Source organism: Triticum aestivum, chromosome 5D, assembly GCF_018294505.1.
Source record: "Triticum aestivum cultivar Chinese Spring chromosome 5D, IWGSC CS RefSeq v2.1, whole genome shotgun sequence".
In the NCBI taxonomy this organism is placed as follows: Eukaryota; Viridiplantae; Streptophyta; class Magnoliopsida; order Poales; family Poaceae; genus Triticum; species Triticum aestivum.
The window spans coordinates 128,157,218-128,229,084 of record NC_057808.1 but is presented as its reverse complement, the minus strand read 5'-3'; the positions used below and the strand labels follow the sequence as shown (position 1 = coordinate 128,229,084).

General features: G+C 52.6%; 1 long non-coding RNA gene and 1 other non-coding gene across 2 annotated transcripts; one reads left to right on the top strand and one right to left on the bottom strand.

Annotated features, from left to right (window-relative positions):
• The first annotated feature begins 35,621 nt into the window (after positions 1-35,621).
• On the top strand, positions 35,622-45,461 carry LOC123124479 (uncharacterized). Its single transcript, XR_006461091.1, has 3 exons — positions 35,622-35,632; positions 36,407-36,410; positions 45,339-45,461. It is a non-coding gene; the product is annotated as an uncharacterized lncRNA (long non-coding RNA).
• On the bottom strand, positions 43,594-43,665 carry TRNAN-GUU (transfer RNA asparagine (anticodon GUU)). The gene has a single exon. It is a non-coding gene; the product is annotated as a tRNA-Asn (tRNA).
• Positions 45,462-71,867: the final 26,406 nt, after the last annotated feature.

Here is a 71,867-nt window from a genome sequence, read left to right as displayed (position 1 = left end):
CCGAGGGGAAGGGGAGTGCATCTACATACCATTGTAGATCGCGATGCGGAAGCGTTGCAAGAACGCGGATGAAGGACTCGTACTCGTAGCGATTCAGATCGTGGTTGATTCCGATCTAAGCGCCGAACCACGGCGCCTCCGTGTTCAGCACATGTGTAGCCCGGTGACATCTCCCACGCCTTGATCCAGCAAGGAGAGAGGGAGAGGTTGGGGAAGACTCCGTCCAGCAGCAACACGATGGCGTGGTGGTGATGGAGGAGTGTGGCAATCCCGCACGGCTTCGCCAAGCACTGCGAGAGAAGAGGAAGAGGGGTAGGGCTGCGCCAAGAGAGAGGAAGACTCATCTGTATGGCAGCCCCAAAACCCCCACTATATATAGGGGAGGGGGAGGGGCTGTGCCCCCATCTAGGGTTCCCCCCCAAGGGGTGCGGCCAGCCCAAGATGGGACTTGGAGGGGCGGCCAAGGGGGAGAGAGGGGGGCGCACCACTAGGTGGGCCTTAGGCCCATCTGAGCCTAGGGTTTCCCCCTTCCCCCTTCCCTGCGCCTTGGGCCCCTTGTGGGAGGTGCACCAGCTCACCTAGGGGCTGGTCCCTTCCCACACTTAGCCCACGCAGCCCTCTGGGGTCGGTGGCCCCACCTGGTGGACCCCCGGGACCCTCTCGGTGGTCCCGGTACGTTACCGATAGCACCCAAAACTTTTCCGGTGACCAAAACAGGACTTCCCATATATAAATCTTTACCTCCGGACCATTCCGGAACTCCTCGTGACGTCCGGGATCTCATCCGGGACTCCAAACAACATTCGGTAACCACGTATATCTATTCCCTATAACCCTAGCGTCATCGAACCTTAAGTGTGTAGACCCTACGGGTTCGGGAACCATGCAGACATGACCGAGACGTTCTCCGTCCAATAACCAACAGCGGGATCTGGATACCCATGTTGGCTCCCACATGTTCCACGATGATCTCATCGGATGAACCACGATGTCGGGGATTCAATCAATCCCGTATACAATTCCCTTTGTCTATCGGTATGTTACTTGCCCGAGATTCGATCGTCGGTATCCCGATACCTTGTTCAATCTCGTTACCGGCAAGTCTCTTTACTCGTTCCATAACACATCATCCCGTGATCAACTCCTTGGTCACATTGTGCACATTATGATGATGTCCTACCAAGTGGGCCCAGAGATACCTCTCCGTTTACACGGAGTGACAAATCCCAGTCTCGATTCGTGCCAACCCAACAGACACTTTCGGAGATACCTGTAGTGCACCTTTATAGTCACCCAGTTACGTTGTGACGTTTGGTACACCCAAAGCATTCCTACGGTATCCGGGAGTTGCACAATCTCATGGTCTAAGGAAATGATACTTGACATTAGAAACGCTCTTAGCAAACGAACTACACGATCTTGTGCTAGGCTTAGGATTGGGTCTTGTCCATCACATCATTCTCCTAATGATGTGATCCCGTTATCAACGACATCCAATGTCCATGGTCAGGAAACCGTAACCATCTATTGATCAACGAGCTAGTCAACTAGAGGCTTACTAGGGACATGGTGTGGTCTATGTATCCACACATGTATCTGAGTTTCCTATCAATACAATTCTAGCATGGATAATAAACGATTATCATGAACAAGGAAATATAATAATAACCAATTTATTATTGCCTCTAGGGCATATTTCCAACAGTCTCCAATTTGCACTAGAGTTAATAATCTAGTTCACATCACCATGTGATTAACACTCACAGGTCACATCACCATGTGACCAACATCAGAAGAGTTTACTAGAGTCAACAATCTAGTTCACATCACTATGTGATTAACCCTCAATGAGTTCTGGTTTGATCATGTTATGCTTGTGAGAGAGGTTATTAGTCAACGGGTCTGAACCTTTTAGATCCATGTGTGCTTTACGAATATCTATGTCATCTTGTGGATGCTACCACGCGCTACTTGGAGCCATTTCAAATAACTGCTCTGCTATACGAATCTGGTTTACTACTCAGAGTCATCCAGATTAGTGTCAAAGTTCGCATCGACGTAACCCTTTACGACGAACTCCTTTTCACCTCCATAATCGAGAAAATTCCTTAGTCCACTAGATACTAAGGATAAGTTCGACCGTTGTCATGTGATCCATTCCCGGATCATTATTGTACCCCTTGACCAACTCATGGCAAGGCACACTTGATGTGCGGTACACAGGATAGCATACTGTAGAGCCTACGTCTAAAGCATAGGGGTCGACCTTCGTCCTTTCTCTCTCTTCTGCTATGGTCAGGTCTTGAGTCTTACTCAATACTCACACCTTGTAACACAGCCAAGAACTCCTTCTTTGCTGCTCTATTTTGAACTCTTTCAAAATCATGTCAAGGTGTGCGTTCTTTGAAAGTATCATCAGGCGTCTTGATCTATCTCTATAGATCTTGATGCCCAATATATAAGCAGCTTTATCCAGGTCTTCCTTTGAAAAACTCCTTTCAAACAACCCTTTATGCTTTCCAGAAATTCTACATCATTTCGGATCAACAATATGTCATTCACATATACTTATCAGAAATGTTGTAGCGCTCCCACTCACTTTATTGTAAATACAAGTTTCTAACAAACTTTGTATAAACCCAAAAAACTTTGATCACTCCATCAAAGCGTATATTCTGACTCCGAGATGCTTGCTCTAATCCATGGAAGGATCGCTGGAGCTAGCATACATTTTAGCATCCTTAGGATCGACAAAACCTTTCTGATTGTATCACATACAACCTTTCCTTACGAAAACTGGTAAGGAAACTTGTTTTGACATCCATCTGCCAGATTTCATAAATGCAGCTAATGCTAACATGATTCCGACGGACTTCAGCATCGCTACGGATGAGAAAATCTCATCGTAGTCAACTCCTTGAACTTGTGAAAATACTCTTTGCCACAAGTCGAGCTTCATAGACGGTAACCTTACCGTCCACGTCCGTCTTCTTCTTAAAGATCCATTTATCTCAATGGCTTGCCGATCATCGGGCAAGTTCACCAAAGTCCATGCTTTGTTCTGATACATGGATCCTATCTCGGATTTCATGGCTTCTAACCATTTTTCGGAATATGGGCCCACCATCGCTTCTCCATAGCTCGTAGGTTCAGTATTGTCTAACAACATGATATCTAAGACAGGATTAGTGTACCACTTAGGAGTAGTACATATCCTTGTCGACCTACGAGGTTTGGTAGTGACTTGATCCGAAGTTTCACGATCACTATCATAAGCTTCCACTTCAATTGGTATGGGTGCCACAGGAACAACTTCCTGTGCCGTGCTACACACTAGTTTAAGTGACGGTTCAATAACCTCATCAGGTCTTCACCATCCTCCCACTCAATTCTTTCGAGAGAAACTTTTCCTCGAGAAAGGACTCATTTCTAGAAGCAATTACTTTTGCTTCCAGATCTGAAATAGGAGGTATACCCAACTGTTTTGGGTATTCTATGAAGATGCATTTATCCGCTTTGGGTTCGAGCTTATCAGCCTGAAACTTTTTCACATAAGCATCGCAGCCCCAAACTTTTAAGAAACGACAACTTAGGTTTCTCTAAACGGTGTCGTCTCAACGGAATTGCGTGGTGCCCCTTTTAAAGTGAATGCGGTTGTCTCTAATGCCTAACCCATAAACGATAGTGGTAATTCGATAAGAGACATCATGGTATGCACCATATCCAATAGGGTGCAGTTATGATGTTCGGACACACCATCACACTGTGGTGTTCCAGGCGGTATTAATTGTGCAACACTTTCCACAATGTCTTAATTGTGTGCCAAACTCGTAACCCAGATATCTCTATGATCATATCATAGACATTTTATCCTCTTGTCACGACGATCTTCAACTTCACTCTGAAATTACTTGAACCTTTCAATAATTCAGACTTGTGTTTCATCAAGTAAATATTCTCAGCATCTACTCAAATCATCTGTGAAGTAAGAACACATCGATATCCACTGTGTGCCTCAGCACTCATTGGACTGCACACATTAAATGTATTACTTCCAACAAGTTGCTCTCTTGTTTCATCTTACTGAAAACGAGGCCTTTCAGTCATCTTGCCCATGTGGTATGATTTGCATGTCTCAAGTGATTCAAAATCAAGTGAGTCCAAACGATCCATCTGCATGGAGTTTCTTCATGCATATATACCAATAGACATGGTTCGCATGTCTCAATCTTTTCAAAAACGAGTGAGTCCAAAGATCCATCTACATGGAGCTTCTTCATGCGTTCTATACCAATATGACTCAAATGGCAGTGCCACAAGTATGTGGTACTATCATTACTATTTTATATCTTTTGGCACGAACATGTGTATCACTGCGATCGAGATTCATTTTAGGTGCAAGACCATTGAAGGTATTATTCAAATAAACAGAGTAACCATTACTCTCCTTAAATGAATAACCGTATTGCGATAAACATAATCCAATCATGTTTATGCTCAACGCAAACACCAAATAACAATTATTTAGGTTTAACACCAATCTCGATGGTAGAGGGAGCATGCGATGCTTGATCACATCAACCTTGGAAACACTTCCAACACATATCGTCATCTCACCTTTAGCTAGTCTCCGTTTATTCCGCAGCTTTTATTTCGAGTTACTAACACTTAGCAACCGAACTGGTATCTAATACCCTGGTGCTGCTAGGAGTACTAGTAAAGTACACATTCATATAATGTATATCCAATATACTTCTGTTGACCTTGCCTGCCTTTTCATCTACCAAGTATCTAGGGTAGTTCTGCTTCAGTGACCGTTCCCCTCATTACAGAAGCACTTAGTCTCGGGTTTGGGTTCAACCTTGGGATTCTTCACTAGAGCAGCAAATGATTTGCTGTTTCATGAAGTATCCCTTTTGCCCTTGCCCTTCTAGAAACTAGTGGTTTTACTAACCATCAACAATTGATGCTCCTTCTTGATTTCTACTTTCGCGGTGTCAAACATCGCGAGTTGCTCAAGGATCATCATGTCTATCCCTGATATGTTATAGTTCATCACGAAGCTCTAATAGCTTGGTGGCAGTGACTATGGAGAACCATCACTATCTCATCTGGAAGATTAACTCCCACTCGATTCAAGCGATTGTGGCACTCAGACAATCTGAGCACATGCTCAACGATTGAGCTTTTCTCCCTTAGTCTGCAGGCTTAAGAAACTTGTCAGAGGTCTCATACCTCTTGACGTGGGCACTAGTCTGAAATCCCAATTTCAGTCTTCGGAACATCTCATATGTTCTACGACGTTTCAAAACGTCTTTGGTGCCACAATTCTAAACCGTTAGCATTACGCACTGAACTATCACGTAGTCATCAAAACGTGTATGTCAGATGTTTCGCAACATCTACAGACGACGCTGAGGTTCAGCACACCGAGCGGTGCATTAAGGACATAAGCCTTCTGTGCAGCAATGAGGACAATCCTCAGTTTACGGACCCAGTCCGCATAATTGCTACTACCAACTTTCAACTAAAGTTTCTCTAGGAACATATCTTAAACAGTAGAACTAAAGCGTAAGCTATGACATAATTTGCAAAGACCTTTTGACTATGTTCATGATAATTAAGTTCATTTGATTATTTAATGAACTCCCACTCAGATAGACATCCCTCTAGTCATCTAAGTGATACATGATCCGAGTCAAACTAGGCCGTGTCCGATCATCACGTGAGACGGACTAGTCATCATCGGTGAACATCTCCATGTTGATCGTATCTACTATACGACTCATGTTCGACCTTTCGATCTCTTGTGTTCCGAGGCCATGTCTGTACATGCTAGGCTCGTCAAGTCAACCTAAGTGTTTCGCATGTGTTCCAAGGCCATGTCTGTACATGCTAGGCTCGTCAACACCCGTTGTATTCGAACATTAGAATCTATCACACCCGATCATCACGTGGTGCTTCAAAACAACGAACCTTCGCAACGGTGCACAGTTAGGGGGAACACTTCTCTTGAAATTTTAGTGAGGGATCATATTATTTATGCTACCGTCGTTCTAAGCAAATAAGATGTAAACATGACAAACATCACATGCAAATCACAAAGTGACATGATATGGCCAATATCATCTTGCGCCTTTTGATCTCCATCTTCGAGGCGCGGCATGATCACCTTTGTCACTGGCATGACACCATGATCTCCATCATCGTGTCTTCATGAAGTTGTCTCGCCAACTATTAGTTCTACTACTATAGCTAACGGTTAGCAATAAAGTAAAGTAATTACATGGCGTTTTCATTGACACGCAGGTCATACAATAAATTAAGACAACTCCTATGGCTCCTGCCGGTTGTCATACTCATCGACATGCATGTCGTGATTCCTATTACAAGAACATGATCAATCTCATACATCACATACATCATTCATCACATCCTTTTGGTCATATCACATCACATAGCATACCCTGCAAAAACAAGTTAGGCGTCCTCTAATTGTTGTTGCATGTTTTACGTGGCTGCTATGGGTTTCTAGCAAGAACGTTTCTTACCTACGCAAAAGCCACAACGTGATATGCCAATTTCTATTTACCCTTCATAAGGACCCTTTTCATCGAATCCGATCCGACTAAAGTGGGAGAGACAGACACCCGCTAGCCACCTTATGCAACTAGTGCATGTCAGTCGGTGGAACCTGTCTCACGTAAGAGTACGTGTAAGGTCGGTCCGGGCCGCTTCATCCCACGATGCCGCCGAATCAAGATAAGACTAGTAACGGCAAGTAAATTGAAAAAATCGACGCCCATAACTACTTTGTGTTCTACTCGTGCATAGAAACTACGCATAGACCTAGCTCATGATGCCACCTGTTGGGGAAAGTAGCAGAAATTCAAAATTTTCTACGCACCACCAAGATCAATCTATGGAGTAATCTAGCACCGAGAGGAAGGGGAGTGCATCTACATACCATTGTAGATCGCGATGCAAAAGTGTTGCAAGAACGCGGATGAAGGAGTCGTACTCGTAGCGATTCAGATCGCGGTTGATTCCGATCTAAGCGCAGAACCACGGCGCCTCCGCGTTCAACACACGTGTAGCCCGGTGACGTCTCCCACGCCTTGATCCAGCAAGGAGAGAGGGAGAGGTTGGGGAAGACTCCGTCCAGCAGCAGCACGACAGCGTGGTGGTGATGGAGGAGCGTGGCAATCCCGCAGGGCTTCGCCAAGCACCGCGAGAGAAGAGGAAGAGGGGTAGGGCTGCGCCAAGAGAGAGGAAGACTCATCTGTATGGCAGCCCCAAAACCCCCACTATATATAGGGGAGGGGCAGGGGCTCCGCCCCCATCTAGGGTTCCCCCCAAGGGGTGCGGCCAGCCCTAGATGGGACTTGGAGGGGCGGCCAAGGGGGGAGAGAGGGGGGCGCACCACTAGGTGGGCCTTAGGCCCATCTGAGCCTAGGGTTTCCCACTTCCCCCTTCCCTGCGCCTTGGGACTCTTGTGGGAGGTGCACCAGACCACCTAGGGGCTGGTCCCTTCCCACACTTAGCCCACGCAGCCCTCTGGGGCCGGTGGCCCCACCTGGTGGACCCCCGGGACCCTCCCGGTGGTCCCGGTACGTCACCGATAGCACCCGAAACTTTTCCGGTGACCAAAACAGGACTTCCCATATATAAATCTTTACCTCCGGACCATTCCGGAACTCCTCGTGACGTCCGGGATCTCATCCGGGACTCCGAACAACATTCGGTAACCACGTATATCTATGCCCTATAACCCTAGCGTCATCGAACCTTAAGTGTGTAGACCCTACGGGTTCGGGAACCATGCAGACATGACCGAGACGTTCTCCGGCCAATAACCAACAGCGGGATCTAGATACCCATGTTGGCTCCCACAGGTTCCACGATGATCTCATTGGACGAACCACGAAGTCGGGGATTCAATCAATCCCGTATACAATTCCCTTTGTCTATCGGTATGTTACTTGCTCGAGATTCAATCGTCGGTATCCCGATACCTTGTTCAATCTCGTTACCGGCAAGTCTCTTTACTCGTTCCGTAACACATCATCCCGTGATCAACTCCTTGGTCACATTGTGCACATTATGATGATGTCCTACCGAGTGGGCCCAGAGATACCTCTCCGTTTACACGGAGTGACAAATCCCAGTCTCGATTCGTGCCAACCCAACACACTTTCGGAGATACCTGTAGTGCACCTTTATAGTCACCCAGTTACGTTGTGACGTTTGGTACACCCAAAGCATTCCTACGGTATCCGGGAGTTGCACAATCTCATGGTCTAAGGAAATGATACTTGACATTAGAAATGCTCTTAGCAAACGAACTGCACGATCTTGTGCTAGGCTTAGGATTGGGTCTTGTCCATCACATCATTCTCCTAATGATGTGATCCCGTTATCAACGACATCCAATGTCCATGGTGAGGAAACCGTAACGATCTATTGATCAACGAGCTAGTCAACTAGAGGCTTACTAGGGACATGGTGTTGTCTATGTATCCACACATGTATCTGAATTTCCTATCAATACAATTCTAGCATGGATAATAAACGATTATCATGAACAAGGAAATATAATAATAACCAATTTATTATTGCCCCTAGGACATATTTCCAACATAAACACCACCGAAGTCCCTCTGCTTCTCGAGGCGCACGACGTTGGTGATGCAGGGTGCAACAGCCCGCTCCCGGTTGACGGGAGCCAGCTCGTCAAAGATGGCTTTGAATGGCACGAATGGATTCTGGTGACGGAGCCCTGAGAGGATTCGCCCGGCAACAGCAACGGCGACGGTAGCCCGCAACCCCTCTTTGTCTAGCTCCGCCCCCACCATCGCACGGAGATGGCTCAGCTCCTCGGAGATATAGGTGAAGAAGGAGACCAGGTCAGGAAGCCGTAGCTCGTTGAAGTCGATGGGGTGGTCGCACGGGTTTAGCCCGACGGCCGGCATGGTCGCACTGGCACGACGGTAGGCATCGCGCAGCCGTAACACGTGTGTGGCAACTTGGTCCACCAAGTGGCTGAGGCAATCCTGGACCTCATCACGATCGGCCCGCTCGCGCTCCAGCCGCCTCCCCTATCGTATCTCCCGCTTTCTGCAGCAACGCCGCCGATGCCTCGAGCATCTTTATGGTGGACGCCTCTCGCTTTTGAAGCTCCATGAACTCCCGCACATAACGGAGGAGCATGGCACTCCTCTCCTCCTTGAGCTCACGGAGCTCCACGTCCTTGGCCCTGAGCTCCGCATCCATGGCCTGGAGCTCCTGTGTCAGGCGCCTCACCTCAGCCTCCGTGATCTGTTGCGCCGCCATCGCACCAGGTAGAAGCAATGGGGAGAGGAAGCAAAGGGGGTGAACGGCTGAAAGGCAATGCAATCTACGGGAAGGCGGAGGGAGCCAACCGAGGAGCGGGGAATCTTTTTGTTTTCACCATGGGAAAACACCAGTCCATGACTTCTCACATCAGGGAGCAGTGGGTTTTACAGGCGGAGTCATCGTGACTAATTACTGCCGCGCCTGCTCCCGTCAATCAAAAAAATTAAAAATCCTGTCGCGCCTGCTGCACCCAAAGACTAGAGCAACGCCGCGGTGGATATTTAAATTTACCTACCGGCAAGTTGATAAAAAAAGGGGTGAAAAAACCAATGTGGCGGCGGCCTAGCTAATCAGTCGCACTAGCCCAACTAGCTAGCCACCGTGCTTCATCTATGTACTCAACGGGAAAGGTGGTCTTTCATGATTTGATGACTCATTTACTTGCTTCGGCGCTAGGACCGAGGAGGACCCAGAAAATGGGCGGTAGGGTGTCCCACGTCTCGGCAAGGAAGAATATATGCGTGCACCACCCAGGAGGACCCCGGAACCACACGGTAGGGTGTGCCACGTCTCGGCATGGAGGAAAAATGTGCGTGTAAAAATATACTGTATCAGACGTAGTACCTATGGTTTGACCTCGGGACCCAGCTAGTCGGTCGAAAACATCCCACTAGCCACACAGCTTCATCATGCTAACGTGGCATGGAGGATAGGTCTGGTTCGCTCCGTCTCGACCAGCCACAACATCTCTTGTGCTAGGCGATTTTCTATTTTTCAAGATTTTTTTAGTTATAATAACACCACGGCAAGCTAGCACCGCTCTTCGTGTGTGCCCGTGCGTCTAAAGGTTAGACGATGGAGAGGAGAGAGAGATCGCAGACCTGGGAACCACCAGTAAGTGAGTCAACGGTCATGCATGTGTTGACGAGGCACTCCCTCTACTGTACTCAACGTAATACTGTATAAAATCAAGTTACGGGACAAAGCCAACAACCGCTATTGTTTCAGGCTATCGACTTACGCTTTGTAGTCCAGGTTGACAGTTTGAATCTCGTCTTTCAGATTTGTAAGTTTTAGGTCCAAATTTGATCAATGACAAGTGGGACCCCCGTGTGTTGTTCCGATATTTCAGTGTAAGATGGTTTTTTTGAACAAACACTTTGCGTAGTTAGACAAGTAACAGCACGAGTTACACGTATTTTGCAAGTTTACAAACAAAAATGACAGCGGCATAGAATATCACATCCACCCCGCATCATAGATGTTATGGTGATACGATGGAACTGTGATCCAATGGCTTGGGAGTAGTCTTTGTAATTATGCGTAATTTCCAAACTCTCCAAGTATTTTTTGCAAATAAAACATTCAGGCCTCGTGTGTGCCGCTGCATCTTGGATCCAACGGCTCCCCGTTGCTCATATTAGGTGCTCCCCGTAGCTTAATTAGCTGCTACGGTGATACGAGCATCTAGGTCGTATGATCTGTGATCAGATGCCACATGCGTAGTACTTGTACTTTCTGCGCAATTCCCAAACTCTCTCAAGCGTATATTGCAAAAACATTCAAACCTCCTACTGTGAGCTGACAGATCTCCGTGAACTCGTATCACCATAGAATCTATGGTGCGGGAGCACCTCATATTCTCCCATGCGAGAAAACATCAGGTTCAAACCACCGAGGAGTTTGGATGGTACGGTGATACGAGCTTCGAGGTCATTTGATCTGAGATCCAATGGCATCTGAGCAGTCTTTGTGCTTGTAAGTAGTGGTCGAACTCTTTGGGGGCTTTTCTGCAAAAAAAACATTCAAACCACCGAGGAGTTTTTGGGTCACAAATCCAACGGCTCCGAAGACCTTGTATCACCAAAGCATCTAAGGTGTGGTAGCACATGATATTCTTACATACAGGAGAATATGATGTTCTCCTTCATCTTAGATGCTACGGTGATACGAGCTTCGAGGTCGTTGGATATGGGATCCAAGGGCATCTAAGTAGTTTTGTACAAATTGTGTGCAATTCTCCAACTCATTAAGGTTTCCTGTAAAAATATTAAGACATCATGTGAGCTGGTATATCTCAGATCAACAAGCTCCAAGCAACTTGTATCAGCATATAGCATCTAAGGTGTGGGGCACATGATATTCTCCCGGGGAGGAGGGGGTGCACAACCAATCGGTGTTTGGGAGGGTGGGGACAAATATAATCTAAACAATCCTAAACAGAACTTCACAATTTTATCTAGGGTCGAGGGGTTAACCCCCAACAATCTACATAGCTCCGCCTAAACACAACATTTGCATGTACTATAGTACTAGACTTAATATTCATGTTTCAGTTTCCTATTCATTTCAAATATTGAATTGAGAACCATGCATGTCTTACATTTTACTCTTTTTAGAGATTTCAAATGGACTGCCACATAAGGATGTATATAGATATATTTTAGAGTGTAGATTCAGTCATTTTGCTCCGTATGTAGTCACTTGTTGAAATCTCTAAAAGACCAATATTAAGGAACATAAGGAGTATTTTTGAATTCGTGTCATAGATGCATGGTTTGGAAAATTAGATGCACTATACTTATTGGATTGTTGTTGTGTTCGTGTGTGTTCATGTGTGTGTGTGTGTGTGTGTGGTCGTATGCTTGATCCATACAAAGTTTTCTCACCACCATACCGTTCATCTTTTAAATTTGAATTTGCAATGAAAAACTTACTAGGGATACCATGAAATGTGAAATCCACGTTGAGATCACTATATCACAAACTCACTCTAATTCGAGAACTCGTCATAAATCAATTACCACGTTGAGATTACTATTTGCAAGGAAAATACGGGCATTGTAATACACATAGATTGGTTCAGCGATTTAAAAGATTACTTTCGTATTCTATTTTTTTGAGGGATCCTTTCGTATTCTCGAATGGTAGGACCCAATGGCGTACCAGCCAGACCTTGGCTCGTGTTGATCCTAAAAAAACGGGCTTTTGTCCTTCTGGTAGCGTGCGTGGTACGCACATTAGCCAACCCCAACCAGTCGAGCCTCCGCGTTTCGAGTCGAAATATCTGGCGGCCAGAATTCCAGCCCTAGGAAATTCCCCTCATGTCTGCGGTCCATAATGACTACCGATGAACAATGGAGGGATGCTTTAGTAACTAGACAACGTTACCTAACGTGCCGAGCACAGTTCAATTCCCTCGGCCGCCGCTACCAAGGTCACCCATCAACTGCATTGCCTAGTACTACTACTACACCAGGATGAGCACATAATTGAGCCTGTTTGCTCGTGCCTACTAGTAATTGAGTTAATATATCAGGCAATGCACTCGTACAGAGGGATTATCCTTTTACTCCGCATATATAACTTGTCTGAAGTCTAACTAAGCAAAATGTTTGACCAAATCCTTTCTTAAGAAATACAACAAGAAAGATGTATCGCTTGAAAATTTATTGCATGATGCAGGTTATGATATTGTTTCGAATCCTGGATTTTCAATTTCAGAAAATCCAAAAGTCACCAGAAATTCATGAAATTGAGCATGGACACGTGATATGGCACAAATATTCCTACATAATGTTTTTCTTCAAATTGAGACAAGCTGCTTATGAGAAGTTGCAAAAATGAAGAGCCAAGGTATTTTGGAACAAAGACCTGTCACGTTAAGGCGAACGCTTTGACTATTGAAACTGTGAGCGTTTACGTGCGGCCACGAGTGCCATTTCTCATCAGCAGGTGCCGTCCGAGTAAGCGTCTGAGTCGACGGGAGGCGTGCGAGCAGACCGCTGCGCCGGCTGACAGGGAGGCGTGCGAGCAGACCGCTGCGCAGGCTCATCGGGAGGTGAGCCCTTTGACCAGGCTCCGCCGCCCACCTTCGTCCCAACTACTCCCACTTTTAATGTCGCCGGCGCCGCAGTTTCAAATCAACCCCGCACTACCTGGTATCGCTACAATCTTCTCTCTTGCCCTCTGATTCTCCTATCGTCTACCTCCAACCAGCCTGACCTAACCGTACGCCATGCCGCATCACGATGGCCTGCCTTTAGTCTTCCAGTTTCCTGAGGAAGACACCCAGCCGGAGTCTCAAGAACATAAGGCGCTTTGGGACAAGCTTGAACCGGCCTTGCGGGAAGACGCAGTGCCTGTCGCCGCTCCCATTCCGGCTCCCGTCGCCCCGACTGCGCCAGCGCCCATCCCCGTGGAGTTGATGGGCTGGGAGCCACACATTGTCGCCGAGCTTGATGCCACGGGGTTCCACGAGGTCCCCGCCGACTTTCACGCGCCCGTGCACCTGCCAGCGCATGCGCCTGAGCGTGCACTGACACGCACGCCTGTGCCGGTGCCCGTGCACCTGCCAGCGCATGCGCCTGCGCGTGCACTGACGTGCGCGCCCGTGCGGGTGCCCGTGCACACGAATGTCAATGTCGCGCCATTGCCTGCGCCTGTCCCCACGCGGGTGCTAGTGCCCCCCTTAGCGGCATGGATGGCCGCCGTCGACCGCTTCCTTGCACCAATGCCAGTCGCCTCCTCACGCTAGTTGAGTCGCTCCTGGAGACCGAAGTCCAGAACATTGTGGCCTTCCTTGAAGCTAGGGTCTACGTCCAGGAGTACTCCAACAACTGCGCCAGACGCCGCCGTCGCCATCACCCTCGGTCAGTGGCCCGACGACACCCAGAGGACGGCAGAGGAGCTGCTTCCCACTGCAAGACGCCCCCGCCGCCGCGTAATCTAAATTTGCCATGAAATTGTTCGGATTGCCATGCTTAAAATCCGAAAGTTTATCATTTCCGTTTATTTTAGATCGACCGTCGTATGAATGTAAAGCCGGAGTCAAACTGAATGAAATCTATGGTTTGATCAATTGAATGTTCTGCTAGAGCCGTATCAAATTAAATATAAAACTTCATCAAGCCACATGTATTCCTTCTCATCCAACGACCTAGATTGCTTCAATGTCAAACGCTCAACACGTTTAGCGTGCAGTTAATTTCATGCCAAAATAGTGCTAATCACATAATAACATGCAAATAATATCCTACTTAATATCCGCATGCACTTAATATACTTCCAAATTAACGTGCATTGCACGTACACATTGACTAGTACTACTAGTACGTGAAATTGCCGTAACTTGTGAACACGTCCAGATATAGTCAATGGCAACATCGCCCGCGAGTTCTTCATGTTTGCCCGTGCGTCTAAACGCAGAAGGGGAGGAGAGAGAGAGCACACATGGAAACCACCAGTAAGTGAAGGCGAATAGTATGTGCTAACGAGCCGGTCCCACTAATGTACTAAAAATAATATTGCATGTTATCCATTAAATAGGTTGTGGTAATATAAAAACATTATATGAACAAAGGGGGGTACAACAAACATTGTTGTTCTATGTATGTTGCCTATTGACGTGCGACTTGAAGGCCCTGGTCGCATGTTCGATCCTTGTCGTGGAATTGTCACGGCAGATGTCCTAGTGTGAGGACTTAGTCATGAGGCCAATGCATCTATATGGTAGCTTGAGAGTGGTTGATCGGGACGAGAGACGTAACGTACAAGACAAGGATTTAGACAGCTTCGGGCCCCAGGATACATCATCCGGTAATAGCCCTACATGCTGTTTGTGGCTAGATCTCATTATGTTCCTGAGGGAGACGCCGCATGACCGGCTCTCCTCTAGTTGTGTCTAGCCTTAGCGATTATTTTCTTGCTTGTCCCCTCTTGGGGTGCCCTGGCCCTCGTTAGATATGTTGAAGGGGCGGGTTACATGACTAGTCCTAGTAGGATTAGGATTAGGATTACTCTATTACAAGTGGAGTCCTAGTCTTGCTTCCTTTGTAAGGGAATATTCCTTACGCTTTCCTTTAAAGCCAGCCCACCATCACATGAACCAGCCTACTGGGCCTTGGGCCTTGTCGTCGATCTGACCCGCCCGCTGGGTCTCCGATGAATCGTAAACCGCCAGGTCCAAGAGGGTCGCCAGTGAGTCGCCAAGCTCCAGCCGGGTCATACACCCGGCGGTTTATACCGCGGGGTATATCCCCGACAATCCTCGTCCTTTATTTTTTAATTTGTATATGGTTCCAAATTTGTTTCATGACAGGTGGGCCCCTCTGTGTGTAGTTCTTAGCACTTTAATTTGTGGGTCAAAATTTGTTGCATTCCAGGTGGACTATCGGTGTGTAGTTTTGTAGCTTATTTGTAATAATTAAAGAGAACAACCGAGTTTTTTGCAATAATACCATGGTGCGACGTTGAAGGCGAGAAAGGACGTGCGAGAGAGCGATGACTAAGCCAGAGGGAAATCAATTGGGGGAGGTGCGGGGGTTGCAACGGTGTTTGGAGTAGTTGTGGGCCGAATGCTACGAAAATATAATCTAAACCCACCGGAATAAATGCCTACACAAATTAATCCAAGGTTGGAGTCCCCATCGCAATGTAAATAGCTCCGGCTTTGTGAGGGATGGAGAGGTAGCTTCAATGTGTGGAAGATACGGCGTGAGAAAGCAAGGTCAATCGAGAGACATATAGATAGAGAGACAAAGTGAGTGTGGTCCGACATTCCTTGAAAATATATATATGCTCTGTAGAGATATTACCCGATTGAGCTTTTGGGAAGGGTGAGGGCTGTATGATAGAGCCTAAGAGATGATCCAGTCACAAACATGTAGATATATTTTGTGCGTGGGAGGAAGCAAGGTCAATCGATTACATATATAAAGGGAGAGAGATTGAGCGAGTGTGGGTCGTCATGCGATTGAAAGAGTGAGACGGTTTGGAGAGAGTGACCTAGATAGACAATGTGAGTGAGAGAGTATACAATATGAATATGTCGAATCGGGCTCAAACATGGAGATATATCGTTTGTGTCCGAGAAAAAGCGAGGTCAATCGAGACATACAAAGAAAGAGAGAGAGAGAGAGAGAGAGAGAGAGAGAGAGAGATAGTCGGGGTATTGGTGCGACATATGCCAATGGGTGGCTTATCATGGTGGGGGTAGTAAGACGTTGCCGGTGCCAGGAAGCGGGATGAGGCGTAGACACGTATGCCGGCGAACTTTACCCAGGTTCGGGGCTCTCCTAGGAGATAACACCCCTAGTCCTGCTTTGCGGGGTCTCCGCATGATCACTATCTCAACAAGTAGCTACAAGTTGCTCCTTGAGCTGTCTGCTAGAGGAGGAAGAAGGGCAAGGCTAGCTCTCTCTCCTCTCTCTATGTGTGTGGTTGTGTAATCTTAGGGTCTGAACCCTTTGCATGGGTGCCCTGGGGGGTTTATATAGGCCTACCCCCAGGGGTATAATGGTAAACTGGCCGGGTGTAGGCCTAGGCCGTCAGTGTCTCTCGTGGCCGGCTTCTCCGCTGGCTGCTGGGGCCCGCCGCCTGGTGGGCCCCGCCGGCTGTCTTGTAATTGGCCGACAGGCCACGCCCGCCGCTTGCAGGTCTTGCCGGCTGCTCATCACTGTAGCCGTGCTTCTAATGATGCTTGCTTTCTCGGGGGAGGCGTGGCTATAGTCCCGCCGCCTGGCGGGCGTTCATTGTAGCCATTCCCCATCTCTTATGGTTAATGGCACACAAACTCCTAGGAAGGGGGAGGGCCGCCCTCTGGGTGCCGACCTCCCCCCTGGCCGACTGGCTGAGGCTGGCCGCCTTCTGGTTTCTCATGGGCAGGTAGGTCCCGCTGCCTGCAGGCCATACTGATAGCCCGTCATGGGAGCATGGTCCCTTCTGACTTGGGTGATGTCACGGGCGGAGGGGCCACAGTGCCGCGCCGTGTAGGAGATCTCCGACTAGTACGGCGCCCTGTGGGCATGACCCGCCCTGGATTCGGGGGTGGCAGGCTTTGCTGTAGCCACGCCCCGTCTCGTCGTGCTTAAGAGGGTGCAGACTTTGAGGGCGCCTGGGGCCGCCTGCTAGTAGCCGGCCTCTCTAGAGGCCGCCTGCTAGGAGGCGGCCCTCCTCGTGGCCGTCTTCTGGGGTCCTCCGCCTTCCGGCAGCCGGCCGCGTGGGCCAGCCGGCTATGAGAAGGCGGCAACCGAGCTTTGAGGCTTGAGGGGCGCAGTCGGCCCCGATGTCTTGAAATGTCATGGGGGGCAGATGAGGCTACCCATGGCCAATAACTCCGACAGTAGTCCCCGAAGCAGGTGGGGTGCCGCGGTTGAGAAGGCGGGGTGCCCCTGCGGCTTCCTACTTTGAGTAGTCTTGTTTGTTCGTCTTGTCCATCTTCTAGTATGCCGACTACTAGGAATCGGATGCGGCAGATGGCCGCTTGATGAATTTTTAACCGCCAAGGCGGGAACCAGGTGGCGTGCTAGCTAGGCATCTAGGCTTGCCGCCTGCCAGTCGCACGCCACGTGGCGTCAGCCAGCCAAGCCGGCCTGCCAGCCCACGAGCATGACGGGACGTGCTGCAGGTCGGGCCCACCACTACCAGGCCTCGGCGCGCGCGCGAATCCGCTGCGGCCGAGGCGGGGCGGTTAGGATCCAACGCACCATTACCACGCGTCTTTACCGCGCGGTAAATGCGGGGTCGTGGGGACGTGGGCGCAGTTAATCCCACGACCCCACTCCCGCCCCCTCGGCTTCGCAGCCAGGGGCTATAAATCGGGGAAGGAGGGGAGCGGCAAAGGCACGCACGCTCTCCTCTCTCTCGTCTCCTCCTGCTTCTTCCTCTTCCTTGCCGCCGCCGCACTCGCGCTCTGTCAAAGTGCTGCCACAGCTCGCCGTCGCCTTTGAGCTTCTCCTTTCCAAGGCCTCTCTCCGCTTCGCCACAGGCTCGCGCGATCGTCACCGCCGTCGGCCTCTTCGTGGAGCTCGGGCCGTCATGGAGCGCTCCGGCGACTGGGCGGCTCCAACGTCCATGAAGACCATCTCACCTTCCTCCGCAACACACGGCGGCTGCCCGGCGCGGGCTACATCAAGACGCGCGTGCCGCCCGCCGACGAGATCTCGCCGACGCTGGAGGAAGGCGAGCGCGTCATCTTCCGCTCGCACTTCCTTCGTGGCTTCGGCCTGCCAGAGAGTGGCTTCCTCCGCTCGTTCCTGGCCTTCTACTCAGTCCAGCCGCACCACCTCACACCGAACACGGTGGTGCTGCTGTCGGCCTTCGTCACCCTCTGCAAGGGGTACCTCGGCATCCTCCCCACCATCAAGCTTTGGGGGGCTTTCTTCTACACCAAGCTTGGCACCTCCACGAGGGAGGAGGCGGCTCAGTGTGGGCCTTTCATTGCCGTGCGGCGCCCGGGTGCTCGAAACGCCTTCCCAACCATCAAGCTGATACAGTCGGTCAAGCTGTGGAAGAAGTCGTACTTCTACGTGAAGAACGTCAACCCGGCGATCGACTTCATCAACTTGCCGGAGTACGTGGCCAGTCCGCCTACCGAGCCCCGCACCAACTGGGGCTTCAAGCCGAAGCCGCGGTCGCCCGACGCCTCTGCCGCCATCGCCTGCCTCAAGGTGATGAAGGAGTCGGAGGGCCTCAAGGCGTCCGACTTGCTACTTGCCTTCGTGGTGCGCCGAGTCCTCCCGCTCCAAGGCCGGCCTCACATCATAAGCCAGATGAGTGGGCATCGCGACCCATGCCGGATGTGCACCAAGGATATGCCGACTGCCGAGGTGGCCTATCTGGTGAATGAGATTGCCAACCTCAAGCTCGAGCCGGAGGAGTGGCGGTTCGGCAAGCGGCCGTACTCACGCGCAGATCCGCCGCCTATGGTAAGCTCTTGATTCTTTTCTTTTCCTCTTGCCGGATTCTCTCTTGCCGGGTTCTCTTTTGCCGGGTTCTCTCTTGTCGGCTTCTCTCTTGCCGGCTTCTCACTTGCCGGGTTCTCTCTTGCCGACTTCTCTCTTGCCGGCTGACCAGCTCGACCATGATGCAGGTTCCCCCTCCAGCTGGAGGCCAACGCCGACTTCATGCCGGACAGGGAAGTGAGCGACGTGGCGGACCCTGACTTGGGGGCGGCCGCACTGGAGGACGATGCCACAGGCGATGGTGGTGGAGCAGGCGGCTCCGCAGGAGGAGGAGGCGTGGAGGACTAGTCGGATGATGACGAGGAGGAAGAAGAGGAGGAGGAGGTGCCGAGCCGTCCGTCGCCTGCCGATCGGGGCGGGCCCGAGCTCCTCGGCCGCGCCGATCGCACCAGGCGGCGGGTCGAAACGCCGTGGCGTGCTGCTATTTGGCAGCCATCCCAAGAAGCCCAAGCACTCGGCCGCGGCGGCCAAGAACACGGCCGCTGCGACCAAGCGACGCGAGGCCGCCGCGAAGGCGGCCAAGTTCCAGAAGGCCCCCATGCAGCCTCCAATGGTGTCGGCGTAACTCTTCAACCTTTCTCGTGTCTTCTTCTATTCTTTTTGTCTTGATGACTCCTTCTGAATCTTATTTCTACTTTTTCTTTTGAGCGGGGCCCCGCTCTCTCTTGAGCGGTCAACCTCTGCTTCCGTCGTCAGGGCGGCGGAGAGCTCCACCAACAACCGCCGCGTAGACGCAGCCGCCGATCTCCGGGAGGCGCAGGAGAGGAACGCACGGGAGGTGCGGGAGGAGAAAGAAGCCGCCGCCAAGAAGGCGGAGGCCGACAAGGCGGCCGCAGCCAAGGCGCGTAAGCGGACGCGGACGCTGCGGCCCAGGCCCAAGCCGAGACTGCGGCAAATAAAAGGGCAGAGGACGCCGCACGCCAGCAGATCCCGCGGCTCATCACCCCCATGCGCTCTGTGCCACCAGCGCCAGAGTTCTCAGCACCGACTGGAGGAGCCGACGACGAGCAGCCGGTCAGAGAGAGGGAAGGCGGCGACGCCATCTTGCCAGAGGTGGAGGTGCCTCCGCGACCGCCGACTGCGGATGTGCAGGGCAGCCAGCCGGCCGCCCCATTGGTGACGCCAGCCCGAGGCGAGCTGGTGGCGGGCAAAGGTCACACAGCCCACACTCCAGTGCGCCGTCGTGTGGAGAAAGCCGCATCGGCGCCGAGCCCGATGGAGGTCAGGAGCGCCGGTTCGTCGGCCCCTGAAGCCGACGCCACCAGCACCGCGCCGACGGAGTGGGTGCATGGGGGCGGGACGAGCGCCTTGATCAAGGCGGCGCAAGACGTCCAGGCCGATTTCAAGGCCGAAGCCGCCGCCCTCTCGCAGTGCATGAAGGCGTTCGTGAAGACGCGGGCCACCGTACGGGTACTTGACTGCTTCTTGCTTTTGATTCCTGTAATGTTTGGTGGGGGCGCGCCAGCGCACCCACTGGTTGTAGTCACCGAGTTCTGGGCCGGCTACTGTGCAGGCGGCCTGGAACTTCATAGTGGGTTCTGATCTCTGGCTCACTTCTTTTTCTGTTGCTTTGTTGCGGGATTACCACAACATCCGCGCGGCCACCTTCAACACCAATATCTGGGAGCTGGACCGTCGGACCGCCGATTTGACAGAAAGCCAGAGTAAGCACTCCATCTTCTTTTCTCCACGGGGGCGCGTCAGCACACCCGCGGGCTGTAGTCCCTGAGATGCGAGCCGACTGCTGAGCAGTCGGGTCGGATCTTCCGGTAATTACTTTTCTTCCTTTTTGATTGTTGATATCTTTTCTTTCTTGTCCTTGCAGGAACCAATGTCGTCTTGGAGCACCAACTGGGCGAAGCCAACACCGTACTACGTGCCAAGGAGGACGAGTGCAATAGGGTGGCCCAGGAGCACAACCGCCTAGCCAAGGAACTGAAGGACCAGGCGGAGCTTCACAAGGCGGCCCTGAAGCAGGCGGACGACAACGAAGCCAAGCTCCTGGCTGAGTTCGGGACCGAGCTCACGGGTTGGGCTGAGACGGAGGCGGCACTGACCACTGGTTATGGCCAGATCAAAGACATAGTCGATGGTGAGCTTTCTTCTCTTCTCTCAACTGCCGGCTTGTCTAACTTATTGTTCGCTCGTGCAGACTTCTTCCCCGACCATTCCGCCGTTGCCAACCAGGTCATTCAGGCTCGCCGCGAGGAGCGAAGGGCGGAGGGCACGAAGATTGCTGCCGACGCCCCTAACACCCTTCGTGAGCAGCTCCTTAGCATTCAGGCTCGTCTCCAGCCAGCCCATCGGATGCTCCGCTGGCTGCAGCGCGTTGGGGCTCAAGCAGTCTCCGCCCTCTGGCAAGACAAGCAAGCCCCACGCATGCCCAATCAGACCGTCGACTGGTTGGAAGTGGCCGTCGGCCGTCTTGAGGTGTGGAAGGGCTCCGCGGCCCGAGCAGGGGCGCGACGGGCCTTGGAGTTCGCCAAAGCGTGGTATCCTGGGCTAGATCTAGCCTAGTTAGCCACGTTTCAGCAGGAAGCCGGCGCTGAGCTGGCAGCGGTGGAGCGCGACCTCACTATTCACGCGACAGCGATCGCCGAGTAGACCAACACCAGTGACTTCGTCCCTGAGCTGAACGAGAATGGCGTCGAGGCTCCGCCAGAATGGTTCGGACTGAACCCCGATGATGGCGAAGACTCGGCAAAGCAGATCGCCTCCAGCGACGAAGGGGAAGACGAGGAAGACGAGGATGATGAAGACGGCGTGCCGGAGGTCGGAGCGGGCGGCCAGCCTCAACTCGACCGCGCCTCCAGCACCGAGCCGCGTGCAAGCACACCGACTGTTGCTGAAAGCGGCCAAGCCGAGACTCGCCGGCTGGCCACTCCACCAGCCGGCGCCCCCGACTCCACCAACCTGCCAGACTCGCCTGCAGCCCCTTTGGTCTAGGCCGCCGATTTATCGTAGCTTTTCCTGCTTAGTAGTTTTCTCGACAAACTTTTGTTAAATTTGCACTATTCCACCCGTGGGGTCCACTCAAACTATGTTGAATATTGGCCGCTGGCCTTTTGGTATGTAAATTATTTCCTTCACAAGTTGTGCTTTTGCCGAGTTCCGACTTTCCTTGCTTTTTATTCTTTGGCTTTTTCCTTTGCCGCCCTCCCATGGTTTCCTACTTGCCAGCCGGACAGCCGCTCTACGGACTGCGGCCTGGTCAAGTATTCACCACTGTGGGAGGACAAGTACTTTGGCCGATTGGAACGTTGCAAGCTAAGTAGGAAGCCGGCCGGCTGGCTGCTCTGCAGCCGGTCGGTGAGGCGAAGGGCCGGCTTGTCCTATGTTGATTTTTTGGTCCTTAGCCATTTTTCATGTGAGCACTGTTTCTTGCCTTTAACTCTTGCGAAGCGAACAGCCGCTCTGCAAGCTGTGGCTTGTGGCAAGAGAAGGCTTATGTGCTTGCACATTACTTGTCCGACTGCAGGAAAAACCGACATAGTACAAGGCGGCATGCCCCCGGGTCGACTAGTCGAACCCGGTTTTAGGCGGAGGAATGAAATAACACATTCATAGGCATAATACTTATCATATAGATAAAAAAGGGGTAGTCCCCGATGTTGGTGTCAAAACCGGCGGCTCTCGGGTAGGGGGTCCCGAACTGTGCGTCTAAGGTCGATGGTTGCAGGAGACGGGGGACACAATGTTTACCCAGGTTTGGGCCCTCTCTATGGAGGTAATACCCTACTTCCTGTTTGATTGATCTTGATGAATATGAGTATTACAAGAGTTGATCTACCACGAGATCGTAATGGCTAAACCCTAGAAGTCTAGCCTGTATGACTATGGTAATGAGTAACTGCTATCCGGACTACGCCCTCCGGTTTATATAGACACTGGAGGGATCTAGGGGTACATGGAGTCGGTTACATAGGAAGGAATCTTCATAGTAGATCGCCAAGCTTGCCTTCCACGCCAAGGAGAGTCCAATCCGGACACGGGTACAGTCTTCGGCCTTCATGTCTTCACAGCCCACCAGTCCGGCCCATGGATAACAGGTCGGACGCCCAAGGACCCCTTAGTCCAGGACTCCCTCAGTAGCCCCTGAACCTGGCTTCAGTGACGAGGAGTCCGACGTGTAGATTGTCTTCGGCATTTCAAGGCTTGTATCCGGACTTGTATACACAACTACAAAGGATATAATATTTTACGAGTTCAGTCCGCTGACAACTTTTTGGTAATATGACATCACGCCTGCCCGGCCATTATTTTCGGACCATTTTAGCTGGCACGTCGTCCCACGTCTCAAGACGTGGTTTTATTGGCATGTCTTATCCAGGCGGAGATTGTGTCTCCCCTTTTTTAAGGGATTCCTGTCAACCCGGACATGGGTAACCCAACCGTCGCTTGGGTATAACTCCTTGAAAACAGGCATGTTTTTTAGGCCTAGGAGGAGATGTTTGATATTCGCAGCCTTTATATAGGGGTACTGACCCGTCTTTTTCTTTCACGCTTGCTTCTTCCTCAACCCCTGCTACCCCGAGTTCCAGCACCCGGGTTTCGTTTGCCATAAGCCCCAATCATGTTTGGATCTAGCCGTCAATGCCGGTGGGAGCTTCTTCTGTCACGAAGGGAGTTATTGCAAAGCTTCGGGCAGCGAGGTACCTGACCGCAGAAATCCATCATCGGCTTACTGCCGAGGGGCAGGTTATTCCCACCCCTAGATCCGGTGAGAGGGTCGTGTTCGTGTCCCACTTCCTCCGCGGGTTAGGGTTTGCACTTAACCCCTTCGTCCGACGGCTCATGTTCTATTACGGGCTAGATTTTCATGATGTGGCCCCGGGCTCTATTCTTCTTATCTCGGCGTTTATTGTCACGTGCGAAGCCTTCCTCCGAACTCCTCCGCACTTCGGCTTGTGGCTCAAGACCTTCGATGTGAAACCGCAATTGATAGAGGGGGAGCAAGCTGAGTGAGGTGGTACTACAGTGAGCAAGCTTGCTAGCGCGGTTTGGCTGAAAAGATCCTTCGCCAAATCTTCCGATTTATGGCAGCAGGGGTGGTTCTATATCACAGAGCCTCGTGGCTCCAAGTGGGCAGCTGCGCCTGCATTTCGATCCAGCCCCCCAATTCAGCTTGCATCGTGGATTAATAAGGGGTTGGACTGGGGATCATCGAACGAGGTGCAAACTCTGCAAAGTCGCATCCGAAGCCTCATTAAGAGGGACATCAATATCGTCAATGTTGTTCAAGTAATGGTAGTTCGTCGGACCCTGCCGTGCCAGCGAGGGCCTCTCCGCTTGTGGGAGTTCAATCCAGAAGGGCCGCGGACTCTTCAGCACTCCTTCGGCACTACGCACGAAGGAATGTGGAGATTATTCTTCGGGAAACGAAGGCAATGGCCGGACACCACCGAAGATGTCGGCCTAGACTGTAACCATCCGGATACCCCGGTAAGTACCCGTTTGCCGGATACCTCATAATCAGATACCCAGTGGCAAGACACTGACAGAATCATCCTTTTTCAGGGCTGGATAAAGAAGGTGGAACGGATTAGGTGTCCGGCTCCCCTTCCCGAAGACTCAGCTACTCCTGTGTTAACAAGGATGTTGGCCTCGACACCATACCAGGCACCGGTAAGGGAGGGTAAAGAGGAGAGTGAGAAGACCCAATATGACCTTGGTTCCGGGGGTAAGTCAGACACTGAGTCCAGAGAAATTGACCTTTCCTCGCCTGAAGATAGAGGTGGAAGAGGACCCAGTATCCCTTCTCCAAGTAGGAGGAAAAGGGCCGCCTCCGAAGATTGGGAGGGGCGGTCTTCCAAGAAGGGCAAGATGCCACCGTCGAGCGGCTTGGGTTTGGAAAGCGACGCTGTCGAATAGCTCCACCAAGGGGACAAGCCCTCGGCCAAACCGTAAGTGAATCCGGAGTACTTTGATAGCATCCCGCTCCGTTGCTGTTTCCGAAGATATACGTAACGTGTTCATGCATTTTTACAGGTCAGCACAGAGTTTTTCTGGGCGATCCTCTTCTTTGGGAAGTCTCCTCCCAGAGATGATGGAGAGCGAGATGCCTCCTCCAACCTCCTTGCCCAATAAGGCGGATTACTCTGAAGTGTCATCACAGAGGGTCCCTCTTAAACAACAAGTTACGCAAGGGGAAAAAGAGGCAGTACCCGAAGGTGGATCTCTGACCACCCGGGATTCTGGGGTTGATGATAACAAAGGCCCTGGACTGTCAGGCTCGCAGCCGACAGTGATTCTGGAGACGGTGAACAGATTCCTTCAAAGGATGCTTGTGCTCCTAGAGCGGCTTCCGGAGATCCGGAGACTCCGGATATATTGCGGGACATGTTGCGGAAAGCATCTGTCTCAGGGGAACAGCGTAGCTTGATGGGTACAGTAATTGAGAATATTTTGTCCGTGAAGAGCGGATTAAATGAAGCCTTCATGAGCTTACTGAAAGGCTTCGAGGTTTGTGACATAATGTTTTCAGCTATGTTTCATTTGCAAAGATGCGCATGTGTATAGGTAGTAGCCCCTGAGACTCGGGTTGTCTTCCACTAGGAAGCAAACGGAGGATCGAAAAGGATCGTTTGAGGACTAACCTGATGAACTTGAACACATGCTGCTTCCCCCTTGGCCACTTCCCGGAATATGGAAATTGCCGAGCTGCAGCAGAAGCTTGATGTGGCAGGGGATGATCTTGCATTAATCAATATGTGTCTTGACAAGTCACAAGGTATGTATTCGGGGCAATCCCCATACATTTTTGTGGTATAAGCATGATGCTAAAATCTGTATGCTGGAATATGCGTGGCTGCAGATGGTGCTGCTGCCGTTGAAGTTCTGCGAGCGGAACTGGCCCGGGCCAAGGAGCAGGCCCGACGTAGCAATGCTGCTGCCGAAAAGGCATCGGCTAAGCTAAAAGCTGAACAAGCTGCACGGCACCAAGACGAGGAGAAGATATCCACGATGGCGCTCTGTCAGATCACGGGTTTTGGCCAAACCCTGAAGGTTCAAACACTGGGGTGCGCGCGAAGATTTCCTCCCTACCGATCCGCGTCCTAACTGGCTAAGATCTCAAGGACGAACTCGATGAACTCACAACACAAAAGACACAAGATTTATACTGGTTCGGGCCACCGTTGTGGTGTAATACCCTACTCCAGTGTGGTGGTGGTGGATTGCCTCTTGAGCTGATGATGAACAGTACAAGGGGAAGAACAACCTCCAGAGGTTGAGGTGTTCTTGAGCTTGGCTAACTTGTGTGGGTGAGAACTTGATGCCTCTGAATGAGTTATCCCCTACGGTGGTGGCTAGCTCTACTTATATAGGCCCTGGTCCTCTCCCCAAATATTGAGAGGGAAGGGAGCCAACAATGGCCAATTTGAAACGGGACAGCTTGTACAGCTTATCCTGACAAAACCGGTCTTCGCCTGCGAAAGGCTCTGGTGGTGACGCCGCCTTGGGCTCCATGGTGACCTCCGTCTTGCCGTCCTGCTGGTCTTGGTCTCGTTGCACTGATATAGAAACCTTTGCTTGATGCCTCGGTACTCCGCACCCGCGCTTGCCTCCTTAGCACTAAATAGGAAACAAGGACAATGCGTGCGCTGGCGCCCGCCTGGTCTCGATCGTCATGGCTCACGTCACAAGAACCTCGCGAGGTTTGCCTTGCCTTGATCTCTCCGCCCCTCGCGAGCCTGCATGGTGAGGCCCATCCTGAGGAGGTCTTGCGTCGTCCTCCTCGCGAGGCCTGGCCCCTCGCCAGGGTCTTGAATGCCTTGTCGATGAAGATGGGCCGTACAGGCCTGCTGCGCAGCCACACCGTGTACCGCAGGCAGGCAAGTCTGGGGACCCCCGTTCCCAGAACGCCGACAGTAGCCCCCGGGCCCAAGGCGCGCTCGGGCTTGGCTTCGAGGCGAAGCCAAGGGTCAAGTACGGAGTGTCATGGGCCCCAAAAGCCTGCGGCCTTGGTCGATGCGTGGCGGTTGACTGGACGTGGGCGTCTCCGCTTCCCCACGCTGCCTCGGCAACTGCTCGACTTGACAAGTCCCTGCGACATGCAAGGAAAACCATCATTACCTATGATCGTGGGAGGCGCCGGTTGGCCTTCTTCCGCTATAAATGAGGGAGGGGCGGAGCCCTTGTCGCCCATCTTTTCCCAGTCCGCTTGCTTCTTCCTCCTTGCTCCACCGCTAGCAGCAATGGCGTCGTCGAAGAGGTTCTCCACCGCAGAGAAGGGAAAGGCCCCTCGCGAGGGGCCCGGCTCCCCGGTGCCCAAGCAGGGACGCGGCCGTCCCCGCAAGCACACCGCGACTCCCGCCACGGCCCCCCGCTCCTGGGGTGGCGCCGCTGCGCGTGGCAGGGGTCGCTCCGATCGCGGCAGCCCCGTCTATGAAGGGAGACGTGCCGTGGTCGCGCGGCCTCCCCGGCCGCGCTTCCACTCGGCAGAGGTGCTGCCAGAGTTCGTTGTCTGGTCGGAGGACCCGGCCGGCAACTGGCTTCAACTTCCACGCTTCTTCGCCGACAAGGTGCCAGCCTCTGGTCCAGGCGGGCTCTGGCTGCAGGTGGACGGCTGCTGCAGAAGGGCCTCCTGGGTCGTGGTTGAGGTCTCCTCCACGGGCAACATAGCTCTGGCCCGTGGATGGCAGACGTTCGCCCGCGCGCGCGGCCTGGGCAGGCGATGCACCCTCCATTTTAAGTATGACGGTGATGCGACCCTCTACGTGAGGGTGTTTGGGGAAGATGGTCACCGCGCCGGGTGCTGCCCCGAGATGAACGACGACGAGGAGGTGCTCGACCTTGGCGACGGCCGCGACGAGGGCGAGGGCGAGCCCGTCGGCCGCGCCTCTTCCAGTTACGGTGGCTCTTCTCTTGGCGACAGCTCCAGCAGCGGTGGCTACGACCAGCCGTCGCGCTCGCTTCGAAGGTGGTAGCAGGTCGTCTCGCCGCCGCGCCTCAGTGAAGCGCGAGGAGGGATCCGGCTAATGCTCGGGACGTCGCCAGGTGCTTGCCCCCGTGGACCGTTGCGGCGCCGCTTTTGTTTTGTTCTTCTTTTCTTTCCTGCATCAAGATGAAACCAGCATGGGCCCGGAGGGGCGTGTATCGAATTATGATTCCTCAATCAGTACGCTATGCTTGTCGTTTCCATGCGGTGTCGTTATTTTGCGCAGAGATAACTTAGCCTGGTGCGTTCAGGGCAGCCCCCTCTTCACGAGGCACTTGTTTCCTTGTGCCCGTCTTGACTTAGTGGTCGCTCAGGAACTGCAAAAAAATCGTTAGGAAGCTTGCTAGGAGGCTTATCGTTCACCCAAGCCTTGACCCAACGCTTGATATCGCGGTACCCGAGGGGCGCGGATTAGGAGAGATGCGCCAGCTTGTGGGCTCGAACGGGGGTGGCTCGCGAGAAGGCAGAGAGAAGGAAAAACGCTCGCGAGGGCACCTGCCTAGCCCCCTCGCGAGGTATGCGAGAGAGAGAACACAAGTGAACTAGAGTCGGAAAGCGCGATAAAAGGTGATGGAACCAAATCAGCAAGGAACACCAGAAGCAAACTTCGATTAGGAGAAGGCGAGCCAACTACGGAAAGCAAATGAAAAGCCACGTCCGGCACCTAGTCTAGTCTTCAAGTCTTCTCACCAGCGCGGAGCTAAGTGCTGCCACTAGGCGTGGGAGGGAGCCCCCGAGGCCCGAGGGCGGCACTCCGTTGACTCCGGGGCGTGTACAGCCCCACTCATTATTACGTGAGAGTGTCACGGGCGGTGATTCTTCAAAGGCACCGGGCCTTCTTCACAGGCATTGGGCCTTTCTTCACAGGCACTGGGCCTTGCTTCATGGGTAGAACTTCCGGAGGTGCTGGATGTTCCAGGCATTCTGGATGGGCACCCCGTCCTGTGTCTCCAGGCACGCGGCGCCAGGCCTGGAGACATGGAGGACCCTGAACGGGCCCTCCCGCATAGGGGAGAGCTTGTGCAGCCCTTCCCTGGAGAGGACCCGCCTCAGGACGAGGTCGCCCACCTCGAGCGTCCTGGAGCGGATGTTGCGGTAGTGGTATCGCCACAACGCCTGCTGGTACCATGCCGCCCTCAGTGCAACCTCGCGGCGACATTCCTCCCCCAGCACAAGGTCCATCCCCCGCGTGGCGTCCTGCTGCGTTTCATCTCCGTAGATGACGAAGAACGGGGTCTCACCCGTCGGCTTGGTGGCGGTGGTGCGGATGGACCACAGCACGAACTGGAGTTCGTCATGCCAGCTCCTACTGCAGGCCTCGAGCTTCTTCTTGAAGGTCCTGGTCTTGAGGCCCCTCAGGACAACTGCGTTGGCGCGTTCGGCTTGACCATTGCTCCTGGGGTGCGCCACCAAAGCGTAGCAGATCTGTGTTCCAAGGTTAGCATAGTATGTTTTGAAGAGTTTACTAGTGAACTGTGAGCCGTTGTCGGTGATGATGCGTTTGGGGACCCCGAAGCGGCTCACGAGACCCTTGATGAATTTGACCGCGGAACCGGCTGGGATGGTGCGGACGGCTTCCACTTCCGCCCACTTGGTGAACTTGTCGATGGCGACGTATAGGTAGCGGCAGCCCCCAGTCGCTCGAGGGAACGGGCCCAAGATATCCAGCCCCCAGACCGCGAACGACCATGTGAGTGGGATGGTCTAGAGGCCCTGAGCCGGCTGATGGATCTGCTTGGCATGGAACTGGCAGGCTTCACAGGACTTCACCAGCTCAGCTGCGTCGTTGAGCGCCGTGGGCCAGTAGAATCCACTGCGGAATACCTTGCCGACAAGGGTCTGTGATGACGAGTGGTGCCCGCAGTCCTGCCGTGTATGTCAATTAGCAACTCCTTCCCCTGGTCCCTGGAAATGCAACGCAGTGAAACGTCATTTGGCCGCTTCCTATACAACTCACCGTCCTGGATGCAGTATGCTGTGGCTTGCCGGGCCACGCGCTCTGCGTCCTCCTCCTTCTCCGGCAACTCCCCTTGCATCAGATATTCCTTGAATTCCTTGGTCTAGCATACCTCCTGGGGCTCGAGCGCCAAGGGCAGGCGAGCTCCTGAGGTCGGGCCACAGGCTGGGGCTCCTGTGGCAGGCGGCTGTGGGAGCTCCTCCCGAGGCTGAGCTGTGCTTGAAAGTGGTGGTGTTGCTGACGGCTTGAAGAGCCGCTCCTCGAAGATGCCGGGATCTTGGGGCTGCCGCTTGGGCGCCCTCCTGGCGATGTCGTCGGCTTCCTTGTTGGTGCCATGGGGCACATGCTGTAACTCCAGGCCCAAGAACTGCTTTTCCATCTTACGCACTTCCGCGAGGTATGCCTCCATGTGCTCGTCCATTGGCTCGTATACTTTGTTGGAGAAGTTGACGAGGAGCTGTGAGTCGCCCCTAACGGTGAGGCGCTTCACCCCCAGAGCTGCCGCGGCCTTCAGGCCAGCTATGAGGCCTTTATATTCTGCGATGTTGTTGCAGACCTTCTCGCCCTGCTGAAAGCAGAGCTGCAAAGCGTAGTAGAGCTTGTCCCGAGTGGGTGAGATGAGTACTGCTCCAGCCCCCGCGCCCTGACGCGCGAAGGCGCCATCGAAATACATGACCCAACCGTCCGGCGCCTCACTTCCTGGTGAGGTGGACCGGTCTTCGCCTACTTCAAGTGTCGGGGCGTCCATTCATTCTGCCACAAAATCAGCGAGCGCGGCTCCCTTGATGACCCTCGTAGTGCTGAACTCCAACTGGAATGCCTACAGCTCGATGTTCCACTCCGCGACCTTCCAGCAGAGTTGGGGCTCCTGAGCACCCTCTCCAATGGGTAGGCTGAGACAACCTTGATGGGGTGGCCCTGGAAGTAGTGCCGCAACTTGCGCGAGGCCACCAGGAGCGCGAGCAGGAGCTTCTGGGACATGGGATATCGTGCCCTCGTGTCCCGCAACACCGTGCTGACAAAATACACTGGGTGCTCGACGAGGGCAGGCGCGTTGGTGAGGCTCGTGTCTTGCGAAAGTTGGGGTGTCTCGTGAGGTGGCGGAACTCCTGACGCCTGCTCCCTCGCGGGAATCTCTGTGATGTCGTCCTGCCGAGCTTGGTCTTCTGTTGTTGCCGCTACGGCTCTTGCTGCGCCTTCCTGATCTTGCATCATCTCGGTCGGCGACATAGCTTGGCGCGGCGCGCCCTTGGCTTGGTGCTCCTCACGAACCGCCACTAGCGCCGCGCTGGCGGAATACGGGGTGGCGGCAAGATAAAGTACTAGAGGCTCGAGAGGTCGTGGCGCCACCATCACCGGAGGGCTGGTCAGGTATCTCTTGAGGTCTTGGAAAGCTCGGTCGGCCTCCGGGGTCCACTCGAATGGGCCCTTCTTCTTCATCAGCTTGAAGAAGGGTAGGGCACGCTCTCCTAGCTTGGAGATGAAGCGTCCCCATGCAGTTACCCGACCAGCTAGCTTCTGCATTTCCTTGAGGGTCTGTGGTGCGCTCATATCCTCAATGGCCTTGATCTTCTCCGAGTTCGCCTCGATCCCTCTGTGGGACACGAGGAATCCTAGCAGCTTGCCGGAGGGGACACCGAACACGCACTTCTCCGGGTTAAGTCGCAAGTTCACCTGGCGCAGGCTCGCGAAGGTCTCCTCCAGATCTTCGATTAAGGTTCTTGCCTCCCGAGACTTCACCACAATGTCGTCGACGTAGGCCTCCGTGTTTCTCCCGGGCTGCCGCCCTAAGGCGATGTGCATCAGCCGCTGAAAGGTCGCGCCCGCGTTGCGCAGTTCGAAGGGCATGCACGTGTAGCAGTACACCCCACACGGGGTCAGGAAGGCTGTCTTCTCTACATCTTCCACCGCCATCTTGATTTGGTGATACCCTGAGAACGCTGTCACAGCCCTAGAATATCTGAGTGTAATAGTTGCATTAGTGATCATGGCATCATGTTTAAATTTCAAGGAAATTGAATTGAGGGAATTTTCAAAGCCTCAGAAACCTTTTAAAAATGATCAACATTAAAATCTTCTCAAATGGGTCCAAGAAAATGTTCCTATTATTCTATGAAAATATTGGCAAGAGGTAAAATTCAAACCAATATGTTTGTAATCACAGAAATAATTGTTTTTGGGCCTTTGAATTAATCCACTAGCTATTTGAATTGGGTTTATATTTACTATAAATTAGATATAAGCCCAATAATTTTGAAAGTTTGCATGTGGCTCTGGACTAGTTTCCTAAGTCCACCTAATAACTTTTAGAAGCATAAAAATTGGTTTGGTTTGAAAACCAAATACAAAACAATTGCAGAAAAATAGAAAAAAAGGAAAGAAACTTACCTGGCGCAGCCCACCTAGCGCCCCAACTGGCCCAGCACTGTGACAGCCCAACCGGCCCAGCACTGTGACAGCCCAACCGGCCCGACTGGCCAAGTGGCCAGTCATCGTTCTCCTCTTGCCAGGAGGACGCAGCGCGCGTGGCCGCCGCTCGCGAGCACGCGCCTCGCCAGCTCCTGCTTGCCGCCGACGCCCTGGACACCTCCAATGCTGCCATGCACTCCCCTCGACCCTCTGCACCTTCCCCCTCCTTGCAGCTCTCTCCCCTCCCCTCTCTGCTCTCTTCCCGAGCGGAGCCCGTTGCCGCTGTCCGCCATAGCCGCAGCCACCGCCTCCCCTTCGCCCCCTCGACATGTCCACGAGCTCCACCTCGACCACCTCTTGCTCTTCGCCGAGCAACACATCGCCAGATGCCCCGTGACGCCGCCTTGGAGCCCATCTTCAACCTCCTGCACCAAGCGTCGCCGTCGTCGATTCGCCGCCGTCCGCGCCTCCCAGAGCCTGCTGAGACCGTCAACGACCCCTACGTGAGCCCCTGCTTCGAATCCCTCTTCTACCCCACGCGTTTGCACCCTCTAGGCCGTAGTTCCACCGTGGCCGAAGTTCGCCTCCGCTCGAGCTTGTCGCCGGCATCGCTCCGGCGACCATTTGGTCATCCCGTGCTACCTAACACGTTTGCCGCCCGCGCTGAGCCTCGCTAACCTCACCGAGCTCCGGCCGCCGCTAACCTCACCGCCGCCGTTGCAATAGGCCATCCCCGATGGCCCCGCGACCTCCCCTAGACGCGCACGGGCCTGGGCTTCCTTCTGGTGCCCTCGCCCTCCATCCCCGTGGCCTGCCGTGCGGGCTCCGCCGCGACTTGACGTCGCCGGCGACTAATCGCCGGCAGTGCTGACATGGCAAGTCATTAGCCACTAATGATGCCCTAACTAACCCCCTCGAGCCACTGCCATGTGGGCCCCTGTACCTGTTTAGGTTAGTTTTATTTTCTGTTTAGATTAGTTCATAAACAGTGGGACCCACCCGTCAGCATTGACTCTGCTGACGTGGACGTTAACCAGGCCCACCTGTCAGCGACACTAACCAGCACTGTGTCACTGGCCAGTGGACCCCACTGGTCAGGTTTGACCTGGACCCGCCCCTGTTGACTTGCTGACGTCATGCTGACGCAGTAAAGCTTTTCTGGAATTTAAATAAATCTAAATGATTTATTTATTTTTAGAAAATATTCTAAACTTCTAAAAATCATAGAAAATAAACTATAACTCAGAATGAAATAAGTTATATATGAAAAATGATCAGAAAAATCCAATATTCCAATCTGTACAGGTTTCATGCATGCTTAAGGAACTTAACCTTGCTGTTTAGATGAAACAAGATAATACACTTATATGAGTTCATATTTTGGGTTTGCATTTGAATCTTTGATTCAAATGAACTCAAACCACCCTGCTCAAAGCTGCATTAGCCAAAACACACTCATATTGCCATGTCATGATCATGCATCATATTGTGCGTTGCATTGATCGTGTTTCTTCTCTGTTTGCCGGTGTTGTTCCCCCTCGGTAGACGTGGTTCCGACGTTGTGATCGTTGACACTGATGAAGACCCAATGCTATCTTCAGAAGTGCCAGGCAAGAAAAACCCCCTTGTTCATTCCGATACAATCCCACTCTCTCACTTCTGCTCTCTTTTACTGCATTAGGACAACAACGATTCAACTGTTACATGCTGCGGTAGTTGAACCCCTTTCCTCTGCATGACCTGTCATTGCCACAGTAAATAGATGAAACCCACTAGCATGAGTAGGAGTTGTTTGAGCCCTGATGTGCCTACTCATTCTTGCTCGTTGTCATGCCTGCTACTTCTTAGAGTTGAGTCGGGTCTGATTCATCGTGAATGAATTGGAATGGTGATGAACATGTCCTACTTTGTGTGAGCTAAGTGTGTGAACACGATTTGGTAAACGTAGCGGAGAGACGCCATGTAGGAGTACATGGTGGGTTGGCTCATTGAAACTGTCCTCAGGAACTGAGTTCTGTGTTTGTGATCCATGAACAGCTACTACCACATGTTGGGCCCTAAAATATGACCCCGCTCGACTTATTAACCACCCCTGTCCTCTGTCTAGGAGTTGCAACTAGTTTTTGGTGTTTGTAGGATATGTGTTGGAGGCCGTGCATGGCGCTGACCCTAGGGGTGGGCTATGATGCGGTAGATACACCATGGCACGGTGTACCGGGCGCCCATTTGGTGTCTCGGGAACCCTGCACACATCGTTTGGGGCTGTGAGCGAAACTCCGGCCGGATCTCCTCACGGATGGAACCCGAATAGGCGATAAACATGGACTAGAGACTTGTGTGGTTAGTCAGGTCGTGATCTACACCCACGTCGGCTTACGCTTGAAGTTTGCCGAGCACATGTCGTGTGTAGACGCTAAGTGGTGGAAACATGTGTGAAGAAGTACACCCCTGCAGGGTTATATTCGAATAGCCGCGTCCGCGGTAAAGGAGCTCTGGGTTGCCTATAGAGTTCATAGACAAGTGAAAGTGGATGCTCTAAAATGCGAAAGGCTCTGGTGGTGACGCCGCCTTACGCTCCATGGTGACCTCCGTCTTGCCGTCCTGCTGGTCTTGGTCTCGTTGCACTGATATAGAAACCTTTACTTGATGCCTCGGTACTCCGCACCTGCGCTTGCCTCCTTAGCACTAAAGAGGAAACAAGGACACTACTTGCTAGCGCCCGCCTGGTCTCGATCGTCATGGCTCACGTCATGAGAACCTCGCGAGGTTTGCCTTGCCTTGATTTATCCGCCCCTCGCGAGCCTACATGGTGAGGCCCATCCTGAGGAGGTCTTGCGTCGTCCTCCTCGCGAGGCTTGGCCTCTCAAGGGTCTTGAATGCCTTGTCGATGAAGATGGGCCGTACAGGCCTGCTGCGCAGCCACGCCGTGGGCCGCAGGCAGGCAAGTCTGGGGACCCCCGTTCCCAGAACGCCGACATGCTCGAACTGGAAAATGCTACTGGCCGCTGTGAATTTCTGGAGAAGGAGAATAAAGCCTTAACGACTGAACTGGACAAGGCCTTTCAAGAGGCGAGGGAGGCGCGATCAGAATCCAGAGCAGTCCGTGAGGAGGTTCGGCAGGCTAGGGAGATTGCGGATGGAAAGCCCTTTCTGCTGCAAACTAAGTTCGGTGACCCAAACTATGCTCGGCTGAACCAAGTGTGGAGTTCTCCGGACGAGTTCTTGGACTTGCCGAAGAGTTCTTCCGATGTGGCGCAGTATTACCAAGAGCGAGATGGGTATGCAACGGAGAAGCTTTTTGGTCGCAGTTTGGCGCATCAAAGCGCCCTCTGTTTCTCAATGAACAGATGTCCCAATGGCCCGAACATCATAGGATATCCGGCGCTGCCATGAAGGATGTCATAATCCGGTTGTGGCCAACCGAGCCTGTTCCGAATAGCTATTTCAGTTTGGTGCAGAGGCTTGTTGACGCGCTGCCGCGTATCGACGCTGTGAAGCGGTCAACGTGCATTGAGGGTGCACGGATGGCTTTTGCCCGAGTCAAGACATTCCGGGAAAAGATGAAGGCCATCGATGTCGCGGCTAAGGGTCCACCCAAGGACAAGGACCGTCCTGAACCAGAGCGTTATTTTGAAGACGTCCTAGAGGCCGCCCGCTTAATAGAGGGTCAATGCTCGAAAGACATAATGTTCGAGTAAGGTGTATGATAATTGTAAAAGACAATTTTATAGTTAATCTATTTTTATGTCTTGCTTGAAAGCTTGAATTCCTCCTGTGCGGCCGTTTTAATATAATCTGAAAGTTTTCCAGTCGCCGGCTTCAGCCCCCTCATAGGAAGTACGGGGGTGTTAGTTATCGACTAGAGGGGGGTGAATAGGTGATTTTTATGAAAGTCTTCAAAACATGGGAGTTTCGAAGACAAACAATAGAAATGAACCTATTGACATGCAGCGGAAGGTAGACTACACTAGACAAGCCATAGTCAAGTATTCAATGAAATGAAACCACGAAGACTAATAGCAGCTAGGTAGTAGTGATCAAGAGGGAAGATAGTATGAAGCCAAACAACAATAGAAGTCACACAGTGAAGTCAAACTGGTAACACAAGCATGCAATGACTTCACGAAGACAAACTGTAAATTAAGAGAGGGAGACGATAGAACCAGTCGCTTGGCGAAGACAAGGATTTGTTGGACCAGTTCCAGTTGCTGTGACAACTGTACGTCTGGTTAGGGAGGCTGAGATTCAACTCAGAAGACCGTGTCTTCACCTTATTCCCCTTGAGCTAAGGACACCCAGTCCTCGCCCAATCACTCTGGTAAGTCTTCAAGGTAGACTTCCAAACCTTCATAGACTTGATTCACCGGCGATCCACAATGACTCTTGGATGCTCAGAACGCGACGCCTAACCAGCTGGAGGATTCACAGTCCTCAAGTGTAACAAGTCTTCAGGTCACGCGGACAGAAAGACTTCAGTGATGCCTAACACTCTTTGGCTCTGGGTGTTTGGCCTTTGCCCTCGCAAGGATTTCTCTCTCTCTAAAGCTTCAGAGGTGGGTTGCTCTCAAACGACAAAAGACGTGCACTAACTCTGAGCAGCCACCAATTTATGGTGTAGGGGGTGGGCTATTTATAGCCACTAGGCAACCCGACCTAATTTTTCCGAAATGACCCTGGGTCACTAAGGAACTGACACGTGTTCCAACAGTCAGATTTCAAACACACGCTTCAGCTTGACTTGGGCTACAAGTAAAGCTGACTCATCCAACTCTGGATAAGATTTGCTCTCATTGTCTTCGCTCGAAGACATAGGATTTGGTTGAGCATCACTTTAGTCACTCTGACTTTGTTCACTGGGACCCCACTTAACAGTATAGTGGTTCCTATGACTCAACAAAGAAGAAAAGGAAACAACGAAACAACTAAGTCTTCGTGCTCCATAGTCTTCACACGATGTCTTCTCTTGTCATAGTCTTCAATGTGAATATATTCACATACCACCATTGTCTTCAATGTCTTCGTACATTTTTAGGGGTCATCTCCGGTAGGTAAATCGAATCAATGAGGGACTACTACCTGTGTTATCCTGCAATTCTCACAAACACATTAGTCCCTCAACCAGGTTTGTCGTCAATACTCCAGAACCAACTAGGGGTGGCACTAGATGCACTTACAATCTCCCCCTTTTTGGTGATTGATGACAAACTGGTTGATGTTTTCAACGGGGATAAAAGTATGTGAGATTGTAAAGGATTAAGGTATTGTCTTCATATGTAGCAACAGGCTTCCCCTGAAGATGTGCATATAAGTAATTTGCTTTTGGAATGCAAATGCACATGGCAGGTTGTACTTGTGGAGATCCTCTTCAACTTATGAAGACAATTCATCATGCATGATTTGATATAAAAAAGATAATGAAATGCATAATGAAAAATGAACGTCTGCAATATGACTTCGTGCGGGATTTATCATCGCACATGCGGAATTTATCATCGCATCACAGAATAGCAAACAAGTAGCAGACGACCATCAAGTTTAAGTGTTACAACTCAACGAACCAAATGTATCAAAAGCAAGAGTTGTAAACACTAGGCAAAATATAAAGCAACCGCCCATATGGACCCGCTTGAAGACTATCAACTCATATGCTTCTGCCCCTTTTGTCAGGAAGGACCAAAAAGGTTTGAAGACATAGAGCCTCTACTCGTTCCCAGAAGGAGTAGGTGAAGCTGCAGGGTCGGCATCGGGGTTTGGCGGTGCAGAAGGACTCAGTGTAGTGTCGACACGCGCTGAGGTTGGAGGTGGTGAAGTAGCAACATCTTGGTCATCAATGACTCTGGCATTCACCGTTTCCGCTGAGGAGGAATAGTAAGAGTCTTCAAGAGAGGGATTGCGATGGAAGACAACATTCCTTGGAGGAGTGGAGTCAAACTTGAATCTTTCAGTGAAGCCATCATCTTGAAGATCAGCTTCAGCACTGAGCAAGGTTAAACTCTTCCAAGACCTCCGACAGGTCTCATGTGTGGCAAATGCATTCTTGGTGGCAAGGTTGCGAATGCGATTTACGTCCACCAAGAGGCTTTGCATCTGACGCTTTAGCCAGTAGTGATGCTTATCCTGTTTCTGATGCAGGGCGACGAGAAGCTCTCGGTCATTGAGAACACGAGATCGCTTCTGAGGCCTTTGCGCAATAGTGCTTTCAGTGGCTTCAGTATTGGCACGATGAGGGCCACGTGTATTGCCAGCCAAAGGATAAACACGAGTGACGGCCTAAACTCCTTCAATGGGCTGTGTGAAGCTTTGGTGATCAGCATTGTGAAGATAAATTGGCTCCTTGGCAGGCTCTGGGTATATGGCTTCAACTGACATATCAACCTCTGGCAGAAATATCAGATGGTTGCGGGCAGAAGGCTGATAGTTGACAGCTGAATGAAGCTTGATAAGGCGCATAACCCATGGAGCTTAGAACTTCAGACCAAAGAGGTCAGAGCCTGATGGAGCCAATTGCCTGATAAAGAAGTCTTGAGCATTGAAGCTGATGCCATTGAAGATGTAAAAGACCAATGTCTTCATTGCTCCTTCAAGCTTCGCTGCAGAAGAATGTCCCTTGATGGGCCATAGAGTTCGCCTTATGATATGATAGATCGTGCGGGGAAAATACTCTAGGTCTTCAACAAAGAATTCTCTTGGGTATTCAGCGTCGCGTGGCAGAGGCTTCATCATGCTTAGCATTTGCCTCATGTTGGGCTCTGGCTTCTGAAAGATGCTCTCCAAAGCATTGCGGTGAAGCTGACAACCAGGTTCATATAATTCACCTGGAGTGGGCAGACCAGTGAGCTCAATAATGTCAAGAGCTTTAGCTTCATGGTGTACGTTGCCTGTCATCCACTCAAGGACCCAAGTCTTCGGATCCCTGTTGTGGCCACGAATGTGGAGGGTAGCATAAAATTGTAGCAGAAGCTCTTCATTCCAATGCTCCTTATCAGTCACAAAGTTCAGAAGACCAGCATCGCGAAAGCAGTCAAGGGCCTCTTCTAGGAAGGGCAGTCCAGCAATGGCTTCAGAGTCTAGACGCATATGTGGAAATATACGCCCTTGGTCATAGAGAACACAGGAATAGTAGCTGCGCTGCTGATAGCTCCAAAACCGATCTGATGAAATCCTTGGCTTGGAATAGGGGTTCTTGGCACTATCAAATAAAGTGTTGTGCGCAATGAAGCCATTTGCATTGAATGACCCTGGTGAAGTGGTAGTACCTGGAAACCTGGGCAACCTTGGCTTAGGCTTCTGGACCTGAGGCCTGTGCTCGACATGATAGTCAAATTGCGGACCAGCAGCAGGTGGAGGAACCAGAATGGGCCATCTGACAATGACCAACTGACCATGATCAAATGCTTGCTCGATGGTGTGTGGCCTTGGAGGCGGTACAGGAGCAGTGGCAGTGGCAATGACTTCAGGCTGTAGATTTGCATCAGGTGCAGCATTGGCTTCAGGTGCGAGCACTTCTAGCACTACATTAACTTCAAGCGCCACAGTGGCATCAGCCATGACAACGTCATTGGCTTCAGTATTGGTGTTGGTGGTCGCCTCAATGTTATCAACCTCCACTTGAGTAGCTGGAGGGTCGGACACGTTCTCCTCGAGAACAACTTCAGGGTTGGTTGGGGGTGTAGCAACACGTTCTTCTTCATCTCTTGGTTCTTCTTGTTCATCGAATGATGCAGCCGGAATATCTTCAGCCACTTTGGCTTCAGACTCGGAGTTGTTCACAGTTGGAGAGGCTTCAGGAAATACTTGGCGAGAGACTGATTGGTGCTCTTCTCCTTCTGGAACACTCGAAAGAGTGACTTGTGGCCTTGGTCCTTTACTAAGCCTGCGAAACGCTGGCGACGCTTGGGGAGATGGAGTAGGTTGGGCCTCAAAGTCATCATCTTCAAGCACCGGATGGGTGACTTGAGTTGGGGCAGTAGTTGGTGATTCTTCTTCACGGGGGGAGTCTTCAGGGTGATCAGCCCATGAATCATCCTGAGCAATTGGCGTCAAAGGACGACCAATGCTGATGAGTTTTCTGTTCGCGAGAACAGGCGATGATACCACATTTTGCTCGATATGAGGAAGGACTTCATCATCTTCTACATTGTCATGGTGACCAATGTCTTCAGCTACGATGGGGTCAACAGCTGGAATGTCTTCAGCTTCAGGAGCCTCTGTGGAAGCAGGCTCATGAACTATCATACGACGCTCTTGAAGTGCAGACGCAGGACGAGCAACAGAAATCGGCTCGACGACTAGGGGCTCTGTGGGAGCAGCCCGATCTTTCTTCTTGGTTTTTCTCTTCTTGGCTGGTGGAGCCTCATCAGTGATGTTCTTGGTCTGGCGCTTTCTGGCTTCGGCTTCAGCTGCCCTTGTTTTCTTGAGCTCTGAAGCCACTATGGGGACCTTAGGCTTCACACCTGTCATACTGGCGGGGAAGACAATGCGAGGTTCTTCCCGCCTGGATGCTTCAGCTGGGGCCACAGTTGGCTTCTTTTTCTTAGCAGTCATCTTGGGGTCAATGCCAGGACGCCCAATTGCCTTGCGCTTCTCAGCTTCATTGTAAGCTTGAACACACTTGGCAGCCAGATGCTTCATGCGCTCTCGAGAACCTTTGGCTTCATCACGTTTCTTGTGAAATGCCTCCTTGATCTCATGCATCATGGTCTTGAAGTTTTGGATGTCTCTCACACTGAGCTTGGCCATATGCTTCTTGAACTGAGCCTTTTCATAGTCAATCTTGTGCTTTGGTTCAACGATTTTCTGAGCAAGAGCCATCTCAGGAGCAATGGCTCCATGGAAGGAGGCGCTGAGGCGAATGGGGAGTTGAAGATCATCAAAACTGAGGTTTGGGCTATCAAACCACTCGTCAATGAACTTGTTCAGAATGTCCACACCGAAGAGGGGAAGATCATTGAAGATTTCCGCCTCTTGCTTGCTCTTTATTAGCAGCTCAAGAGCATCATCGGCAAGATCGTCATCACTAGACACATCAATGGCTTTGTTCTCATTCCTTAGAACAGCAGCGGGGGTCAGTGCTTGACCGGGCGACTGTTTACCAGAAACACAGGTCTCCGCAAAGTCATAAGACCATGTATGGGGGCTGACGCCTGCCTAGTGCCGGAAGGTCAAGGAAGTTGGTGAACTGATGACAGGGCAGCCGGCGACCGAAGCCCCGGTGAACGGCGGCCGTAACTATAACGGTCCTAAGGTAGCGAAATTCCTTGTCGGGTAAGTTCCGACCCGCACGAAAGGCGTAACAATATGGGCACTGTCTCGGAGAGAGGCTCAGTGAAATAGACATGTCTATGAAGATGCGGACTACCTGCACCTGGACATAAAGACCCTATGAAGCTTTACTATTCCCTGGGATTGGCTTTGGGCCTTTCCTCCACAACTTAGGTGGAAGGCGAAGAAGGCCCCCGGAATCCATCAGTGAGATACAAACTCTAGAAGAGCTCGGATTCTAACCTTGTGTTAGACCCGCGGGCCAAGGGACAGTCTCAGGTAGACAGTTTCTATGGGGGGTAGGCCTCCCAAAAGGTAACGGAGGCGTGCAAAGGTTTCCTCGGGCCAGACGGACATTGGTCCTCGAGTGCAAGGGTAGAAGGGAGCTTGATTTCAAGACTCACCCGTCGAGCAGAGACGAAAGTCGGCCTTAGTGATCCGACGGTGCCGAGTGGAAGGGCCGTCGCTCAACGGATAAAAGTTACTCTAGGGATAACAGGCTGATCTTCCCCAAGAGTCCACATCGACGGGAAGGTTTGGCACCTCGATGTTGGCTCTTTGCCACCTGGAGCTGTAGGTGGTTCCAAGGGTTGGGATGTTCGCCCATTAATGCGGTACATGAGCTGGGTTCAGAACGTCGTTCGACAGTTCGGTCCATATCTGTTGTGGGTGTTAGAGCATTGAGAGGACCTTTCCCTAGTACGGGAGGACCGAGAAGGACGCACCTCTAGTGTACCAGTTATAGTGCCTACGGTAAACGCTGGGTAGCCAAGTGCGGAGAGGATAACTGCTGAAAGCATATAAGTAGTAAGCCCACCCCAGGATGAGTGCTCTCTCCTCTGACTTCCCTAGAGCCTCCGGTATCACAGCCGAGACAGCGACGGGTTCTCCACCCATACGGGGATGGAGCGACAGAAGTATGGAAATAGGATAAGGTAGCGGCGAGACGAGCCGTTTAAATAGGTGTCAAGTGGAAGTGCAGTGATGTATGCAGCTGAGGCATCCTAACGAACGAACGATTTGAACCTTGTTCCTACACGGCCTGATAAAATCGATCAGGCACTTGCCATCTATCTTCATTGTTCAACTCTTTGATGAAAAGATGAAAAAACCGAAAAAATGCTCTGCCCTTCCATCTCTTGGATAGATAGAGAGGGAGGGCAGAGGCCTTTGGTGTCCCTTTCAGTCAAGAATTGGGGCTTCACAATTACTAGCCAATATTTATCTCATGCCTTTGCTCGTTCATAGTTCAATATTCTGGTGTCCTAGGCGTAGAGGAACCACACCAATCCATCCCGAATTTGGTGGTTAAACTCTACTGCGGTGACGATACTGTAGGGGAGGTCCTGTGGCAAAATAGATCGATGCCAGAACGATAAAAAGCTTAACACCTCTTATTTGACTTCTTCACTATTTTGAAATAAGAAAAATATCCAAATCTAAAATGCAAAGGTCGTCTTATTCAAAACCTCAATCATCAGATCCCCTCTCTCCCACTTCACACCTCGGAACGCAGTGTTCTTATAGAGAGAAAGGCGCTTTCCCATCTTCTTAACCTGAAATGAAGGGGTACCCCCGGGAAGAGATCCAGTGGAGACAGCTGGGCCTGTAGCTCAGAGGATTAGAGCACGTGGCTACGAACCACGGTGTTGGGGGTTCGAATCCCTCCTCGCCCACAGCCTTCCAAAGGGGGAAGGGCCTTTTCTTTCCCCCTGAGGGTAGGAAAATCATGATCGGGATAGCGGACGTAAAGCTATTGAACTTAGGTATGCTCTTTCCTTTTGTCGAAGTGGAATTGTAGAACGGAGTGTGATACGATGAGATAGAATGCAATAGAAATAGAAACAAGGATAGCGAACGGGTTACCTACTCCTAAGGGTCAAAGCAAGCCCTTTAATTCAATTCTTTATTCTTACATTAAAATTCTTACATTAAAGAATGAATAAAATCTCCCCAAGTAGGATTTGAACCTACGACCAGTCAGTTAACAGCAGACCGCTCTACCACTGAGCTACTGAGGAACAAGGGGGGATTCGACCTCCTAGAGTTCAACTCCCGCTCTCAACCCATGAACAATATGAGTCCGAAGCTTCTTTCGTAACTCCCATAATTTCTTCGTAGTGGCTCCGTTCCATGCCTCATTTCATAGGAAAGCCCAAAGTGGCTCTATTTCATTCTATTTCACTTCCTAGCACTTCCTATCATTTAATGTCCATCCCTTTGGTCTTATTGACATAAGAGATGTCATTTATAGTCTATCTCTTTCTATATATGGAAAGTCAAGAAATTCTCATCAAAACATCAAGAAATTGTGCATCTAGAAAACTCTAAAGAAAGAAAAAAAAGGAGACCCATGCCATGATTTTCAAATCTTCTCTATTAAGTAGCCTAAGTTTCTCGATCAGGATAATTAATTCGGTCGTTGTGGTCAGATTCTATTATGGATTTCTGACTACATTCTCCATAGGTCCCTCTTAGATCTTCTTTCTCCAATCTTGGATTAGGGAAGAAGGAGATATTCGCGACTACTGGCGATTTCATCATGGGGCAGCTCATGATCTTCATATCGATCTATTATCCACCTCTGTATCTATTCTTTCTTAGCTAAACAGGTGGAAGGTCTATCCAATTTGGTTATATTATATCATGGACTCGAAAAACGGATCTGAATTTGACTGAAATGCACGATCTTCACAGGTATCACTTTTCACGATACCTAAAAGGTGGAATAGCAATTTTCGAACCATTTCCTATAAGAGAATGGTTTCCATTACTTTGAGAAATGGGTTCTTATATCAAACTATAGCTATTGCATTAAAGAAGAAAAGAAACTAATAGAAGTCGAAGACGCGGAATGATAGTGAATAGAGAGAAAGATTCTTCTGATTTTCTTGTTTCTATCTACTAGACGCCGTAGAGAATTGAGAATTTTCATGTCTTTCAATTCTCGTACTCGTAATTGGAAAGTTGAAGGAGACCCATCATTTTGCAATGAAAACAACATATAAAACTCTGGACAATTTCGAAATCAGGCCAAGCGTCTTAATACATATGCAAAAAAATTCATTATTGGCCCACCATTGATTAGAAGATTTAGCTGTATGAATCACTATTGGTTTGATACGAATAATGACAATTGTTTCAGTATGTTAAGGATACAGATGTATCCACAATTCATTTAGAGTTACTTAATAGTCTATTTCTTATACCATATCTCTATCCCGTGAAATTCTCGAGCCAAAAGATGGATGCATATGCTGTGTTTCATTTTGCTAAATGATATCAATTAAATGGTGTATCAATCCCATAAATTGCATATAGCAATAAATAAATCAGTGAAATTCTTTCTAATATTTTAGATAGAAGAAATGTTTCTTCTATCTAAAATATTAGAAAGAATGTACCCTTCTATCCAAATCCAATTTGCATCGATAAAATAAATCCAAATTCCAGTAGTAGATGAATAATTGCAAATTTGTGTGTGTATGAGATTAGAATAACTTCAAAATAACTGACATAATTTTGTATTTTTCCTGGTCAGAAAAATACATGAAAAAGAAAGGAGGTATAAATATTTTTGGATTTATGGTTAAAGAAGAAAAAGAAGAAAACAGGGGTTCTGTTGAATTTGAAGTATTCAGTTTCACCAATAAGATATGGAGACTTGCTTCACATTTGGAATTACACAAAAAAGATTTTTCATCGGAAAGAGGTCTACGAAGACTTTTGGGAAAACGTCGTCGTTTGCTGGCTTATTTGGCAAAGAAAAATAGAGTACGTTATAAGAAATTAATCGGTCAGTTGAATATTCGGGAGCAGTAATTTAATCGTTCAATTTTTTTTATTTTTTTATTTTTTTAGTAGTCTTATAGTAGTCTTAGATTTTTCATTTAGATGAGCCTCGCTTTGAGGAATTCATGGAATAATCCATTTTCATGGAATAGTGAATTAAGTTTGCATGGGCTTCTTCTTCTTGGACTTGGAGATGCGTGAGAGGTCTTCAGAATGCACACTTGGTGCAGGAGGATCAGTGGCCAGAGGCTTCGCTCGCGAAGCACTTGGTGCAGTGGAAGGCCTTGAAGCCTTGGGTTTCTTCAGCTTCTTAGGCTTCGGTGGTGCAGGCGCTTCGTCAGAATCAGCGTCATCTGCGGAGGGATCCACGGCTGTCCCTTGATGTCGTGGGTTGGGTGCGACCTATGCCAAAGGATGGCTTATCATGGTGGGAGCGAGTAGAACGTCGCCGGTGCCTGGAAGCGGGATGAGGCAGAGACACGTACGCCGGCGAACTTTACCCAGGTTCGGGGCTCTCCGTGGAGATAACACCCCTAGTCCTGCTCTGCGGGGTCTCCGCATGATCACTAAGGCACTAGTGGTACAATGGTGCTCCTTGAGCTGTTTGCTAGAGGTGGAAGAAGGCAGGCGCGTCTCTCCTCCTCTAGGTATGAGTCTAGTTCTAACAGGTTGGAACCCTTTGCATGGGTGCCCTGGGGGGTTTATATAGGCCTACCCCCTAGGGGTACATTGGTAATCTGCCGGGTGTAGGACCCGACTGTCAGTGTCTCTGGCCGCCGGCTTCTCCGGCGGCTGCTGGGGCCCGCCATCTGGTGGGCAACACCGACTGGTCTGGTACGGAGCCGACAGGCCGCTCCCACCGCTCACGGGTCTTGCCGGCTGCTGATCACTGTAGCCGTGATGCTAATGACGCAGGCTTGGTCGGGGAGCGTGGCTACAGTCCCGCCGCCTGGCGGGCGATTACTGTAGCCACACCGCGTCTCGTCTGGTTGATGGCGCACGGGGCCCGGGGGAGGGATAAGCCGCCTGCTGGAAGCCGGCTTCCCTCAGGTCCGGCTAGCCTGGCTTCCTCTGTCTTCAGGGCTCTCACTAGCTGGTAGGGCCAGCCGCCTGCAAGACGTACCGACAGGCCGTCATGGGAACAGGGCTCCGCCTGTCAGGAGTGATGTTTAGGGGGGAGAGGCAACAGTGCCGCGTCATGCGGAGATCTCCGCCTGTACGGGGCACTGTGGCCACGCCCGGCCCTGGATTCGTGGGGATGGGCTATGCTGTAGCCATACCCTGTCTTGTCTCCTTGATGAGGGCGCAGACTTTGAGGGCGCCATGGGCCGACTGCTAGGGGTCGGCCTCTCTGGAGGCCGCCCACTAGGAGTTGGCCTATTGCGATGCCGTCTTCTGGAACTCGGCCGCCTTCTGACAGTCGGCCGTTCGGCCAACCGGCCGCCAGAAGGTGGGGATCTATCTTGACGTCTTGAGGGGCGCAGCCGGCCCCGATGTCTTGAAAGGTTCGGGGGCTCGGGTTAGGCTACCCGTGGCCCATTACTCCGACAGTAGTCCCCGAAGCTGGTGAGGGGCCACGATAGAGGAGCCGGGGAGCCTCAACAGTTTCCTCCTCCAGGTGCTCTGAAGGAAGCTCCATCCAACTTCTGGGGCGCCGGTCGGCAGGAGCCGGGTACGTCTAGTCGGATCCTTCTGGAATTTCGAATGCATCGGCGGGCACCAGGTGGCGTGCTTGCTAAGTTTCTCGGCCCACCGCCCATCATGGGTGCGCCACATGGCGCCAGCCAGCCGGGTCGGCCTGCCAGCCCACGCGCGTGACGGGACGCGACCGCAGGCCGGGCCCGCCACCACCGGGCCTCGGCCTGCGAGCGGATCCACTGCGGCCGAGGCGGGCGGTTGGGTTTCCCCGCGGAGTTACTGCGTCCAGTAACCTGCGCGATAAAGGCGGGAGCGTGGGGTCGTGGGCACAGTTAATCCCACGATCCCACGCCCATCCCCTCGGCTTCGTAGGCCGTAGGCTATAAGTAGGGAGAGGAGAGGGAGCGGCGAAGCACGCGCGCCCCTCCACGACACTCTCCCTTCTTCTTCTTCCTCTCGCCATAGCGCCCCAAGCCCCGCCGAAGCGCAGCCACAGTTCGTCTCCGTCGAGTCCATCCGCCAACCTCTCACCCCCATGGCGCGCTCCGGAGCCTGGGACGGCTCCACAGTCCACGAAGACCACATCGACTTCCTCCGCCAGACGCGGCGGCTGCCCAGCAAGGACTACGGGAGGGTTCGCCTCGCACTGGAGGGGGAGATCTCGCCGGTGCCGGAGGAGGGCGAGCGGGTCGTCTTTCGCTCGCACTGGCTGCACGGCCTCGGCCTGCCGGCGAGTAGCTTCTTCTGGGCCTTCCTCGAATTCTACAATCTCCAGCCGCACCACCTCACCCCGAACACGGTGGTGCTGCTGTCCGCCTTCGTCACTCTGTGCGAAGGCTTCCTCGGTGTCCTCCCCACTATCGAGGTTTGGGCGGAGTTTTTCTACACCAAGCTCGGCACCGTTGTTGCGGGCGTGTCGGCTCAGTGCAGCGCCTTCATCGCGGTGCGGAGGCCGGGAGGCGACAATCCATTTCCTCCCATCACGCTGATACAGTCGGTGAAGATGTGGCAGCAGTCGTACATCTATGTGAAGAGCATCTTCGCGGAGGGTGACTAGGTCAACCTGCTGGCTTACGCAGCCGGCCCGCCAGCCGGGAGGCGGCCCAACTGGTCGTACCGGGCCAAGACACTGTCGCCTTCTGGAGCCGCCGCCATCGCGCGGCTCCGGGTGTTGGTACAGTCGGAGGGCATGACCGGGCCTGACTTGCTGTCCGCCTTCATGGCGCGCCGGGTCCTCCCGCTCCGGGACCGCCCTCACCTGATCTGTCAGATGAGAGGGCATCGGGACCCGAGCCGCCTGTGCACCAAGGAGATGCCTCACGCAGAGGTAGCTCATATGGTGAACTACCTCGTGAACTGCAAGCTCATGGAAGAGTGGCGGTTCGACAAAGAGCCGTATTCTCGCGCCGACCCCCCGCCTATGGTAAATTTCCTTCAATCTTTCTCTCTTTCTTTTTGCCGAGTTCCGTTTGTCTAACCTGACCAATCGGCTCTTCGAACAGAGCTCCCTCCTCCAGCCGGCCGCTGGCGGCGCGGGCCGGAGCATCAATTTCTCCCCGACGGGGTGGAGAGCGACGTGGATGAGCCCGACTTGGGGGCGGCGGGCTTGGAGGACGACGCCGATGGATGGGGCGGTGCAGCAGGCGGCTCAGGGCTCGGAGCCAGCCTCGAGGACTGTCCAGACAACGATGCGGGGGAAGTCATCCCGCGCCGCCAGCCGGGGTCCGACCAGTAAGGCGCGAGCTCGTCTGCCGCGCCGGCAGCCCGAGGTGGTGCGCACAAGCGCAGGGCCGCGCCGAGCCTGTTCGGCAGCCGGCCGAAGAAGCCCAGGGGCTCGGCCGCGGCGACCAAGCCGGATGAAGCTGCCGCGAAAGCCATCTGCTTCCGCAAGGCGGTGAAGGAGCCGCAGCTGGTTTTCGCGTAAGTACTTTCTTCCTCTCGTACTTTCTCCTTCCTTGTTGATCTTTGCTGAGTTTCTTTGCTTTGTTTCCCTTGATCTAGGGCCCCGCTCTCTCTTGAGAAGTCGGCCGCCGCCTATCGTCGGGTCGGTGGAGACTTCCACCACCACCCGGCGGATCGATCCGGCTGCCGACCTCTGGGAGGTGACGGAGCGTAACGCGCGGGAGGCGCGCGAGGAGCAGGAAGCCGCCCGCCTGGAGAAGGCGAAGGCAGACAGGGCAGAGGCCGCCGCTTTGAAGAAGCTGGCGGAGGCCGAGGCTGCCACCGCGGCATAGGAGCAGGCCGAGGAAGCCGCACGCCGTCAGTCGGCGATGTTTGTCACCCACCTGAACTCTGCGCCGCCACCACCGGAGTTCGTGGCGCAGACTGGGGAAACCGTCGGCGAGCACCCTATCATGGAGAGGGGCAACGGTGACATCGCCATGCCGGACGTAATCGTGCCCCCGCCACCACCTTCTGAGGAGGCACGAGACAAGCAGCCGGCCGACCCGCCGGCGCCACCAGCCGGAAACGAGATGGTGACGGGACCGACTCCCGGGGTCCGCACACCCTTACGCCGCCGGCTCGTGAAGGCGGCCTCGGCGCCACACCCGCTGGAGACCGGCGCCGCAAGCTCCTCGATCCCGGACACCGAGGCAACCAGCGCCGCGCCCACTGGGTGGGTGCGGAGAGGCGGGATGGGCCCTCTGAACAAGGCGATCCTGGACGTTCAAGCCAAACTCCGCGCCGAGGCCGACGCTCTCAAGCACTGCAAGAAGGCATTCCTGGAATTGCGAGAGGACATCCAGGTACGCCTCTTGCTTCTTCGTTTTTAATTCTTGTATTGCTTCGTGGGGGCGCGCCAGCGCACCCACTGGGTTTAGTCCCCGAGTCTCGGGCCGGCTGCTGAGCAAGCGGCTCGGAACTTTAATTAGCAAGCTTCGAGTACTAATGTCTTTGCTGCAGGACTATCATAACCTCCGTGCGACCACCTTCAACTCCAAAGTCCAGGAGTTGGATCAACGTGCCGTCGACTTAACGGAGAGCTGGAGTAAGTCTTCTTCTTTCTCTGCGGGGGCGCGCTGGCACACCCGCGGGCTGTAGTCCCCGAGATTCGGGCCGACTGCTGAGCAGTCAGGCCGGATCTTCTTGGTAACTTCATCTTTCTTCGCTGATTGTTGACGTCCTTTCTTCTTCTTCTTTTGCAGAAGCCAACGCCACCCTGCAGCAGCAGCTGGGAGAAGCCAACACCGTGCTGTGTGCCAAGGAGGCGGATTGCGACAAGCTTGCCGATGAGCGTGACCGGCTGGTCCAACAGCTGGCGGAGCAGGCGGAACTTCTCAAGAAGGCCCAGAAGGAGGCAGAAGACAAAGAGACCGGCCTCCTTGCTGAGTTCACGGCCGAACGCTCCGCCTGGACCGACAAGGAGGCGATGCTGACTGCCAGCCTCGGCGAGGTTGAAGACATGGTCGACGGTAGGCTGGCTTCTTTACTCTTTCTTCAAACTGCCGGCCTCTGATCAACCCGACTTCTTGTTTCTGATCTGACTCTTAGCTTTTTTGTCCGAGCAGACTTCTTCCCGGGTCACTCTGGTGCTGCCAACCAGGCTATCGAGGCCGACCGCGAAGGACGGAGGGCGGAAGGCGAGCAGATCGCTGCCGACGCCCCCCGCACTTTTAGCGAGCAACTTCTCAGCATCCAGGCTCGTCTTCAGCCGGCTCATCGGATGCTGCGCCGCCTTCAGCGTGTCGGCGCCCAGGCGATCGCCGCCCTGTGGCCAGACATGCCGGCTCCATGCACACCCAGCCGGACAGCCGACTGGCTGGAGGTGGCAGCCGACCGTCTTGAGGCGTGGAAGGGCTCCTCGGCCCGGGCCGGAGCACGCCGGGCCTTGGAGTTCGTCAAGGCGTGGTACCCTGGGCTAGATCTAGCCTAGGAGGAGCTGGTGGCGGTGGAGGATGACCTTGTCAAGCGAGCGGCGGCAATCGCCGAGTACACCAACACTAGCATCTTTGTCCCGGAGCTGGGCGAGAACGGTGCCGAGGCGCCACCGGAGTGGTTTGGGCTGAACCCGGAGGATGGTGAGGACTCGGCCGAGGTGATCGACTCCAGCGACGAGGGAGAAGACGAAGAGGAGGAGGAAGGTGAAGAGGAGGCACCAGAGGTCGGAGCGGATGGCCAGCCTCAACTCGACCGCGCCTCCAGCAACGAGCCACGCCCGAGCGAGCCGGCTGCTGCTGAGGGCGTCCAAGCGGAGACCGACCAGCCGGCCTCCCAACCAGCCGGCACCACCGACTCCACCATTCCGCCGACTCTGTTTGCTGCTTCCTAGGCTGCCATTTACCTTTGCTTCTTCCTGCTTATCAGTCTCAACAACTTGTTAATTTCGCACAATTCCACCCGTGGGGTGTATTTCAAACTCCTGTTGAATATCGGCCGAGGGCCTTTTGATGTGTAAATATCTTATCCGAGTTCTACCTTTCCTTGCTTTCTGCTCTTTTGGCTTTTCTCCTTTGCCGCCTTCCCTTGGTTGCCGTCTTGCCAGCCGAACAGCCGCTCTGCGGACTGTGGCTGGGTCAAGTACTTAGCCACTTTCGGGAAGGCAAGTACTTAGCCGGCTAGAGTTTTCTGACAAGTTAAGTAGAAGCCGGCCGGCCGGCTGCTCGGCAGCCGGTCGGTGAGGCGAGAAGCCGGCTTGGACTATGTGTATGCTTTAGGTCCTTAGCCATTTTTCATGAAGACACCCTTTCCGCCTTAGCTCCTGCCGACCGAACAGTCGCTCTGCGAGCTGCGGCCTCTGGCAGGAGAAAGCTAAGGTGCCGACACATTACTTGTCCGGCAGTAGGAAGCATTTCATAGTACAAAGCGGCAAGTCCCCGGGTCGACTGGTCGAACCCGGTGCCAGACGGTCTAATGGGATAACACAAAGGACAAGCGTAATACTTATCATGTAGATAAAAGAGGGCAGTCCCCGAGCTCTTCTCGGGGGACCTGGAGGCTTCATACTTAATACAAAAGTTGGCGTAGTACATACTGCTTTTAACTATAAAACCTTCGAAGGAGATTCGCATTCCATGGTCGCTCCGTCTCCTTGCCGGAGTCATCTCTTTTGCGTGCTCGAGGCTTCTGAGCGTCGATGAGGTAGTAGGAGTCGTTGCCCAACACCTTGCTGATGATGAAGGGGCCTTCCCAAGGTGCCGAGAGCTTGTGCTGGCCGGCTGTTTGATGGATCAGCCGGACCACAAGGTCTCCTTCTTGGAAGGATTTTGGCTTCACCTTTCGGTCATAGTATCGGCGCAGACTCTGCTGGTAGATCGTGGGCCGGCTGAGTGCCAACAGCCGGCCCTCTTCCAGCAGATCGACGCCGTCTTGTCGTGCTTCTTCTGCCTCTTCTTCGGTGTACATGGTGACTCAAGGGGAGTCGAATTCTATGTCCGTCAGGATGACGGCTTCGGCACCGTAGATGAGGAAGAAAGGAGTGAAGCCGGTTGACTTGTTCGGGGTTGTGGGCAGACTCCAGAGGACGGCCGGCAGCTTGTTGAGCCAGCAGCCGGACGAACGCTCCAGAGGCTCGACCAGTCGGGGCTTGATGCCGGACAAAATAAGGCCGTTTGCTCGCTCCACTTGGCCGTTTGACTGCGGATGGGCTACAGACGCTAAGTCTAGTCGGATGCCCTGCGTCGCTCAGAAACAGGCCAAGGCGCCTTTGGCCAAGTTTGTGCCATTGTCGGTGATGATGCTGTGTGGTATGCCATACTGGATGGTGATGTCTGAGATGAAAGTCACAACAGTCAGACCATTCAATTTCTTGATTGGTTTTGCTTCTATCCACTTGGTGAACTTGTCCACCGCGACAAGCAGATGAGTCATGCCACCTCGTGCTGTTTTGAATGGTCCCACCATGTCCAGGCCCTAGACAGCAAAGGGCCAGGCAATGGGGATAGTCTTGAGTGTAGAAGCCGGCTGATGAGGCTTGGAGCGGAACTTCTGGCACCCTTTGCACTTCTGGACCAAGTCTTTGGCGTCTTCTAGAGCAGTCGGCCAGAAAAAACCATGGCGGAAAGCTTTGGCAACAAGTGCTCTTGAAATCGCGTGGTGACCACACTCGCCTTGATGGATATCTTTGAGAATTGCTTGGCCTTGCTCCGGCTCCACGCAGTGCTGGTAAACATTTTTTTAGGAGTCGGGACCGCCAGGACAGGTGGAGTGGTCAACATTTTCTTGAGCTGGAGAAAAGCTTCATCCGCCTTGTCGTTCCACTCGAAAAAAGTGGTCTTCTTCATGAGCTGATACAGGGGAAGGGCCTTCTCGCCCAGCCGACTGATGAAACGGCTGATGGAGGCCAAGCAGCCGGTGAATTTTTTCACGTCCAGCAGTCGGGTGGGCAACTCCATCCTCTCGATGGCCTTGATCTTCACAGGGTTGCACTCTATGCCGCGCTCTGAGACCAACAAGCCAAGAAGCTGGCCGGCTAGTACTCCAAAGACGCATTTCTCCGGGTTGAGCTTGATCTGAAATCGGCGCAAATTCTCAAAGGTCTCCTTGAGATCTTCTAGTAGCGTCCCATGCTTCTCCGTCTTCACCACCACATCGTCCACATAGACATGGGCGTTTCTGCCGAGTTGCTTGAGGAGACACTTCTGCATGCATTGTTGAAACGTGGCGCTGGTGTTTCTCAAGCCGAACATCATGGTCAGGTAACAGAAGGCTTTGAATGGCGTGATGAAGGCGGTCTGCAGCCTGTCGGCCGGGTTCAGCTTGATCTAGTGAGTCAATCACTTGGTCGATTCTTGGCAGAGCAAATGGGTCTTTGGGGCATGCTTTGTTGAGGCTGGTATAATCAATACACATGCGCCACTGCTTGTTCTTTTTCAGCACTAGGACCGGGTTAGCTAACCACTCTGGAAAGAACACCTCCATGATGAAGCCGGCTGCTAGAAGCCGGGCTATCTCTTCTCCAAGAACTCTTCTTTTCTCTTCTGACAGGCGGCGCAAGGGCTGCCGGACTGTCTTGGCATCAGGTCGGACGTGTAGCTTGTGCTCGGCGGAATCTGTCGGAACACCCGGCATGTCCTTGGGGGACCATGCGAAGATGTCCCGATTCTCACGGAGGAAATCAACGAGCTCGCCTTCCTATTTACTGTCAAGGTTTGCACCTATGACAGCGTAGCTCTCCGGGTGCTCCGGGTCCAAGGGTATCTTCTTTGTTTCTTTGGCCGGCTTGAACGAGCCCTCGGCTTCCGACTCCTTGGGGTTGGGTGACATTTCCGGCTGCTTGCCTGCCATTGCCACAAGCCGGTCAAGGAGCCGCTTCTCCGCTGCGATCACGAGGGACTCGGCCAACCGGCTGCTCTCTGCAGCGCAGGCATATGACTTCTTGTAGTCTCCTGCTATGGTCAGGATCCCCTTGGAGCTCGGCATCTTCATCTTTAGGTAATCATAGTGGGGAACCGCCATGAACTTGGCCAGGGCAGCCGGCCAAGTAATGCATGATAAGGTCTCTCCAGCTCCACCACTTCGAACTAGGCTGGCTCTCGGCGGAAATGATTTTTGTCCCCAAAGAGGACATCTATCTGAGTCTTGCCGATTGGCGAGCAGGAAAGGCTAGGAACTATGCCATGAAAAACAGTCCGGCTGGGATGCAGATGTCTCTTCTTGATCCCCAACTTCTCCATGGTATCTTTGTACAGAATGTTGATGCTGCTGCCGCCATTTATCAGGACTCGGGATAAGCGAGCGGCTCGCCTCTCGGTGGAATACGTGGCATCCAACACCAAGGCGTAAGAGCCGGGATTTGGTATCACCTCCGGGTGGTCAGCTCTGCTCCAGCTGATGGGCTTCTCCGGCCAATGCATGAACTCGGGGGTCTCTGATGCTACTGCATTCACTTCTAGTTGCTGCTGCCGTCTGCTGCGCCTGTCGTCAGCCACGCTGATGAACACGACGTAGGCCCCATGCTCCTCAGGATAATCATCTTGTATGGCACCGACTGGCAGGGCCACCAGCTGCTGAGGAGGAGGAGGCGGCGGGCCGGCTGGCAGAGGAGGCTGGAGTCCGTCGCCCTTGGCGATCCTGGTGAGCCAGTGGCACTTGCGAGTAGTGTGATTGGACGGCTTCGCACCGCTATGGAACTTGCAAGGTGCATCAAGAGTCTGCTCGTACGAGAAAGCGGGCAGCCAGTTGGGCTTACCGCCCTTCTGGCGCTTGGGAGGAGGCGACCCTTCTGGCTGCTGATCTTCAACTGTCGGCACCTGCCGGCTCGTGGAAGCCGGCTGCATGGCCTTGCGCTTGTTGTCGTTCGGTTGCTATCGCTGACTGGAGTCATCAGCCGGGGCCCGAGGAGGTTGAGGGGTCACCTTGCCCGACATGTTGACTTGAATCTCCTCCTTCATGGAGGAGTCGGCCGTGGCGTACTTGTCTGCTATGATTAGCAGTTTGTCGAGGGTCGCCGGCTCGTCGCAGAGAAGCTTGTGCTTGAGGAGGGTGCCCTCTCGGCACCCGACAGTGAAGTACTCGATGGCCTGCACCTCGTGAACACCCTCACACGAGTTGCGCAACTCGGCCCAACGCGTGAGATAGTCGCGAGTCGACTCGTTGGGGCCTTGGACGCATAAGGAGAGTTGGCGGGGCTTGGGCGGCCGCTTGTATGTGCTGGTGAAGTTGCAGATGAATGCTTCGGTGAAATCAACCCAGCTGTTGATGTTGCGGGACTTCAGGCTGTTCAACCAGGTCCGGGCCGTGCCCTGGAGCATGAGCGGGACGTACTTCACGACAACGCGCTTGTTGCCGTTGGCGATGCTGACGGCTGTGGAGTAGTCGACGAGCCAGTCCTCCGGCTTCAAGGAGCCGGTGTACTTGGGTGTGTCTCTTGGGAGACTGAATCCTTTGGGGAAGGGCTCATCTCGGACGCGGGGGCCAAAACAAGGTGGACCCAGCTCATCTTCCTCATCTAGCGCCAGGGATCGATTGAGGCAATCGATCCGGTGGCGGGCATCGTTTTCTCCGATTCCTTCCGGGCGGCCAAGGCGGTCGCTGAGTGATGGGTGATCAACAGACGGCGGGGAAATGCGCCTCTCCCTGCGGGGAGGAGGAGGCGGACAGTCGTCTCACCACTATACTGCTCTTGGGCGACCGTCTTGGTCGCGCTCGATGGTGATGTGAGTCCGCCTGCGGCTGGCGGCCGGCTCCTTGTCTCTTCTGTCGCGGACGCCACCAGTCGGCGTCCGGGATGTCGCGCCTTGGTCTCGTCGAGGAGGCGGATCATCATTTCGCTGGTTGGGCGCTTCAGTCCGGCACCCGACATCTTGCTGCTCAGCAGCCGCGTCGAGGAGCTGCTGAACTCGCTCCGTCATGTGGCGATGCTCGTCGCCCTCGAGTTTGTCTAACTCGTCTGCTACCGCCTGGGCAGCTCGTATGTTCTCCGCAGGCGTGGCGTAGATGGGACGATCTGTCCCGAACATGCTGGCGATGGTTGCGCCATGCTGCCAGATCAAGCTAATACGGCTAGGCCCACCAGGAGCCGGCGTGCCGCCGACGGCACGGTCCATTTCCCGCTGGTAGGCCTCCGAAAGGCGTCTCATGCTGACCAGTCGGTTGGCGCTCTCGACGAGCTGGACGCGGCGTGCTTCCAGCGTCTCGGCGTCGGTGTGTTCCGGTATAGGCGCAGCCAGGTCTTGCATTGCCGCCTGCAACGGGTCCTGGCCACCTCCGCCAGAGTGCTCGCCGTGGCTGATGACGAGCACGTCCGTGACGGTGCTGCCGCCGCTGTCCGCGCGAGGAAGCGGCTCATCGTAGACCACCACGTTGGAGGGGAACGCGTCGAGCGACGCCGTGTCGGAGTCGACCAACATCGGGTCAGTGGAGCCAACCGACTCCAAGTCAGCAGCAGGCTCGCTGGTGACGTGGAGCTGATCAAGGAGGCTCACGAGGCGGCTCTCAGGGTCATCGGTGCCCTCATCAGACCCGGGCTCATCGGAGAGGCGAATCTCGCCAACAAGATCGGCGAGGTAGCTCGCCGCGCAGGCGACCTCCGCGCCGCGCAGTGCGTCGGTGCAGACGCCATCTGGCGTGCCGGGCTGGTTGCGCTCGCCAGGAAGGAACAAGGTTCCTGTCCAGAGCAGGTCTCCGGGAGACGGTGCACCTCGCCCCACGGTGGGCGCCAAATGTCGGGGGTTGGGTGCGACATATGCCAAAGGATGGCTTATCATGGTGGGAGTGAGTAGAACGTCGCCGGTGCCTGGAAGCGGGATGAGGCGTAGACACATACGCCAGCAAACGTTACCCAGGTTCGGGGCTCTCCGTGGAGATAACACCCCTAGTCCTGCTCTGCGGGGTCTCCGCATGATCACTAAGGCACTAGTGGTACAATGGTGCTCCTTGAGTTGTTTGCTAGAGGTGGAAGAAGGCAGGCACGCTCTCTCCTCCTCTAGGTATGAGTCTAGTTCTAACAGGTTGGAACCCTTTGCATGGGTGCCTTGGGGGGCTTATATAGGCCTACCCCCCAGGGGTACATTGGTAATCTACCGGGTGTAGGACCCGACTGTCAGTGTCTCTGGCCGTCGGCTTCTCCGCCGGCTGCTGGGCCCGCCGCCTGGTGGGGCCCACCGACTGGTCTGGTACGGAGCCGACAGGCCACTCCCGCCGCTCGTGGGTCTTGCCGGCTGCTGATCACTGTGGCCGTGATGCTAATGGCGCAGGCTTGGTCGGGGGAGCGTGGCTACAGTCCCGCCGCCTAGCGGGCGATTACTGTAACCACACCGCGTCTCATCTGGTTGATGGCGCACGGGGCCCGAAGGAGGGATAAGCCGCCTACCGGAAGCCGGCTTCCCTCAGGTCCGGCTGCCCTGGCTTCCTCCGTCTTCAGGGCTCTCACTGCCTGGTAGGGCCCGCCGCCTGCAAGCCGTACCGACAGGCCATCGTGGGAACAGGGCTCCGCCTGTCAGGAGTGACGTTTAGGGGGCAGAGGCAAGAGTGCCGCGTCGTGCGGAGATCTCCGCCTGTACGGGGCACTGTGGCCATGCCCGGCCCTGGATTCGGGGGATGGGCTACGCTGTAGCCATACCCTGTCTTGTCTCCTTGATGAGAGCGCAGACTTTGAGGGCGCCACGGGCCGACTGCTGGGGGCCGGCCTCTCTGGAGGCCGCCCACTAGGAGTCGGCCTGTTGTGTTGCCATCTTCTGGAACTCGATCGCCTTCTGACAGTCGGCCGTTCGGCCAAACGGCCACCAGAAGGCGGGGATCTATCTTGACGTCTTGAGGGGCGCAGCCGGCCCCGATGTCTTGAAAGGTTCGGGGGCTCGGGTTAGGCTACCCGTGGCCCATTACTCCAACACTTGAACCATAATGTGAGTGGTGAGACCTTCTAGGTTGTAGAAGGGCCCAACAAGATTGGGTTCAGCTTCGCGTGTGCCATCGGCACGAGGAGCAGAGGGACCGAGGTTGAAGTCTAATCCCCGCGACTTCTTGTTCTCTTTGGCCGAGTTCTTGGCAAACTGATAGTTGCGCTTGAACAGATTGTCGTCACGACACCATAGCAACGAAGATGGGTCAGCATCAGCAGGCTGTGGTCCATGGACCATGCAAGGGTAGAAGCCTTGATCAATGGCTTCATCTCTGGACCTGGGTGGAAGATTTTTGTAAAAGATGTCTCCCCGGGGTCGCTTGATGGCATTCTTTTCAGCATATTCATGGGTCACGAACCTGTACTTGTACCATTGTTCTGCCCAATATCTTCGAATCCATTGCATTCGAGTTTTGCGCTGATTGTAATCCTCCTCTGGATCTGTCTTGTATAGCTCATAGAGGTCAGGTGGCAAATCTCTTGATGTTCCCCCACGGCGCTATCTGCGTCCCTTCCTTGCTGACTTATCTGTGGCCATGCAGTTCAGACTGAATGGCTTCAACACTGTCGAAGGCTTCCGTGTGCTGGTCAGACAGGAACTGGCTTCGGGAGAGTTGATATGATGTTGTAAGAATTCTGCAAATGAATGCAGACTATGAGAACTAAGGGATTCTCCCACGGACATGTACCTGTGACAGCATTAGAGATGCGAGGGAAGGGGAAGAGGTCATATGCATTCTCAGAAGATTTTGAAGATAAATCAGTTTAGAAGACATTGAACTCATAGCGCGAAGACATTCACTTATATGTTGAGAGTTGGTTCCAAATTTGTACGAATCCAAGAATAGGTACAAGTGAGGAATCTAACTACGTGTGAAGCATAAGTGAATATACTAGGCATCATATGAGATGCAAAACGGGATAGATCCAAATTTGTGGAGGCAGAAACCACTTTTGGTAGGAAGGATGAATCTATCGGATCAAAAAGACAGCAATAAGAGAGTTTTAATTTACCACACGATGAACTTCTCTTTGGCCGAGCTGTTCGATCTTCTATGCCCTAACTTGGCGACGGAGGACACCTACGGCGACGGCAGAGAAGACGATGTCCGCGGTCGGCGTGAGGACGGCGTCGGTGAGGTCGCGGCAGCTAAGCGCTTCGTCGCCGGCGTCGTCGAGAGCTAGCGGTGGCGCTAGGGTTTGTTGAGGTGGAGAGGTGGAAGAAAGATTTTGAACGTGATGGGATGTGTATTTATAAGGAGAGGGACGGCACAGCGCAATTACGCAGGTGCCCCTGGCGGTTCACATCTGAGGGACACATGGCGAACATGTGTGACACCCCAAAATTTTGACCTTGTTTTATTTATTAAAATTTTGCCAGGAAATAAAACTTTTCCATTTGTCAAGATTTACCCTTTTGTTATTTTGGATTTTTACCTCTAGTGGAAAAACCTTCAAAGAGTATTGTTGGACTTATATGCCCTCTTTATAAAACAATTCTTTAACAGTGGGTTTAATTGCAAGATTTGTTTTCTCAGAGCTTTATTCTCTCAGAAATGATTTCTTTGAATTTGGAGCCTGTTTTGCACTCCAACCATTTGATAAATGCCGTTAAAATTTCCACCAAAATTTGAGGATGTCATGTGATGTTTCCACATCACTTTTATGCAAAAATACCTTTTTTCCATTGGAGATTTTGAGCTCTACACCAACTTTTCCAATCTGGTCCAGTAGGCACTTTTGCACTACAACCCATTTAAATATTTCTTCAAAAATTCTTCCAAGTGTTTGGAGATGTCAATGGATGCCTACAATTCAACTCTATGCAAAAACCCAGTGATGTTCTTTGAAAAATTTGAGTGAATCACCCTCTTTTGCATTCTGGTCCAATTTGGTGATTTGTACTGCAACCTTATTTTATTTTGCTCTAGTGACCCTGAGCTTTTTCCTACTTGTAGCCCTCCCTTCAAAACCCTTAAGTCCAGGAGAGTGGACTCATTGGAGGTTTTTAAGTGCATGCAATAAACCCTTTTTCTTTCTGTCCAAAACTGGAGTTTTGCAAATCTTGCACTAACAAGTTTATGGTTTTGCCCATATGATCTTGCCTTCATCATCCACACCTAAAGAGACCCTGATCTGGAGATTATGGCCACTCCAAGAATTGCCTAAGTGCACTTGGCATTCTGTCGAATAGTTGGTGTGCACAGTCTGTTTTGGCATGAGTTCTTTGTTTGCACTGTGATCTTGTTCCACTGACCCAGCAACCATGTCCACTGAGCTCCTAGCTACCCCTACCCCTGTCCTGTTCATTGCCAGCTCCACCCTCGCACTCTGCACCGCCCTAGCATTTCGTCGAGCAGGTTCCGTGCGTGCTCTGGGCGCGCCCAGAGCGCACGTTTTGCACGCGCGCGCACTGAGCCGCCGGGTCGCACTGCCGCACTCGACGCGACCCGTCCCTGGCCCCTGCTCCACTGCTGAACCGCGCACTACGCTCGCTCACTCCCCATGCCACCCTGGCGCCCTGCAGCGCCGCTGGCAGAGCTCTTGGCGGCACGCCGGCGTTGGCAGCGAACCTCTGACATGGACGGCGCCGCCCAAGCCACCCCAGCACGCCAGCTGCCCCCGTGAACAGCCCGGTCTTATCCCGAAGCTCGTCGGCACGCGCTCGTCGCCGCCACGTCGCCCTGCGGCTACAGCACAGCTGTCGCCGGCGATCTTATCCCCAGCCACCGCGGTCCAACCTCGAGCGCCTATTTAAAGGGTCCCCGAACTCGTTCAAGACCTCAGGCGACCTCAGACCCTCCCCGTAGAGCTTCCCTAGCAGTGGATTGACCGGAGAAGACCGTCTTCACCAACTCCGGCCAGTACGGCCGCCGCCGAACTCCGGTGAAATACGTTGCAGCCAGCCACTCTCTCGCCCAACCAGCGCAACCAGTAGCTTCCCCTTGTCCTTGCGGAGCTGCCCAGCAACCCAACCTCGATCGGAGACCACCGGAGCCCAAAAACCACTTCTCACCCGTAGCCCCCTCCGCCGCGGAGCTCGCCGCCGGCGATTCCTTCCACCTCCGACGACCCAGCTACCACCAAGAGGACCACCCCAGTCTGGCCGTTCCATCCCCGCCCTCGGATGCCCGTGAGGCGCTGCCGTTCGTCGACGGCGATCGCCGGAGTCCCGCTCCCGTCGGGTAGAGAAGAGGAGGGAGAGGGAAGAACGGTCAAACCTGACCAGTGGGCCCTCTGGACCCACTGTCAGTGACCTGCGCGCCGTCTTCTCTGTTTTAAGTGAAGGCGCATAAGTCCTGAGTACGTCTCCTCTGTTGCGAAAGCGTATTCCCCTCGAAGCGTTTTCCTTTTTCTGGTTTTATTAAAAACAGAGTTTTGACCAGACTTTGACCAGCTATAACTTTTAAAATAAAACTCCAAATGAATTGATTCTTTTCCTACCTCTCCCAAATTTCATCTAGTTTATTTTAAGATTTATTTCAAAAATATTTGAGACAACTATTTGTACTGTGTTTGAAATATTTGTTATTTGGATATTTTGCAAAATAGGGATAATGGAGAGAAGAGAAAGCTTTCAAAAAGTGCATCCTTTGCATACTCTTGAAGGCAAGCATTTCTGGACTCTGGCATAATATTTTGTTGTGGTGTTCTGATACGATTACAACACCATTTGACTTGGAGTATGCGTTATCTTTATGTAACGATAAAGTCTCGTGCATGAGTGCTTTTTGGAGTTATTTTGTGGTCAGCAATGGATACGCTAGTGTTTTGGATCATCCTCGTGAGCTCCTCATGCATACCGGAAGGAAGCTGGGAAAGTCGTGGTCTTAGGTAGACACGAGCTTGTCCCTAGTCCCTCGTTGAGACGAGTATGTCCGGTATGGCATGGTGAGGCTTGATGAGTGGTGATTTATTCCATTAATGGTAATATTGTTGGAGGACACTTGGCTCACGTACATGACAATGTCGCTAGCATCCATATGACAGAGAACTCGGGCCTACATGGCTAGTCGTGAACCCAAAGCGGCACTAACGTATGGGGACAGGCATACATGAATCAACATCGAACGTGTCGGTCAGCAGCGTGTGAATCCGGGCTGTAGCACTGGGCTAACAGGACTCCGGGAACCCGGGCTGTAGCAGGCTAGGCAGGACTCCGGATGTCACCGCGTGACATTTCCCCGAAGGGACAGACACAGGAACGATATGACTCACATGCCGGCCAGTCAAGTGTCCAGAGCAGTAGTGCTGGGCTAGCAGGACTCCGGTGAACCGGGCTGTAGCAGACTACTATGGCTCAAGGAGGCACTAGACTACATTTCCCCATAAGAGAGGCTGCCAAGGATAAACCACTAGATTGTCGAATCCCACACATACCAAGCATTTGAATCATACACACAATATGCTCAATATGTGCAAATACAACATGGCATCACAACAAAACTCTACAGCTCAAAGTACTTTATTTAAAGGGCTCCGGAGAGCCTTACATAACTTGTTCATACAGATAGGGGTCACATGACCCGACACTCAAGTCATACAATCATACAAGCACATGCGGAAGCAAACTGTCTGGGTACAGACGCTAGAAAGAAAGAAGGCTTGACGAAGCCTGTCTATCTACGTAGGCCCTTCACAAGCCTAGATCACCACCTGGGTGGCAAGTCACTCGTCGTCGTCGAGTTCTACGTAGAACCCATCAGAAGGGGCGGTGTTGTCGTCTGAAAACAGTAATTGAAGCAACATGAGTACAAAGGTACTCAGCAAGTCTTACAACAGATCCTACTATACATGTTCATTCTCAAGAAGGTAGTGGGGTTATTGCAGCAAGCCAGCTTTGACTCTTGGCTAAGCTATCCTACGAGACACCACTTGTGAAATAGTTTTCTCACACGAGTCCACTAATCACCATCTCAATACTCCACCGTGGATCCTCCCTCGTCATCCCACGAGAGGGCCATCCGCGGTACTCACACTTATCTTGAGGCTTTTAGTAGTATCCATTTACTTGTCTATGAACTGCATAAGCGACCAAGTAGTCCTTTACCGCGGACGCGGCTATTCGAATAGTTTTATACCCTGCAGGGGTGTACTTCGTCACACACGCTCTCACCACTTATCGTCGCTACACGACGTGTACTCGGCAACCTTCAAGCGGAAGCCCAACGTGGGTGTCGGCCACAGCCTACCTAAACACTCGAGTCTCTAGTCCAGGTTTATCGCCTATTCAGGTTCCATCCGCAGGGAGTCCGGCCGAGGTTTCCACATACGGCCCCGAACGATGTGTGCAGGGTTCCCGAGACACCAAACGGGCGACTCGGTACACCGGGCCACGAGCCTACCGCATCACAGCCCACCCCTTGGTCAGCGCTGTCCACGGCCTCCAGCTTACTACAAACACCAGAAACTACGTGCAACTCCTGGACAGAGGACAAGGGTGATTAAGAAGCCGAGGGGGTCCATTGGTTTCGGGCCGAATGTGTGGTAGTAGCTGAATCTTAAATCACGCATACAGATCTCAGTTCTTAGGGACGGTCTGAATGAAACAACCCACCATGTACTCCTACATGGCCTCCCATCGATACCTTTACCAAATCGTATTCAACACTTCACTCTCATTACCGACACACACTTTCACTCTAGTTCATCACCCTGATGAGCCAGACCTGACACGACTCTAAGCGTAGCAAGCATAGCATTGTAGGAACACAACATGGCTCAATCAACTCCTACACATGCTAGTGGGTTTCATCTAGTTACTGTGGCAATGACAGGTCATGCAAAGGAAAGTGGGTTCAACTACCGCAACACACAGCAGTTTGAATCGCGTTGTCTTAATGCAGCAAATGAGAGCAGAAGCGAGAAGATGGGTTTGCATCGAAATGATCAATGGGTTGCTTGCCTGATGGAGTGGTGGCGGGATACTGCCCTTCGGTTGGATACTCGTGAATATCCTCGGAGGCAGGACCTACCACAATGAGCATACCGAAGCACAATCAACACCAAGCAAGTGCAACAATATGATGCATGCATGAGACATGGCAAGATGGATGTATTGGGCTAATGCAACTAAGGCCAGATGGGTTTGGACTATTTTGAATCAAAGATTCAAATTCCAAGTTCATAAATGGCCCATGTTAGTGCTTTATCTTGTTCTGCAATAAACAGTAGGTTAACTTACTTAAACATGCATGAAACTAGTACAGATGGATAGAATGGATTTTTCTGATCATTTTTCATATATAAATCTTTTCATTCTGAGCTATAGATTATTTCTTATGATTTTTTGAAGTTTGTGATAATTTCTGGAATTTCCAATGTAAGAATAATTCCAGTAATTAAATTGCTTATTGCGTCAGACGTGTGTCATGATGACATCAGCGGTCAACGGGGTCGTCCAGGTCAAACCTGACGTGTGGGTCCCCTGTGTCAGTGTCACTGTTAGGTAATTATCTAATTAGGATTAATTTTAACTCTAACCCAGATTGATTAGCAGGCGGGCCCCACTTGTCAGTGACTCTGGGGGGTCAACCCGTGGTCAAACCACGCTGACTCGCCGGTGTTAAGCCACCGGCGACGTCCAGACGCGGCGGTGGAGTGCGGGATCCCTCCTCCGGCGACGTGTAGCTGGGAGCAAACCGCATCGACTGGTGGTGGTGGTGGAGCTCGGGGTCGCCGGAATAGACGCCGGCGACGAGCCGTGCGGCTACCGGGGTACGGGCGTAGTTGAATCCGTTGCTAGAGAGCACGGCGAGGGGCGTGCGATGGTGCTACGGGTTCCTGGCGATGCAGTGGAGCTAATGGCCACGGTGGTGCGACCGCTAGATGGCCGGAGCCTCGTCGGCGACGAGCTCGTGCGGCGGCGCGTACGGGTGAGCTTCGTGCAGTGGTTGCGGAGCTCGAGAGGGAGAGAGGAGAGGATGGGAAGGTGACCAGGCTCACAGTGGTTGCGACGGAGCGGACGGTGAGGTCGGAGGCGAGCTGTTGCAGTGGCGACGGCGGAGGGGATCTCCGACGGTGAGCGGCGAAGGCGAGGTCGGAGGCGGGGCTTCGGGGCAAGCGAGCGCTCGGGGCTCGACCTGCTCGAAGGAGTAGGCGACGGCGGAGCTGTTGGACACGGTGGGACGGCGCGAGGTCGACGGTGGGCACGGCTACTCTGGCGAGGTGGCAGCGGCTGCATCGGCCATGGTGGAGGAAGGCGAGGGAGAGGCGATGGGGGAGAATGGGGGTGTCCAGAGGCTCGGGGGCGCGTCGAGGGGTTCGTCCAGCGCATCCACGGGCGAGGCGGCAAGCAGGTGGCGCCGTGGCGAGCTCGCGCTCGCCGGCGTCACCTCTCTGCCTGCTCTGGCGAGAGCAGGCAGCTGACTGGCGCGGGCCAGCATAGTGCTGGGCCGCCAGGTGGGCTGCCAGGTAAGTCCTTCTGCTTTCTGTTTTCTCTTTTATTTATTTATTTCTGTTCTGTGTTTTGAAATAGTAAAAATACTATTTCATTTGGGAAAATCCTGAAAATATTCTGAGGCACCTTTGAAATTATTCTCAACAGCCTAAAAATACCTTCAAGATTATTTGGGCATTTGAAAATATTTATAGGATTTAAAATGCCCAAATGCAAATACTTATGGCTTGTGCAAAAATCCATCAACGCTGTCAGGACCCCGATTCCAAGTCACACCGATCTAGCCTGTAACACCTCATATCACATTGCGGCCTCACGCACGGTACTCCCACGGGTGTCGCCTTACCATGGCCCGGGACCGTTTCCGCCTTTTGGCTCACGTATATGACAATGTCGCTAGCATCCATATGACAGAGAACCCGGGCCGACATGGCTAGTCGTGAACCCAAAGCGGCACTAACGTATGGGGACAGGCATACATGAATCAACATCGAACGTGTCGTGAACCCAAAGCGGCACTAACGTATGGGGACAGGCTGTGAATCTGGGCTTTAGAACTGGGCTAACAGGACTCCGAGAACCCGGGCTGTAGCAGGCTAGGCAGGACTCCGGATGTCACCGCGTGACATTTCCCCGAAGGGACAGACACAGGAATGAAGTGAATCACATGCCGGCCAGTCAAGTGTTCCGGAGCAGTAGTGCTGGGCTAGCAGCACTCCGGTGAACCGGGCTGTAGCGGACTACTATGGCTCATGGAAGCACAAGACTACATTTCACCATAAGAGAGGCTACCAAGGATAAACAACTAGGTTGTCGGATCCCAACATACCAAGCATTTCAATCATACACACAATATGCTCGATATGTGCAAATACAACATGGCATCACAACAAGACTCTACGACTCAGAGTATTTATTCATTAGGCTCCGAAGAGCCAGATATTACAAACATGGGTCTCATGACCCAACATTCAGATCATACAAGTCAAACACATGCGGAAGCTTAACATGTCTGAGTACAGACATCTACAAATGAAAAAGGCTGAGAAGCCTGACTATTTACTAGATCCTGCCGAGGGCACAAGATTGTAGCTGAGGTATCAAGCTAAACGTCGAAGTCCACACGGAACTACTAGCGAGACTGACGTCTCTCTGCAAAACATAAAATAAGCAAACGTGAGTCCAATTGTACCCAGCAAGACTTACATCAGAACCAGCTACATATGCATCGGTATCAACAAAAGGGGTGGTGGAGTTTAACTGCAGCAAGCCAGCTTTGACTCGGTGGCTATCCTAAGCTACAATTGCAAGTAACTCTTTTGAGGTGGCGCACACGAGTCCACATATTCACCATATCAATACACCACTATGGATTCGCTCCCGTCTCCCTACGAGAACGCCATCCATAGCACTCACGCTTTATCTTGCGCATTTTAGAGTATCCACTTTCACTTGTCTATGAACTGTTATAGGCAACCCAGAAGACCTTTTCCGCGGACACGGCTATTCGAATAGATCATATTAACCCTGCAGGGGTGTACTTCGTCACACACGCTCTCGCCACTTACCACCATGTACACGTCGTGTACCTCGGCAACCTTCAAGCGGAAGCCTGGCGAGGGAGTCGGCCACAGCCTACCTAAACACTCAAGTCTCTAGTCCAGGTTTATCGCCTATTCAGGTTCCATCTGCAGGGAGTCCGGCCGAGGTTTCCACATACGGCCCCGAACGATGTGTGCAGGGTTCCCGAGACACCAAACGGGCGCCCGGTACACCGTGCCACATGCCTACCGCATCACAGCCCACCCCTCGGTCAGCGCTGTCCACGGCCTCCAGCATACTACAAACACCAGAAACTACTTACAACTCCTGGACAGAGGACAAGGGTGATTAAGAAGCTGAGAGGGTCCATTGGTTTCGGGCCCAATGCGTGGTAGTAACTGTATCATGGATCACAAACACAGAACTCAGTTCTTGAGGACGGCTTCAATGAGACAACCAACCATGTACTCCTACATGGCCTCTCACCGCTACCTTTACCAAATCGTGTTCACACACTTAGCTCACACACAGTAGGACATGTTCATCACCATTCCAATTCATCCCCGACGAATCAGACCCGACTCAACTCTAAGCAGTAGCAGGCATGACAAACAAGCATGAATGAGTAGGCACATCAGGGCTCAAACAACTCCTACTTATGCTAGTGGGTTTCATGTATTTACTGTGGCAATGACAGGTCATGCAGAGGAAAGGGGGTTCAACTACCGCAGCATGTAACAGTTGAATCGATTGTCCTAATGCAGTAGAAGAGAGCAGGAGCGAGAGCATGGGATTGTATCGGATTGAACAAGGGGGGTTTTGCTTGCCTGGCACTTCTGAAGATATTATAGTTCTTCATCGGTGTCATCGATCACGTCATCGGAGCATCGGCTACTGAGAGGGGACGGTTACCGGCAAACAGAGAAGGACACAATCAATGCAATGCGACAATATGATGCATGGTCATGACAGGTCAAGAATGTTATGATTTACACTAATGCATCTAGCAACAGTTTAAATGAGGTCCATATGAACTAAGGGTTCATATGCAAACTCCATATTTAGCATTTATAATGTCATTATCATGTTTTCACCTATACATCAGGTATAACTTAGTTTGACATGCATGAAAATGATACAGATGGATAGATTGCATTTTTCTGATAATTTTTCATATATAAATTATTTCATTCTGAGCTACGGTTGATTTTATATCATTTTTAGAAGTTTATACTATTTTCTGGAATTTTCTGAATAAACTTAAATCCAGATAATGCTTTACTGCGTCAGCCTTGCGTCACTGTGACGTCAGCAAGTCAACAGGGGCTGGTTCGGGTCAAAACTGACCCGTGGGACCCATACGTCAGTGTCCCAGGCTGGTTTGGCTGGATGACAGGTGGGACCGGTCAATGTTGACTTGACCAAAGTCAAAGCTGACACGTGGGGCCACCGTGATTAAGTTAAATCTAAGCAGGAATAAACTGGGGTTAATTTGTGCGTGGGGCCCATATGTCAGTGAGCTAGGGGGTTCGTTCGCCCCATCATTAGTGCTAATGACGGGTCCACGTCAGCGGCCGCCGGGGTTAGTCACCGGTGACCTCATAGCGCGGCGGCGGCTCGCCGAACGGGCGATTCCGGCCACGAGAGCTCGCGCTCTTAGGCTCTACGGAACCAGCACGACGAGGCGCTTCAAATCGTGGACGTGCCTGGCCGTGGGGTGGTCCGTGGCGACGACAACCACGACAACGGCGGGGGCCGGAGCTACGGGCGCGTTCCCATGCGGGGCTGGAGTGCGAAATCGAGCACGAGGAAGGAGAGGAAGTAGAGGGGATCTCACGGTGGGTCGACGGGCGTGCTCCGCGGGCTCGCGGGAAGACGAACGGCGATGGGGCGTTGCCGGCGATCTCGGACGGCCGGGGTGGAAGACGACATCGATGGCGGCGATTCGATGCGCCCCGGGTTGCATGGCTCGGCGAGGACGATGCAGGCGTCGAGGCGGAGCACTAGAGCACAACCGTTGGGCGGGTGAGGGCTGGTGGCCGCAGTGGACGGTGTCGGCGGCGACGAGCTCCGCTCGGTCATGAGAAAGAGAGAGAGAGAGCAGAGAGGGGAGTGAGGTCCAGGGAGAGGAGGGGAAAGAGAGAGGGAGCGCTGGGCGTCTCCGTGGCACGTCTGGAGGGGTTGGGGTCGTGCGGCTGAAGCAGGAGGTGGCAAGGCGTCGTCGGCGCGCTCGCCACGCACCTGTCTGTCCTCCTGGCAGGAGGAAGAAGACCACTCAGCCCCTGGTGGGCTGGGCCTCTTCTGCCAGGTAAGGCCCAGGTGAGGTTTCTGTCTTTCCATAACTTCTGTTCTGTTTTCTATTTTGTTTTTGTGTTCTGATTTAGTTCAGGCACTAAACTTTTTTTTTAGCTTCTGAAAATAATCATGTGGCTATGTATAATATATTAAGAGCCACTCACCAATTTTCAGAATTATTGGATTAGTAAACTAATTATTATGAATATAATCCAATTCAAATACTATAGGATTTAACTCAAAGGCCCAAGATAAATACTTTTGAACCTCCAAAAATATTGGTTTGAATTTTATTCTTGCCAATATTTTTTCAAAGCAGAAAAGGAACATTTCCTTGGAAACATTTGAAGCAATTTTTAATGTTGATCATTTTTAGAAATGATTTCTGAGGCCCTGAAAATTCCTCAATTCAAATTTCATTTGAATTTAAACATGATGCATGGAGGCAAGAAAAATCAAGCAAGGGCTGATCTGGGGCTGTGACAGCTCACCCCCACTAAACAAGAATCTCGTCCCGAGATTCAAGACGTGAGGTAAGAAGATAGAGGGGGGTACGAGCTAACATGATCTTCACGATCCAAGTTGCACTTCATAAGAACGTTGATTCGATCACCATCTTTGTCTCGATGTCTTGCTCTGAGAACTCCAACCGACAAGACAACAAGAGGAAAGGGAAAACTCTAGAAAAAATTAAACATGATGACATGAGGAACAAGCAAAGCTGTCACAGCCCCAGATCAGCCCTTATTTGACTTTGCTTGTTCCTCATGTCATCATGTTTAATTTTCAAAGAAACTTGAAATGGGGATGTTGAAACCCTAGCACCAAATGCATTCAACTAGGTTCAAATAAACAATATTTTCAATGAACCCAAATGCCCTTTAGAAATGTTCATGATTTTTGATAAAGGTAAAAAAACCTCTCCCAAAAATGATGCACCTATTTCTAGGCCATTCTGGATTTTTGAATTAAGTCTTATTGTATTTGACTTTTGGACATTTAAATCCTATAAATAATTTGAATGTTCAAATATGTTGGAACTATTTTTGGGCCACTGAAATAATTCAGCAAGTGTCCATGAATATTTTCAGGATTTTAGGAAATGCCATGGTATTTTTCCTAAGCTCAAAACAGAGGCAAATAATTAGAAAACAAAAACAAATTAGAAAACAGAAGAGAGAGAGAACCTTACCTGGGCCTTACCTGCTGCCCAAGTGGCTAGGCCAGCCCACCTCCCCGGCTCCTGTCGCCTTCCTCCTCCTGCCAGTAGGAGCAGGGGCGCGTGGTCACCGCGCGCGCGCCAGCTCCTGCTTCCACCGCGACGCCCGGCTCTTCTGAGGGCGCCACGGAGACGCCCAGAGACCCCTCTCTCCTCTCCCTCACTCGCTGCTCTCTCCCGACCTCTTCCCCCTCCTCTGCTCCCTCTTCCTCTGTGCCCGAGCGGAGCTCGCCGACGCCGATCGCCGTACCCGCGGCCACCGCCACCACCTCGCCTAGCTAGGATGCCCAGTAGCTCCGCCACCTCGCGCTACGCCTCTCCACCAAAAGAAGCCACTCCGGACGCCCTGCAACGACCGCATCGTCATCGTCTTCGAGCTTCGGCCGCCGGCAACCCCACCGTCGATTCGACGCCGTCCGTGCCTCCCCGAGCTCGCCGAGAATCTCTTCGTGACCGCGGTGAGCCCCCGGTCATTTCCCCCTAACCCTGTCCCCGTTGGGTTGCCGTAGCACCATTCCCCATGAGAACCGAAGCTCGCCGCCGCCATTGCCAACGAGCTCCGTGCTCCTGAGCTCGGCCGCTCGCCCGAGCATCACCAGCGTGCTCACAGCGCCCCTGTGAACCTGAAGCCCCCACGGGTTCGCCCTGCCGTGCCCTGTAGCGCCATCTCCGCCGTTGCCCGAGCTCCGGCCGCCGCGGTGGAGCTCCTCGCCATCGCTTCCGGCCACCCCACGGCCTCCCGCGTGTTCCATTGGATGGGCGCGAGCGCTAGCTACCCATAGCACCCATCCGCGTGTCGAATGGACGCCGGAGCCGCGATTCCGGCGTGCCTCCGCCATGGCCAGAGGTCACCGGCGGCTAAGCGCCGGCCTAACCCCGATTAGGCTAGTGCTAATGATGCCCTGTGCAATTGACATGCGGGCCCCACTGTATAATTAACCAGCTAACAAAAATATATTAAATTAATCTAAGTCCAGTGGCCCCACGTGTCAGTTTGACTACGCTGACGTGGCCGTTGACCTGGCCCCCCTGGTCAGCCTCTGTTCCTGCCCTGTCACAC